This window comes from Carcharodon carcharias, chromosome 5 (assembly GCF_017639515.1).
Source record: "Carcharodon carcharias isolate sCarCar2 chromosome 5, sCarCar2.pri, whole genome shotgun sequence".
In the NCBI taxonomy this organism is placed as follows: domain Eukaryota; kingdom Metazoa; phylum Chordata; class Chondrichthyes; order Lamniformes; family Lamnidae; genus Carcharodon; species Carcharodon carcharias.
The window spans coordinates 29,973,081-30,045,169 of record NC_054471.1 but is presented as its reverse complement, the minus strand read 5'-3'; the positions used below and the strand labels follow the sequence as shown (position 1 = coordinate 30,045,169).

The following is a 72,089-nucleotide window of genomic DNA, read 5'->3' as shown; positions in this document are numbered from 1 at the left end:
GCCCGGACTCCAGTATAATATCCAGGTTGTTATAATCTAGCTTTAAACTGGTTAAAAAGGCTATCTGGAGCACAGTAATAATCTCGGTTAATTCCTTTCCTTTGGCGAGAGATAGATCAGTTCTTCAGGCACAGTTAAATATCTGTGAGGCCTGTTTTTCTCTACCTTAAGTGAGAGTGATCATCCGAGCAATGCATCTGATCCAGAATAGTCCCAAAGAGGGGCTAGGATTATAATTCATTCATCCTGAACCAGTTTTGACCCTGTCGGATGCGACACTATAAACACAATTGTGAACACCCTAGCTGCCAACCTCGGGGATTCATCTTTGAATTCAGTGGTTGCTTTCTGGGAAGGATCATCATGGAGCAGAGTATCCGGCTGCCACATGAATATGCTGCTGCCCCTGCCTGGAATTCCAGGATCAGGACAATTGGAATATATTGGGGCTGTGGCTGTGATTCCCTCACTAACTGCTGTGTCTGTCTGAGTGGGGTTTGGAGGGATATCACTGTGTTATCTTGCTGCTATTTAAGTGGGGCCTCTTCCCTGGAACAAAGACCCTTAAAAAAAACACGCCTGATTTTAAATGTTCTATTTTTACAGCAGGGAAAGTGTCCTTTAGATGGAAAGCAGGTCTCACTCCAGCCAGGATCAGGCCCTGGAATGCTAGTCTCCCAGTTTCCTACAGGGAGAAGCAGCTTTCACACAATGGAGGTGGAACTGACAGAAATCCCAATTGATGAGATTCTCCCGTTCAACATCTGTCTGTCATCCCTGCAATGGAAAGTGTGGAGGGAAAGAGTTCGGGACCCTTCTTGGGTGGAAATTTGAACAAGTGAGGAAAGGGGAATGAGACCTGGATTAACCAGGTCCCTTCCCAGAATCCTCCCTTACCTGCCCAGGTTGCGAGATTTTCCAAGAAAGAAGAATTTCACAACACCCAACCGATGATTGATCCATGAATTGTTGTGTGTAGGACTCTGTGTATCCTGGGAGTTTATCAGTGAAATTGAGAGAGTTTTAAACCCTGTTCAGAGTGGAGTTTGACAGGTTGAAGTGTCAGGCTGCACGGGGTGTGAGCTGTCACCTGGAGAATATGGAGCTCACTCACCAAGTGTCACATCTCTCAAGAAATTACTCTCTGTCTCTTCATTCTTTCCTTTTACACCTCAATATTTTGACAGAATCATTTCACTGAAATGTGGAGAGTTTATCTAATATTTTTTATTTATTCTTTCATGGGATGTGGGTGTTGCTGGCAAGATTCACACAGTGTTGCCCATCTCTAATTGCCCTTGAACTAAGAGTCTTGCTAGGCCATTTCAGAGGGCAGTAAAGAGTCAGCCACATTGCTGTGGACCTGGAGTCAGATGTAGGCCAAACCAGGCAAGGGCACTCGTGAAGCAAATGGATTTTTACAACAATCAATGATTTTTTCAGAGTCACTATTACTGAAACTAGTATTCAATTCCAGATTTCATTAACTGAATTTAATGTTCACCAGCTGCAATGGTGGGATTTGAACACATGCTCCTAGAGCATTAACCTGGGTCTCTGTATTACTAGTTCAGTGATATTATCACGACACTACTATCTCCCCAAAACTAGCCAATGAGTGACCCAGATTTATTTCTGAGTAAGAATCTAACATGAGACCAAATGTTGAAATGCATCACCCTCTTTATTTCACAGTGAGAATACATTCCCAGCAGTTTGAAAAATAAAAGACAAACAAAGGCAAGAAGACAATGGCTAATTTACTCCATGAGAGAAGCCTTTGAATGGGTCACCTGTTAACAGGGGTAATATCTGAATAGATCATGTTCTCAATCACAGGTTCAGTCTGTTGATGTTGCGAATGTGAGCTCCCAGTGTGGGTGTGAGGAGATGGGAATCTGAACTTTATTCCATGTTCAGTCTCTGGATTCTAATTTTAGATTGGGATTCTTTCTCAGTTTTAAGCAGTTAAATTTTCAATTCAGGCTCCTCACAATTCTAATGAAAATTTAAAGTGCTGGAGGTGTGCATGGGAGATGTGTGTGATCATGCTGCGGGGAAGCTTTTCAGTGGTGAATACTGTTGTCAGCTGACAATGCAGCAGGTACAGGTGGGTTATAAAGGAGTCTTCTGGACAAACAGGGAGGATCTTAATCATGACCACAACTTTCCTGCCCAACTCCATTGGTACTAACAGGAGAATTTTTGAGAGCACAAAGGCGGCATGCGTGTTTTTCAAATTTAAACTTCACCTGTAAGTATTTCACATTACATTGGTTTCTCTTTATTCATGTTGGCACCATCGTTATTTGTTGAGACTAATTTAATCAGAAAGCTCAATGTCCTGGCACAGCTCATAGTTGGCAAACATTGAGGTTTACAGAAGAATTAAGGACATACAATATTATCTCTTCCACAATAAAGGTGTTTTTTGGTTCACTCTTTATTGAATGTTCATGTTAGTGTCCAGTGTTGCACTCACTGCTCTGTGGAACATGGCTGAAGTTGCCTGGCTCAGCTGGCTCTCCCTTCTATGCATTGTAAAGGAGATTGTCTGAGATCACTCTCAGCAGGGGTAATTGGAATGTTGTAGGTGAACTCAGGGACCCAGCCAATCAACAATTAGAAATGGACCCACATGTCCTGACATTGTCCTTTAGGTCCCTCATTTTCTGATCAAAAACTCCCTTTCCCCACCACCCCTACCAGATCCAAGATGCCAGGCCCCTCCTATTTCACCCCTCCCTGCCCCCAACACCACCCTCTGCCCTCCTTGGATCTTTCTGTCATTGATCACTGTTTTGAAATTGCAATCTGTACATATTGTTCACTGGAAGCTTCCTTACAGAATTATACCCACAGAGGGAGCCTGCAGGAAGAAGTAAAGAGTCCAAAAAAGATGTTTTAATACAAGCAGCCATGTTGCTCATGCACTTTTAATTCTAGGTGTCTCTGGGTGTTTCTATTACCAAGCACCTCGCACCCTCTTTTACTCCTGCATACCCCTGTTCCCTGACTCAGCTCCACATAGCCCTCCAACACTGAGTCACTCGTGCCAGTCCTGGGCCTCAATGCAAGCTGCCATTCTCATGCTCCCTCCCTGAGCTCAGGTACAATGCCAAATCTGACCACTCCATAATTTCACTTGTAACAACTTCAATTCTCTCTGCTCTGAAACACATCCCATTTTCAATGAGATACTTTCACTTCACCTTTAAACATTTTGATCAATAAGACTATGATAAACATAAATATAATTCATCGCTGTGTCAAGATAGAACATCCTGGAAATATATCAGTCACTAGGACATCTCAAACTCAGACTGTTCATGATTCAATTAAAGCAAGATTATAGAAAAGGCAAATTACTGCAGTGATTAATCCCTGTTCCCCAATGGAGGGCCCACTACCCATGTCCAACTGGGATTAGACCTGTGTATGTGCAGTGTGGTGATGTAAGGCTTATTTTACCTTTGCTGCCCACAGAGGTGGTTGGTCAGAAATGAACCTGAAACATGAGCAAATAACTTGGAATTGAAGGAGGAACCTAATTATAAACAACATGAAAAGCAACAACAGCAGTCAGGGCTCCTCTGTCTGGGACAGTCAGATCTGCCAGGGCTGGATCCTCATGTCTGGTTAACGTGCGGGTAGAAGACCATGTGTTTTCTCCATTTTTGATTGGTTAAGTGAATGGGTAAGAATGTGGCAGACAGAAGATAATTTGGGGACGTGTGAAGTCACTCAAATATAGGAAAAATATAAAAGTGGAATATTTTGCATGGATAAGTGACTGGAAAATGTTAGTAATCAGAAGGGCTCGGGTGTCTTTACACATGAAGCATAGGAAGGTAATATGCAGTTACAACAAGCAATCAGGAAAACAAATGGTATCTTAGCCTTTATTACAAAGGGAGCAAAGAGCAATGAAATCTTACTTCAGTTATTTAGGTGGGTAAAACCGTCGTTTTGCTCTCCTTACCTGAGGGATGAACTTTCCTTAGAGGGACTGCAATGCCTGTTTATTAGACAGATTACACACTCAAGGGATAGTGTGGGAAGGTGGAGTTAAGGTAGACGATCAGCTATGATCTTAATGAATGGTGGAACAGGATAGAAGAGCCCCTGTTTTTAGTCAAATTTGGTGAGAAACAAGATCTGTCTGTCACAGGACAATGTGGAGAGACATTGAACTGGACACCTGGAAAGATCCATTGTTTGTAATGATGGAACTAAACAACTAAAGGAACCAACATATGCAAATGGGGAAGAACTGCTCATTTTGATGCTCATGTGTTGGTATAATTTTGAATAAAGATTAAATGCATCAGTGTGTGTGGGAGTCAGAATTAATTGTCACTAGAGGACAATATTTCAAAAACAGGGTCTCAGTGCTGAATGTGTCATTGGTGGAATTGTTCAAAACCCCAGTACCGGCACATATATGTAATCTGTCTAATGAACAGTCATTGCATTCCCTCTACAGTAAATATATCCTTCCTTAGGAAAGGAGACCAGAACTGTGCACAGTACTCCAGCTGAAACCCAAAGTGTAATTAGTGGAAGATTCAATCAGTTTAAGAATAGAGTTAAGCACATCTCACTGTTGATGTCTACAGAGGTGACAAAACCTATCCAAGAGGATTTTATTTCTTTCTGAAACCTATTTGCATGAGCCCATGTGTGTTATAAAAAGCAATGATAAATCTTGGATCAAACTGTCGATTGTCTTGTTCCAAGTCCTGCTGGAATTTAGTCACGAGTTCTGCATATTGTTGCTCATCAACTTTCCTGTCAAAAGTCCTGCAACAGAATTAAGAATATATAATTTTCATTTTTATTCCTCCGGACAAATCCAGTCTGAATGCCAAGTTGATTGTCAGGACAATAGGAACAGGAGTTGTTCATTGAGCCCACTGAGGTCCCTCCACCATTCAGTTCATCCACAGCTGGAGTAACATAACAGATAAGCTAGCTGAATGGGCAGACAATTGCCAGATTGGATTTAATACAGAGAAATGACATTCAATGGCATTACAATCACTGAATCCCCCACCCTCAGCATGCTGGTGGTTACTATTGACCTGAAACTGAACTGGACTAGCCATATAAATATGGTGGCGACAAGAGCAGTTCTGAGGTTAGAAATCCTGCAATGAGTAACTCACCTCCTGACTCCTCAAAGCCTGTCACCCATCTACAAGGCCCACATCAGGAGTGTTATGGAACACTCTCCACTTGCCTGGATGAGTACAGCTCCAACAACACCCAAGAAGTTTGACATCATCCTGCACAAAGCAGGCCGCTTAATTGACACCACATCCACAAACTTTCACTCCCTCCACCACTGACACAGTGGCAGCAGTATGTATCATCTACAAGATGCACTGCAGGAACTCACCAAGACTCCTTGGACAGCATCTTCCAAACCCACAACCACCACCATCTAGAAGGACAAGGGCAGTAGATTCCTGGGAACACCAACACCTGGAAGTTCCTCTCCAAGCCACTCATCATCCTGACTTGGAAATATATGGCCATTTCTTCACTGTCGCTGTGCAGCGGTTCAAGAAGGCAGCTCACCATCACTTTCTCAAGGGTAATTAGGAATGGCAATAAATGCAGGCCTAGCCAGCAGCACCCACACTCCATGAATGAAACAAAGTGAGCTGATGCATTTTGCACAAACCATAGGGAGAGGCAATAGAGATGGCATGGAACAATTCTAAAGAGTGTGCAGGGACAGAGGGACCTTGGGGTGCATGGAACTTTGAAGGTGAGAGCAGATATTGAGAAAACGTTCAGCAAACTACATAGGAACTTGGGTTTCATGGATAGAGGTGTTGAATACAAAAGCAGGGAAATTATGCTGAACCTGTATTATGCTCTGGAGAGGCCACAAATAGATTATTGCATCCGGTGATGGTCATCACACTTTAGGAGGGATGTAAGGCACCTTGCGGGGGTGCAGAGGAGACTTACTCGAATGGTTACCCGGGTGGGGGATTTTAGTGACAGGGTTTGATTGGAAAAATTGGGGTTGTTCTCCAGGGAGTAAAGCAGGTTGAGGGGTGATTGGATGGAGCTGTACAAGATTCTGACAGGGTTGATAAGGTAGAAAAGGAAAAGCAGCTCTCATTAGCTGATGGTACAAGAACTTGGGGAGACAGATAGAAGACTTTGGGCAAGAGATTCAGGGGGAATCTGAGGAAAAACCTTTTTATGCAGCGAGTGGTAATGATCTGGAACTCACTGTTTATTAGGGCGGAGGAAGCAGAGATGATGAATGATTTCAGAATGGAAATTGGATGGCCATTTGAGGGGAATAAATGTGCAGGGCCACAGGGTTAAAGGGAGGGTATGGCACTGATTGGATTGCTCTATATAGTCAGCATGGTCTCAATGGGCTGAATAGCCTCCTTATGTGCAGTCATGATTCTATAGGCCAAATTAATTATGCTCCCTTCAGGCAAGTTTGGTCATGGACAGGGCATTTAATTGTATGTGAGGGTGGCAGGCGGGCACCCTGCTGCCTTGCTGCATCCACCAAGGTTAAATCCAGTTCGGGGACACTCGTGGGCGGCCATCCCAACCCTTCTCAACCCACCATCAATGGAGGTACTTAAGTGGACAATTCATGTCAACCTAAGAGCCTCTAATCGCAGCCAAAGGCATTAACCCAGAGGCAGGAGGGCCTATCACTACTCGGGTTGCTTTCTGTAGGAGGGAGCACCTTGTTGTCGAGGGACTGGCATCAGGAAGGTGAGCAGAGCTGCAGGAAGCCACCCCTTTGCCCTTTCTTCCTACACACTCACCCCCTCCCCCATGACCCCCTTTGCTGTGATCCTCTTCCTGCCATTGTTCACCTGTTATCCTGGGGCCAGCACTGATCCTAGGCCTCTCAGGAACAGAGCCAACAGCAGCCACTACACCTTCTTGACCCTGACAAGCGCTGAGAGCTGCTGGCCTCTGATTGGCCAGCAGTTTTTGGAGAGTGAAGCCTCTGTTCCCTGGGTTGTTGGTCCCAGCAAAGGCCTGTTATTTGCCACCTGAAAGGCATTTAATGCGGCAGGCCCTCCCTAAAGGCGCTGATGCTGGGCCTTCAACAAATATTTAGTTGAGATCCCCATTGCCTCCATTGAAATAGCGCCTTATAAGTCTATAATCCAAACTTCTACTCTATTTAATTACTTTAGCACCACCTTTAGGAAAAAACCCAGTCACATCTTTTCTTCTACACTGTTTGATTTGCAAACGTGAATCTTGGGACAGCAATTTTTTTTTTAATTTTCTTGAAGGAATCACAAGTTTATTCCCTGTTTATAGAGAGAGCTTTGTACTTTCAAGAAATTGAGAGAATGTCCCTTGTGGGAATTCTCGTGGGATCTATGTGTTGCGCTTGCAGAATGCGGTAGCTCGTGGACACGTGTGTGATCCAGGGCAAACATGTCTGCAGTAAGTGCCAGAGACTCGAGGAGCTTCGGCTCAGAGTCTTTGAGCTGGAGGCCGAGCTGCAGACACTACGAAGCTTCAGGGAGGGGGAAAGTTACTTGGAATCTTCATTCCAGGAGACGATCACACCCCTTAGGATAGGATCAGCTGATTTGGTCAGTGGTTAGGGACAGGAGGGAGTCGCTGTGAGTGAGGCAGATAAGGGATTGAGAAGGTAGAAGTGGAGGAGCCTCAGCCCTTACAATTGTCCAACAGATTTGAGTTCCTGCAGTGTGTAGGGATGAAAGTGGGGACTGCAGCATGGCTGAGCGAACTGACCATGGCACCATCGTAAAGGAAGCCAATCAAATAGGGGGAGTGAATAGGAATGTAGTGGGCGTAGGGGACAGTATAGTCAGGGGGATAGGCACAGTTTCCTGCAGCTGAGAGTGAAAGTACAGAAGGCTGGATTGCTGCCTGGTGCCAGGGTTCGGGACACCTGATCAGGGCTGGAGGGGAACTTGCAGTGGGAGGTGGAGGATCCAGTGGTTCTGGTCCATGTGGGTAACTTCTTCACCCGAGCTTCCACCTCGGGCCGGGTGAGAAATACGCATTGCAGCGAGTTCCCGAGGCCTTCAGTCAAGGGCAGCAGAGTCAGATGAGAGGAGGCCACACCCCTTTTTACAGCACTAGCTGCCATAAAGCAGCTAAATTTAAAATACCCAGCCACTTTGAGAAGCCAGGGTGAAGGTAATTGTTCAATGCAAGTGGGTAGGATAGGGAGCTGTTGAGTGGTCAGTGGGGAGGCATTGTGGTGGGAGAATGGGTCTGGGGTTGGCGGGGGAATGGGAGGAGAGTTTAGGGGGTTGGGGACTGGTCATGTGATGAGGAGGATAGTAGGGGGTGTTGGGTGGGTAGTTGTTGGGGTGGGGGGTATTTGGGAGGTCAGGTGTGTAGTTGTGTGGGTGGTAGGAGGTGGTTGGTGGATCAGAAGGGTAATTGTGGAGGCTAGGGTTTAGTTGGTGGATCGGGATTGTCGCCAGGGTGCTGGGGGGGTGGGGTGTGGGGGGGTCGTTGTCAGGGATTTGGGAGTGGAGTGTGGTCTTAGGGTCAGGAGGGCATTCTGGGGATGGGAAGGTGGTGTGCAGTCGGAGAGAGGAGGAGTAATTTGGGGGTCTGTGAGGTAGTCAGAACTTTGAGGGGCTAGTTGGGGGATGGGTGAGGGTGTGGGAAGAGGCCCCTGGGTGATCAGGCGGAGGTGGACAGTACGATCGTTATCCAGGATTTGATGTAGTTTTAATTCTTCTAATTTTTTCTGGGTAACTATTTTTGAACATTCCGAAGTCTCCGATTTAAAGTGGAGTATGGAACGGTTCCCAGTGCAGGGTAATTGCCAAAGGGAAGTTTGAGCTTCCTGGGGAATTCCCATACAGTCCTTGCATGGGGAGATCCAAGGGCACCTTATGGATATGACGCCCCGGAGATCGGAAGTTATGGGCCAGTGGGTCTAAGACTAATGTTTTAAACTTAAATAAGGGCAAATATGAGGGCATGACGACAGAGCTGGCTAAAGTGAACTGGGGAAATAGGTTTAGAGATAGGTCTGTAGGGATACAGTGGCAGATATTTCAGGAGATATTCCATAACTCTCAGTAATGTTACATTCCAGTGAGAAAGAGAAATTCTCGGGGAGGAACACACCATCCGTGGGTAACTAAGGAAGTTAAATGTTGATCAAATTGAAAGAAAGAACATGGAATTCCATGAAGATCAGATAATTGGACTTTGTATATATAAAAAAACAAAGAATGAGCAAAAGAATAAGGAGGGCAAATTAAAGTATGACTGAAAGTTTGCTAGGAATATAAAAATATACAGTAATGGTGTCGACAAGTATTCAAAAAGTGAGCGTTTGTCCTCTAGAGAGTGAGTCTGGAATTAATAATGGAAAATGAGGACCCGGCAGATGAATTTAACAGATGTTGTTTCACATCTGTCTTCACTACAGAGGAAAAAGTAAAATCCCAGGAATAATTGTGAATTAAGAGGTGAAAGGGAGGGAGCAACTTAAATCAATTACAATCACCATGGAAAGAGTATTCAGAAAATTATTGGAATTAAAGACTGACAAGTCCCCAGGCCCTGATGGACTTCATTCTAGAGTCTTAGAAGAAATGGCTGCTGAGATAGTAGATGCATTGGTTTTGGTTTTCCAAAATTCCCTCGATTTTGGATGGGTTCCTTCGGATTGGAAAATAGTGAACGTAATTCCTCTTGTCCACTTTGTCAGAAGAATAGAAAAGCAGCAGATTGTTTAAATGGAGAGAGATTGTGGAACTCTGAGGTACAGAGGGATCTGGGTGTCCTGGTAGATGAAACACAAGAAGTAAGTATGCAGATACAGCAAGTGATTAGGAAGAGAAATGTTATCATTATTGCAAGGTGACTGGAATATAAAAGTAGGGATCTTTGCTACCATTCTACAGGGCAATGGTGGGACCACATTGAGCGTACTGTGGACTGTTTGGGATTAATACCCTTGTGGGCGTGTTTGCTAGTGCTGTTGGGAGGAGTTTAAACTAATTCAGCAGAGCGAGGGGATACAGAATGTTAGCAAAATAGGGACACACCATAATACAGTAAAATAATCAAGTCAGTGGGAGTGCAGCTGTAATAAGCTTCAAGGGAGCAAGGCAAGGCTGGATGGCCTCTACTTTAATGCCAGGAGTACTTCAGGTAAAACGGGTGAGCTAAGGGTGAGGATTGACATGTGGAATTGTGATATAGTAGCCATCACTGAGATGTGGTTGAGGTAAGGGCAGGATTGGCAGCTCAACATTCCGGGCTATAGAATCTTCAGGCAAGACAGGGGAGGGGGTAAAAGAGGAGGAGGCATTGCATTATTAGTTAAGCAGTCAGTTACTGCAGTAAAAAGAGATGATATCTTGGAGGGGGCATCGAATGAAGCTTTGTGGGTAGAGATTAGAATAAAAAAGGGGCAACCATATTATTAGGTTTTTTTAATAGACCCCCAGATAGTCAGCAGGAAATTGAGGAGTAAATATGCGCACAATTTGTGGAGGTGTGTAAAAACAATAACAATAGGGTAAGTATATTAGATGATTTCAACTTTCCCAACATTAATTGGGATGGACAGAGTGTTAAGTGCTTGGATGGAGTGATTTCTTGAAATGTGTACAGGAGAACTTTTTAGGTCAATATGTAGCGGGTCAAACAAGGGACAGTGCATTGCTGGACCTAATTCTGGGGAATGAAGCTGGACAGGTGGCTGAGGTGGTGGTGGGGAGCATTTTAGTGATAGCGACCACAACATGGTACAGTTTAAGTTTGTTATGGACAAAGAAATAGACAAGTTGCAAAAAAATGTTTTGGAATGGGGGAGAGTGGACTTTAGTAAAATAAGGCAGGATATGGCCAAGGTAGACTGTGAACAATTACTTGTGGGGAAATCTTCAGAGATACAGTGGGGGGTGTTCAAAAAGGAAATGGGGAGGGTACAGGCTATAAATGTTTCCTCTAGGGTGATAGGAAGGAGTAACAAGTCCAGAGAACCATGGTTGACTAGAGATATTTAGGTTATGATGAGAAGAAAAAGAGAGGCTTTTAGCAGGTACAAGGGAAGCAAATCAGCAGAGGCATTAATGGAATACAGACAGTGCAGGGTGGAGCTTAAGAAAGCAATTAGCAGAGCAAAGAGGGGATATGAGAAAGTTCTGGCTGGTAAAAGTAGGGAAAATCCCAAGATATTCTATAAGTATATCAATGGGAAGAAGATAACCAGGGAAAGAGTAGGGCCCATAAAGGACCAATGGGGCAATCTATGGATGGAGCCTGTAAGGGGTGGTGGTGTATGTTAGCTTCACCTCTGATGTCTGAGCAGTCCAAATCGCCCCTTCTCTGGATTGTAGACCTTGGACTTATTTGAGTGTTGTGACAAATTGCAGCAGACAACTGGTTTTGGTGCAAGATAAAAAAAAGCTGATGTTTCATTTTGGCTGAGGCACTGATTAAAAGATGTGAAAGTGGTCTATCAAAAATACACAAGGTGGTGAATGTGAGAATGTCAGAAAAACAGGAGTCAACTCCATATGAATCTGACTAATGTGAACGGGGAGGTCTTGCTGTGTTCTCAGAAGAAGGAACTGCAGATTGTGAGATATGAATCATTCCCTTACACAATTAATATTGACCAATGTTCCCATGTACCCGGATGGGCCCAATAATCACAGCCCGACTCTAGGCTGAGTGATGTTGACACAAGGGCTGACATAAAGAAATGTCAAACACAATATATCAGTAACTAAATTTACCTGAGATAGTACGAACCAGTAGGTACTCTTCCTGTTTTGACCGTTTATCCATTGGCTCCAGTGGACTGATGATTTCAGGAATTATTGTAACATATACCCTGAATGTCTGTTGTACTTTGCCACTTGCCAAGTGTCCAATAACTCCCCAAGGTGCAGAGATGGGAACAATTGTACCTGTAGACAAAGAAACACATTGTTACAGCATTGCCCATGGTGAATCAGAAATTACAGGTGAGGTGACAGGGTGACTTTGCTTTTCTTTTATTTATTCACGAGATGTGGCCTTCGCTGGCTGGGCCAGCATTTACTACCCATCCCTAATTGCCCTTGAGAAGATGGTGGCGAGCTGCCTTCTGGAACCGCTGCAGTCCATGTGGTGTAGGTATATCCACAGTTGTGTGAGGAAGGTAGTTTCAGGATTTTGACGCAGTGACAGTGAAGGAACGGCAATATATTTCCAAGCCAGGATGGTGAGTGACTTGGAGGGGAACTTCCAGTTGGTAGAATTCCCATCAATCAGCTGCTCTTGTCCTTCTAGATGGGAGTGGTCATGGGTTTGGAAGGTGAAAGGTGAGATGAATGAACTGAGATGTTGAAAACACTGATGTGGTTACATTGAATTATAGACACAGAATGATACAGCCTAGAGGAAGGCTACTCCTGTGTTGTTTAGTGGACTTACCACACTAATCACCCTGACCTCCTCTTTTCACACAGACACACAAAGATGTTTCCCATTATCTCAACAATTATCTTTTGAATTTTACTGTTAAATTTGCTTAACCACCAGTTCAGGCAGTGCTCTCCAGATCACAGCGACTCATTGTTTAAATAAATGTTGCATCTGGTCCTGTTGCCAATTATTTTAATTCTATGTCTCCGGGTATTGACTGCTCTGCCAATGGAAACAGTTTCTCCTTATTCACTCAGTCAAATCCATTCCTGGTTCTGCACACCTTGGATCTCTCAAATCTCCTGGCAAATTTCTCTGCTCTGAGGAAATGACCTCCGACCTCTCCAGTCTCTCCATGTAACTGAGACCCATCCACACTCCTATCATTCTAGTAAATCTCTTCTGCACCCTCTCCAAGGCCTTGATCTCCTTCCTATTTTAAAGAAACAAAAATGTTCCTGGAGGAGGTGTGATTGACAGAATCTGAACAACTACCACCTGAAAACAAAAAGAGCAAAACAAGAGAGAGAAAAGGAAACCAGCAAAGAGAAAGGAAAGGAAATGGAGACAGAGGTTCTGATGAGAGTCATTGGAACATGGCAGGAGACTGTGGACAGCAAGATCAGCATGGAAGCAAGGTGGAGAATTAAAATGACAGGTGACCAGAGGCTTGAAGACTGAAGGGATTAGTTTAGCAAAGCAATCGCCTTATCTTACTTACATTCATACATACAAATTAGGAGCAGGAGTAAATCATTTGGCTGCTCGAGCCTGCTCCGCCATTCAGTAAGATCATGGCTGACCTGATTTTGGCCTCAACTCCACATTCCTTCCTACTCCCTGCACACTTTGACTCCCTTGTTAGTCAAGAATTTATCTATTTCTGCCTTAGAAATATTTAATCACCTGCATCTACTGGTCTCAGGTGAAGAGGGTTCCATAGACTCACAGCCCCACGGAGAGAAAAAATCTCTCCTCATCTCTCTCTTAAATGGGAGACCCATTAATTTTAAACAGTGTCCCCTAGTCCTGGTCTCTCCAACAAGGGGAAATATCCTCTCAATATCCACCCTGTCAAGCTTCCTCAGGGTCTGATATGTTTCAATAAAATCACCTCAGTCTAAACGTCAATGGACACAGTCCCAACCTGCCCAACCTTTCCTCATAAGATAACCCCTCATCCCAGGAATCAGTCGTCTGAACCTTCTCTGAACTTCTTCTAATGCAATGATATCATTTCTTAAATAAGTAGACCAAAGCTGTACTCTGTATCCGAAATGTGATCTCACTAATGATCTGTAAAATTATATGGACAGGATTGTACATGTCAGCAAGCGGGGGCGGGTCCCACTCACCCAATTGAGGCCATTGACAGAGGCTATTAAGTAATTACAGATCCTGCCCGTCCAACCTTCATGTTGGCCGGCAGACCAGGAGCCCTGGCGCGAATTGGAAAAAGCATGAAACCTCATCCAGGGTGGGATGAGGTTTCATGTAGCTTTTAAAATATTTTAATAAAGTTTTTCTGAAAATTATGGACACATCCCATTACATATGACATTATCACATGAGGGGACATGTTATGGAAATATTATTTTTCTATTCTTATCTCTTTGACATTTACAGTTGATCTCCCTGAGGCCGCACTTAGCCTCAGGGAGATGAGGGTGCTCTTTTGTGAGGATGTCACACTCCGGGTTTCAGAACTTATGCATCAGCTGTTATCACTATGGCACACCTGTAAGTTAGAGAGCTTTGCGATAGCATACTTATAGATGTGCACACCCACAGCCTAAGAGTATGCAGGGAAAGAGGGGGGTGGGTAACCACCAGGCAGTCAAGAATAAACAGGAAGGAGTCCCCTGATTGCACCCCACTATCCAACTAGTATTCAGTTCTGAATATTGATGAAAGTGATGGTTTAACTGGGGAGTACAGTCAAGTTCATAGCACCACCAGCAGTTCAGCTGTTCAGGGGCACATGAAGAAGACTTGTAAATTCAATAGTTAGGGGACAGATAAGTGTTTCTGTGACTGTAGATGTGAATTTGGAAGTTATTTTGCCTCTTTGGTGCCAGGGTCAATGATGTCACTGGCGAACTGCCCAGCACCCTGATGGGCAAGAGTGAACAGCCAGCAGTCTGGCCCATAGCAGTGGGTTAATGCAAGCTGGGTTAATGAAGGAAAGTTGCACAGATTTGTTAAGCACTAATTGTCTTTAACCAACTTACTTGAGTTTTTCGATGAATAACAGAAAGTGTTTCTAACTGTATCTTTTATCTTGTGTTTAAGTTTCATGTTTGCTTTTAATAAAGATATTAATTCTGTCAATTATTAAAAGTAATAACTGGAGTCCTGTACTTTTGTGTTCTGTAGCTTTCCCTCCTCGTTTCTACAATACGGAAAAATGAATTCTAATCAGCTGAGGGGGGTTTCAATCTGAGATCTGGTTTGCTGAGCATCAACATCAGCTGCAGCTGAAACAAGACCTAAAGGTTGAGGAGCCCCCAGGACCGGATGGCCTACATCCAGAGGTCTGAAAAGAAGTGTTGGCGCAGATAACAGATGCATTGGTTATAATCTTGTAAAATTCCTCAGGACAGAATTTTCCTCCTGTCGGGTGTCCGCACACCCAACATGAACCAGGGTAAAATGACGCGTGATGATTTTGGGCGATCGTCCTCACTATTTCGGTTGCAGGGCGGGTGTGGGAGTCGGAAGCATGTCCGTCAACATTTAACAGGCTTATTACTCCTCCTCCCATCTATGGGGACAAGGGTGTCCCTCCTAGGAGTCAGCCCCTCCAGCAGGACGGTGAGACACTCATCGGAAAAGCTGCCGGCCGAGTTTCCACCCGACCTGCCCTCCTGCCTGCCGTGTCTAGCCGCACTCAACTTCATAACTTCGATACTGACACCACAGAACAGATGTACTTCCATAGCCAGCCTTCCAGGGGCTGCCTGTGCTGATTTTAAACAGGTTTCCGGGTCACCATTGGAGCCAGCAGCCGACAGGACCCCACCCCCCGCTCGGCCCTTCCTGACCAGTGCGGAGCCTTAATTGGGCCACCAGAGTCGGGACCTGATCGCAGGTAGTGGTCAGTTTCATGGACACTCCCGGGACTGCCCGCTGTGCCCGCCCAAACAGGGCAAAATTGAGCCCCAAGTCTTCACTCAGTTAGTCGATTGCACCTGTTTGTCCAGCAGCTCAGAAAGAATGTAGAGAGAATCCTTGTTCTGAATTTTTCAGAGTAGAATGATACATGGTATAAACATTCAGTACGGCCATCACTCAAGAACTGGATTGATTCCCCTGCCCCCAGAAGCTGTCGTACAAGTTGTGTTGAGCACTGAATTTACAGCCTATCCACAGGTTCAATGTGATGTTGGATTTTATTTCTACTAAATAAATGTGTAAATAGTACTTTTTAACCTGCTTTTGAGCTGTGACAGAACCAGGCATATTAAGTGAAAAAATGCAATTAATAAATAAGAAACTCCAAAAGCAAAAAAAAACTGAGACCATTTATAAGTGTAACCTTGCAATGGAGTGTGACTTCAACAGAGCGCTGAGAGTTTTGTGAGTTGAGGGAACATGAAATCTCTTTCTAAATGTCTAATATTGTTTGTATTTAACATTTAACATTCTGAATCTCATCCAGGGACCTGAACAGTGAGAGAGCAGCTATCCACTGGTGTGCAGCTGTAGATAGGTAATTAAGGAAACTAGCTTGAAATTGTTTTTCAGTTCCTGGGCTCAGCTAGTACCTTTCTTTTCAGAGCACAAGGATTCAAACATTTCAGCGTGAGCTAGCACTGGAGTGTGACCTCAATGGAGTGCTGGGAGTTTGGTGAGGAGGTGTGGGAGGTGCTCCTCTGCTTTTTCTAACATTTTCAGCTGTAGGAACTGGTTCTGGCTCTACTGCAGTTGAATGAGCTAACTGTTTGGTGAGGATCTGGTCAGTGGTTCAGGTCTTTTCTATTCCTAAGTTGTCAACTAGTATAGGAATGTGGTAAGATTAATAGAATACATAAAATAAAATACATCATTGAATAAAATAATTAAGCAGTTAATTAAAACATATGATGAAGGCAGGATAGGTGATGTGTCATGGGTGCAACATGTGGGATCTCCTGGATACCAGTGTGATCTGGGTAAACACATCGGCAATAAATGTCTGCGGCTCGAGGTGCTTCAGTTGGGGAAGCTATTCAAGTGGGGGGAGCAAAAATGAATGTAGTGCTAGCAGGGGACAGTATAGTGGGGGTGATTGACACTGTTCTCTGCAGCAAAGAGTGAGAGTGCAGACAGCTGTGTTACCTGCCCGGAGTCAGGGATTGGGCTATTTGCTCAGGGCTGAAGAGGAACTATTCAGTGGGAGGGTGGGGATCCAGTTATCATGGTCTATGTAGGAACCAACAACATAATCAGGACACGGAAGGAGTTTCTGCATAGTCAGTATGAGGAGCTAAGCGCTAAATTAAGAAGCAGAACCTCAAAAGAAATTACCCCTGGTTTACTACCTGAGCTACGTGCAAATTGACATGGGGCAAATAAGATTGGAGTAATGAATGTGTAACTGAAAGGCTGGTATGGGAGAAATGGGTTCCAGTTTGTGGGCCACTGATGTCAGTACTGGGAAAAGGGGGGCTTCACTACTGGGACGGCCTATACCTGAACCGTGCTGGGACCAGTTTCCTCGTGAGCCACATAATTAGGTAAGTAGAGATTGTTTTAAACTAAACAAGGTGGGGGATGGGTGTGCGGGGTGAGGGACCAAGCTTGGGTAGTGTCAAAGCTGACGAGTAAATTAGTAATATGGGAAATAAGGACCAGAGAATGGCAGGGATAGAGAGAAAAAAGCCTAAGTTCAACAACAATCAAGACTAAATGTTACAAAGATAACAAAAAGGCAAAGCTAAAGGCTCTGCATCTGAATGCACGTAGCCTTCAGAACATATTAACTCAATTTATAGTGCACATGGAAGTAAATAAGTACAATCTGATAGTCATTACAGAGAAGCGGATGCTTGGATGACAAGGATTGGGTTCTGAATATTGAAGGGCATAGGGCACTCAAGAAGAATAGGAAGCTCGGTAAAGGTGGAGGGGTAGCACTGTTCATCAAGAATGGCATTGGTGCAATAGTTAGAGATTTCCTGGTTCAGGAGATCAGGGTGTCGAATCGGTTTGGGTGGAGATGAGGGCAAAGAAGTCACTCGTGGGAGTGGTCTACAGGACCCCTAAAAGTAACCACAATATAGGGCAAATGATACAAGATGAAATATTGGGTTGTTATAAAGGGACGGCAATAATCGTGGTTAATTATAATTCAAATATAAACTGGAAAAATCAGACTGGCATTAGTCACCTGGATAAGGAGTTCATAGAATGCTTCCAAGATAGTTTTTTAGAGCAACACATTCTGGAACCAACCAGAGAGCAGGTTATATTAGACTTGCTATTGTGTAATGTGTCAGGATTAATTAATGACCTCAGGGTGAAGGTACCCCTAGGTAACAGCGACCACAATCTGAATGAATTTTACATCCACTTTGACAGGGAGAAGAATGGGTCTAAGACTCATATTTTAACTTAAGTAAGGCTAACTACATGGGCATGAAAGCTGAGCTAGCCAATGCGAACTGGGGTAATCGTCTGTGGGCTAGATCAATAGAGAAGAGTGGCTGACATTTGAAGGGGTATTTCAGAATACTCAGAACAAGTATATTCCTCCTGTAAAGAAAATATCTAAAGGGAGGACCCACTATCCGTGGTTAACTGAAGAAGTTATGGAAAATATCAAACTTAAGGAAAAAGCATATAACTGTGCAAAGATGAATGGCAGGTCCGATGATTGGTCAGAATATAAAGAACGGCAGAGAATGACTAAAAGGTTAATCAGGAGAAAGAAATTAGATTATGGGAAGAAGCTGGCTAGAATTGTTAAAATGGACAGCAAGAGCTTCTACAGGCATTTAGAAAGGAAAAGAGTAGGTAAAGTGAGTGTGGGTCCTCCAGAGAGTGAGAATGTGAGTTAATAGTAAATAATAAGGAAATGGTAAAGTGAGTGTGGGTCCTCCAGAGAGTGAGAATGCAAGTTAATAGTAAATAATAGGGAAATGGTGGATGAAATGAAGGAATATTTTGCTCTGTTTTCACTACAGAAGATACAAACAAACATTCCAGTAATAGTGGTAAATCAGAATGCGGAAGGGAGAGGAGAAGTTGGTGAAATTGCAATCATTAGGGAGGCGGTGCTGAGAAAGCTGATGAAGCTGCGGGCTGACAAGTCTCCGGGTCCTGATGGACTTTACTGTTGGGCCGTAAAAGTGGTAGCTAATGAGCTAATAGGTGTGTTGGTGCTAATTTTGCACAATTTGCTAGATTCTGGAAAGGTTCCATCAGACTGGAAAGTAGCAAATTTAACCCTTCTATTCCAGTCGGGAGGGAGGCAGAAGATAGGAAACTATAAGCCAGTTAGCTTGACACCTGTCATGGAGCTCTTTGAAGGAGTAACATGCACTGTGGGTAAAGGCCTTCAAATGCCCCTTTCAAATACCCCTTCAAATGTCAGCCACTCTTCTCTATTGATCTCACCCATAGCTGAGAATCCCAATTCACTTCAGCTAGCTCAGCTTTCATGCCCATGTAGTTACCCTTATTTAAGTTAAAATATTGGTCTTAGACTCTTTTGTTTTGTGTGTTAATTTCTATTTTGATCCCTTCGCTTCACCCCACCCCACCCCCACTAGGGCTATCTGTACCTTGCTTGTCCTGCTTTCTACCCTTAATTAGCACATTCTTTAGATAATATTCCTTCAACACCTCTTTGTACTTTTGTCTATGACATCTTTTGGCTATCTCCACCTATCACTGGCCCTCTATCTAGCTCTACCTGTCCCACCCACCCTCCTCCCCCGCTAAATCCAGCTTATATTTCACCTCTATTCCATTTTTGCTTAGTTCTGTTGAAGAGTCATACAGACTCAAAACTTTAACTGTGTTTCTCTCCACAGATGCTGCCAGACCTGCTGAGTTTCTCCAGGTATTTTTATTTTTGTTGTAGATACATTCTTGTTAGGCAAGGGAAACAAAGGTTTTTGGGGATAGATAGGAATGTGGAATTCAAAACACAAGAAAATCAGCCATGACCTTATTGAATGGCGGAGCAGGCTAGAGGGGCCGAATGGTCTATTCCTGTCCCTATTTCTTTTGTTCTTATGTTCTTCTGTTACATTGGCAACAATTGAAGTTATCAACCATCTTAAGTAGTTAAAGTCAGTTCTGCTTTTTTATGTTGCTAACCTGATGCTGCTAATCTGGTGTTGCTAATCCTGGGATTAACAGTTTAAAATTTTAGATTTGTCACCTGATCTGTAACTTAATTTACAGCCTCATGCCGTGTGCAATCGCACTGCTACCCACCGCCCACCTCCTCATGTCTGCTAGATTCGGGTTTGACTACAAGCTTTGTAACTAATCCAGGGAATAAAGAGTCAGAGAGAATCACAGGTACATTTTGTGTCTCAGGTTGGAAAATCTCCAGTTATTAAAATTCAGTTATTTGGTTTGTCCAGGTGCAGATGAAGTCACTTTATCTCTTGTGATGATGTTTTTCTACATCTCTCATTAGTTCTACATAATAAGATGCAAAGCACGTTGTAAATGTTACTGAGAAGAGAGGCCAAGAAATGACTTGTTGCTCTCTCAATGCAAAGTAATAAAATCAGCTGAGTACCTCACTCAAAAACAGGGTCATTGTAAATGTGGGTAAGATCTGGACCACCCAATGATCACTGAAGTAAAGCTGCCTCCAAAGACAGATCTGAAAACACATCCCAATTGTCCTTCCGGCCATTTACAGGGCCTACAGTTCAGAGCAATAACTGGAGCTGATTTTTATATTTGAAATTGTTCAAGTGCTCTTCAATCACAAAGGCCTGAAATTTCTGGTCAGCGTGTGGGGGTGGGGCCCCGCTCACCCACGGGTAAAATGACCCGCGGTGATGTCGGGCGTGTGTCCTGATGTCACCGTGCATCATTCTGATCCTGAGTTTGGCAGGTGCACAGCGGAATCGGCTGCGCGCCCGTCGAGCTGTCAAAGACCTCAGGTGTGTGTTAGCTAATGTGGTCAGGGAGGGTTTAAACTAGAATGGCAGGGGGATGGGAACCTGAGCAGGGAGACAGAGGAGGGGGAAACAAGGAGAGAAACCAAAGACAGAAAAGTAAGAAACAAAAGTGGAAGGCAGAAAAAACAAGGGTGTAAAACAAATGGTGCAAAATAAAGCTAAGATGACTAACAAGGTTAGAAAGACATGTCTAAAGGCATTGTCTCTTAATGCACGGAGCACTCACAATAAGGTAGATGAATTAACAACGCAAATAGATATAAACAGATCTTAAATAGCTGCAATTACCGAGACATGGCTGCAGGGTGACCAAGGATGGGAACTGACCATCCAGGACTAATCAATATTTAGGAAGGACAGACAAATAGGGAAAGGAGCTGGGGGAGCATTGTTAGTAAAGGATGAAATCAATGCAATAGTGAGGAAGGATATTGGCTCGGAAAATCATGATGTGGAATCTGTTTGGGTGGAGATAAGAAACACCAAGGGCAGAAAACATTGGTGGGTGTTGTCTATAGGCCCCCAAACAGTAACGCAGATGTAAGGAAAGGCATTAAACAGGAAATTAGAGATGCATGATATAAGGGTGCAACTGTAATCATAGGCGACTTTAATTTACATGTAGATTGGTCTAACCAAACTAGCAATAAGGTTGTGAGGGAGGATTTCCTGTATTGTATACATGATGGTTTCTTAGATCAAACATTGAGGAACCATCTAGACAGCAGGCTACTTTAGAGTGGCAGTAGTTTAGAATACAGCAAAAGTGGACAATTATATTGATCAAGAAGGGAAAAATGGAGTTTGAGAGTAGACTTGTCGGGCTCATAAAAACTGACTGTAAAAGCTTCTATAACATGTGAAGATAAAAAGTTTAGCAAAGACAAATGTAGGTCCCTTACAGTCAGAAATGGGGGAAATTCTTATGGGGAACAAAGAAATGGCAGAAGAATTAGACACACATTTTGGTTCTGTCTTCACTAAAGAGGACACAAATAATTTCCCAGAAATGTAAGGGAACCAAAGGTCTAGTGAGGAATTGAAGAAAATCAGTATTAGTAAAAAAAAATGGTGCTTGAGAAATTAATAGGGTTAAAGGCTGAAATATATCCAGGGCCTGATAATTTACACCCCAGAGTACTAAAGGAAATGACCCTGGAAATATTGGATGCATTGGAGGTGACCTTCCAAAATTCTATTGACTCTGGAGCAGTTCCTACAGATTGGAGGTTGGCAAATGTAACCCCACTATTTAAAAAAGGAGGGAGAGTAAAAACAGAGAATTACAGACCAGTTAGCACAACATCAGTGGTGGGGAAATTGCTAGCGCCTATTATAAAAGACATGGGGCTGTATTTTGCAGCAGATAAATGTGACGTTATACAGTTCAGTGTGAAAAAGAGAAAGGCAGGGTATGATTTAAATGGTGATATATTGGGAAATGTAGATGTACAAAGGGATCTGGGTGTCTTTGTACACCAGTCAATGAAAGTAAACAGGCAGGTGCAACAAGCAATTAGAAAGGCAAATGGTATGTTGGCCTTCATTGCAAGAGGATTTGAGTTCAGAAATAGGGATGTCTTACTGCAGTTATACAAGGCCTTGGTGAGACCACACCTGGGGTGTTGGGTGTAATTTTGGTCTCCCTACCTAAGAAAGGATATGCTTGCCATAGAGGGAGTGCAGTGAAGGCTCACTAGACTGATACTGGGAATGGCAGGACTGTCGTATGACGAGAGATTGATTCAACTGGACCTGTATTCGCTAGAATTTAGTAGAATGAGAGGGGAAATGATTGAAATGTAAAAATTCTAACGGGCTAGACAGACTGGATGCAGGGAGGATGTTCTTCCGTGGTTTGGGAGTCCATGGACCACACTCTCGGGATACGGGGCAGGCCATTTAGGGCTGAAATAAGGAAACGTGCCTTCCCTCAGAGGATGCTCAACCTGTGGAATTCTCTACCACAGAAGGCTGTGGAGGCCGGGTCACTGAGTATATTCAAGAAAGACATTGATAATTTTTTGGAGATTAGGGGCATCACCGGGTATGGAGAGAGAGTGGGGATATGGTGTTGAGATAGAGGATCGGCAATGATTATATTGAATGGTGGAGCAGGCTCGAAGGGCCAAATGATCTACTCCTCCCCGTTTCTATGTTTCTATGTGCCACAGACATCAGCTGGAGCCTCAACTTTTCACAGTTGAGGTAAATGACTTTGATGAAGGGACCTAAGGAATAGTTGCTAAATGTGCTGACAACACAAAGATAGATCGGAAAGTAAATTGTGAAGAGAATTTAAGGACGCTACAAAGGGACATAGGTAGGTTAAGTGAGTGGGCAACTGTGAACTGGTTCATTTTGTCAGGGAGAATAAGAAAGAAGCTTATTATCTAAATGGTGAGAGATTGCATATCTCTGAGATTCAGAGGGATCTGGGGATGCTAGTGCATGAATCATCTGGAGTATTGTGTACAGCAACACTCTCTATATTTAAAGAAAGATGTAAAAGCGTTAGAAGCAGTTCAGAGAAGGTTAACTAGATTGATGCCAGGAATGGGCAGGTTGTCTTATGAGGACAGGCTGGACAGGTTAGGCTTGTATCCAATGGGATTTAAAAGATTAAGAATAAACTTTATTGAAACCTTTAAGATCCTGAGGAGTCTTGACAGGGTGGATCTGGAGAGGATGTTCCCCTTGTGGGAGAATTGAGAACGAGAGGTCACTGTTTAAAAATAAGGACAGCTCATTTCATACAGAGAGGAGGAGAGATTTTTTTCTCACAGAGAGTTGTGAGTCTTTGGATCTCTCTTCCTCAAAAGGCGGTGGAAGCAGAATCTTTGAATGTTTTTAAGATAGAGCTCGCTAGATCCTTGATTAACAAAATGGTGAAAGGTTATCAGGGGTAGACTGGAATGTGGGGTTCATTCATATCAGCCATGATCTTATTGATTGGCAGAGCAGGCTCGAGGAGCTGAGTGACCTACTCCTACTCCTAATTCGTATGTTTATTTGTATAAGTCAAAATTGAAAGAAACACAGAGTACAGCTAAACCCTGAAGCTAAATTACTTTTGGAAGGGAGCCAATCAGCCAGTCACTTCAAAATACCCTATTACACAGGTTGGAAAGAAAACAAAAACAAAAACAGAATTACCTGGAAAATTACCTGATATTATCACCAACCTTAACTTTAACACCATGTGTTCTTTTGTTCTGTTGTTTGTGACATCATTGGATGATCTGCTTCTATCACTGCTTGTTTGTCCCTACAACCACACCAACCCCCTTCACTTCTCTCTCTCTCTCTCTCTCTCCCCCCCACACACACCTTAAACCAGCTTATATTTCAACTCTTTCTTGGACTCGAACTCAAGTTCTGTCGAAGGGTCATGAGGACTCGAAACGTCAACCCTTTTCTTCTCCGCTGATGCTGCCAGACCTGCTGAGTTTTTCCAGGTAATTCTGTTTTTGTTTTTGTTTTGGATTTCCAGCATTTGCAGTTTTTTTGTTTTTATTGGAAAGAAAACATTTAGCCTTCACTAATTCTTCAATGATAAGATTTATTTATAAAATAGACAATAGGAGCTTGTTTTGTCTCTGCAGGCACCAGGCGGAATCATCCCAGATTTGCTTTAAGTGCGGTAGCGGGTGGGTAAAATGACATTTTACCCATCGGCCGGAAAACAGCTTATTGTCCCAAACCCACCGTGTTAGTTATGCATTCCCAGGAAACACACCGTTTCCATGCCAGGCGGCCTCTCATTTACCCTCCACACCATCATCTCACTGCTTCATCACACCCGGCACCATATTTAAAGTGTAGCTGCAGCAAAACCTCTCAGTGCTTCCAGCCCACGGCTGCTGCACAGAAGACATAGTCCTGAATGGAAAAAAGACTGCAGCCCTCCCAGTTCAATGACATGTCTCTCCAGCACCGTATGGACACACTGGACAGTCGCCGTGATGTCCTCTAACCCCCACTCTGGCCGCAGGATGGGCAGCAACATCATCACTCCAGCTTGGCAGGCTGTGGCAGTGTGGTCAGTTCCAGTGCCCTGCACAAGAGGACTGCCATCCTGTGCCACAAGAGGATGAATGACCTCCCCCATTCCACCAGGGTAAGTCTACGTTTTCTTCTCACGGGGTCAACCAGGGGCCCTTGGACACCCATAGTGGGGAGGATCAGCAGGTGGACACCCTGCGGCCGTCCATCCAGATGATGCCGGGAGTGTCCAGCATGTCTCAATCCCCTCTTCCTGTGGCCTCAGCAGCTCCAGCTGCACACGCCAATGGGGTTGCCAACACCACACAGCAGGACCCCGAAAGCAGGCCAGGACCCTCAAGGTCTCATCCTCCAGTGGATACCCATCCTCTATCTCCTTGTTCTGACGAGCAGTGTTTGTGTCAGTCAGATGTGAAACCTTTCTGCATAAGATAAAGGCAGGAGTTGCAATCCATGGCCTCTCCCCTGCACTCTGTGCAGCCTTCAGACCAAAGTAATGCTGTGTCCTCACACTCTCTGGACACATTCCTGATGCCTGCACCTCGGCTGTGCTTGTTAGTGCTGCTGGAATGTTGTGGGCAGGCATCCCAGAGATCCGTCATTCTCTCTGTGTGTTCTCAGCACCTTTAAGGTGGGGCTGGCCCCCATCTCCCCAGCATCTGTGACCAGTGACGCTGTGCTCCTGAAGGGCTCAGGTGCTGAAGGCAGACAAAGGATCAGATGCTCCTTAAGTTTCAGGGCTGTGTCTCTTTGATATGACCCTGATCGCAGAGCGGAAGTGAGCTGCCCTTAGCCAGACAGGAGTCAGACATTCTCAGAGGCTATGTAAAGATATTAGGTGAGTCCTCACTGCATGTTGTCATCATCCTCCTGCAGCCAAGTGGCTATTAGGGCCTCCACTGCATCTCCATGACAGGAGCATTATCACAGAGGGTATGTGTCCTGCCATAAGCCAGACTGGATTCAAATATTCATAGATGTAATGTGAGGATCTTATGGTGTCTCTCCACTGCACGTTGTCATCATCCTCCACAAGTCTAGAGGCTGTGAGGGCCTCCCGAGCACATCTGCCTCGTCTGGCCAGTGCAAGGGCCTCATCCTAGTCATGGTTGCCTTCAAGGCCCTCCTCACCCTCATCACAGTCGATGTCCTCGGAGGTGGTGGAGGAGGAGGAGACCTCCAGCTCCTCCATCTCCTCCTCAGCCAGCTCCTCTCCTTTTTGCAGCACCAGGTTGTAAAGGGTGCAGCAGGCGACGATGATGGGAGACACCCTCTGGGGACTGGATTGCAGGGCTCCTCCAGACTGGTCCAGGCACTGGAACCTCCTTTTCAGCATCCCAATGGTTTGCTGCACCAGGTTACAGCATGAGCCTCACTATAGCATTGCTCTGCTACAGTCTGAGGCCACCACACGGGTGTCATCAGCCACGTCCTCTGTGGGTAGCCCTAGTCCCTGAGGAGCCATCCCTGCAGCCTCTGTGGACCCTGGAAGATATCATGGATCTGTGACTGATTGAGAATCTAGGAGTTGTGAACACTCCCTGGAAATGGTGCACGGACCTGCAGGATGTGTTTGTGGTGGTTGCACATCAGCTGCACATTCAGCGAATGGAATCCCTTATGGTTCACATAGTGGACCGTGTGTAGCGACGGAGATCTCAGTGCCACATGAGTGCAGTCGATGGCACCCTGCACCTGTGGGAAACCTGAGACCTGGACAAATCCAATCACTCTTGTATCCTGACTCTCGTATAGTCCCTAGGTCTAGCTCGGTGCTGACCAGCGATGGCTCACTGTGGCCCTTCAGTGGAGTGAGCGGGAGTCCCAGTCACCCCTTCTTCCTGAGGGTGCTACTCCTCCCTCTGCACAGCCAGTGCCTCAGTCACTCTCTTCTCCATTGTCTTTGCTCTCTGTAAGCCATGAGACATACAGCTAGTTCACCAGGCTCCATGATCCTGATGTACTTCTCCTTCAAGATGAAAGGGAGAGAGGTTTGGGTCAGCATGGGTGTACTAAGAATCTTTCTTGGTTAAGTTTGATTTCCCCTTCACACATCCCGGAGGGAGCTGGCCACCACTTGGATGGCCAGAGATTATTGCGCTGCATGGCTGCCCGAAACCCCACCTTCCACTGCCCCACTCCACCCGGCCGATTGGCAGCAGCTTTGCCCATTGGACTGCATGCTGTGCTCTCAGCTCAGGCGCAGGCATTCTCCTAACCTGTGCTGCAAGGCTTCACTGTTAGCTTGAACCATGGGGGAGACTGGTCCAAACCGGGATGATGACAATGCAAAGGGCTGTGAGCGCCTCCACCAGTGACTGCTCCATGGCCAGCTTTAGCAAGGAGATTGTACAATGTGCCCATTCATCCAACAGTTCTGCAATCCACTAAAGCGCTCATTAGTTTACAGTCTGTGCCCGAGTGGTAATAAACTCTGGATCACTTGGTATCACTTTAATGTTGCTTGAGTGGGCAGATAAGCTCGAGGCCCAACTCCAATCATATCAATGTGGCTGCTCCTGAACTGTCTCAGCTGCAGATTAAGGGTCACTTTATACAAGGTGTCCCTAATGTGTGACGGCTTCCCTCACCCACTCCCCCACCCATCACCCCACATGGGCTTGTGCGCTACCTTCAACTGCAGGGCAGCCATTGACCCAAGTCCCCTGAAAAACACATCTGGACCTTGAAGTCAAACGGGCATCCTTGGTGAGTGTTACTGTGCACTCGCCTCCAAGTTTGCCTCAAAGTGCAGCCTGTCAAGTGCACACCTTTTATATGTTGTTGTGAAACACATCAGTGTGGGTAGACGATCCGGCCATTGGAGGAATGATCTGACAGGTGAACCTTACAATGATATGTAGGTGTAGGACATTGAGGTTCCCCATGTCCAATGGATGGAAATGCAGCCCACCATCGATGGACTGAGAGGACAATCACAAACTGGTTTCACAACTCCCTGGAACCAATTTTTGGTCTTCTTGCCATATTGTCCGCTCACAGCACCGAAAACGCCCGACGCCAGCAGGCACAGACGATTCCACCCACTGTATTTAAAAGTTCACACCATGAGGATTAGGTCAGTCAGTCACCTTTGGAACATAAAGGGTCAGTGTTCCCTTTTGAGAATTACCCTGGGTTGAGACAGAGATTTATCAAAATTCAATATCGCCAAATTGAATTCATGAGTAAATATCTTTCTTAATTGTTACTGTTTGTTTGAGTTATCCAACAATATTTGCAGGCAAGTTGGATTCATAAATTTCATGTATTTTCGACTATTATTGGCATGTTATGTTGAGCTTTAATTATCATTTATAACTTCATGTATAAGCTATAAAGCATAATGGGCTTCAATAAACCGTGTATTTTTTTGAAGCATGTGCAACGTGTAATCTAAAATATTTATTATCTTGGCAATCCACATAAATACACTACTCCAGGAGTCTTACTTAAGATTTCTAAGAGCTGATATTGGTTGTCTTTCAAGGGACTTGGTCTACTAAGAAATGCCTCAATTTATGCCCCATCCTAAGATAATTTTGTGGGCTTTGATACTCCTGGGGGACAGGGCTTGTATTTGAGGACACAGTCTAAGATTATGTTCCTTTAATGCTTAGAATCTCCTTTACTTGGGACTTTAAGCGAGCAATAAGTTGAAGGGAATTGGCTTATCTTGCCAGCAGCTAAAACTAGTAGAACCATTAAAAAGGCCACCATTTGAGGCTGGAGAGAATGATCCCTGGCATTGGGATAATGGTCAGGGAAAATATCTAGAAATGATTGGAATTGGGGAAGGTGAAGGGATGCCTAAACCGGAGGTGGAAAAGAGTTTTGAGTGGATCCTGGAGTGACACTCAGATAGACTTTTGGCCTGAATGGATGGTCAGTCTTGAGGGGTTGTACTGTCTATCCCTGTCCTCTTTCCCCAGCCTTCAAAACATTAAAAAGATGCACATGCCTAGGATTCTCCTTATTTTTACACTGTGCCCCCCATTGCAGGTTCCCTTTTACCCCAGTCAGTCGGAGCCAGGGGGATTGCACCCCAGTGAGAGGCAGTGCACAGCAAACAGAAACCCAGTGAGAGGCTGTGCCAGTGATAAAGTAACACTGTGAGAGGCAGTGCCCAGCAAACAGAAACCCAGTGAGAGGCAGTGCCCAGCAAACAGAAACCGAGTGAGAGGCAGTGCCCAGGAAACAGAACCCAGTGAGAGGCAGTGCCCAGCAAACAGAAACCCAGTGAGAGGCTGTGCCAGTGATAAAGTAACACTGTGAGAGACAGTGCAAGGGAAAGAGAAACCGAGTGAGAGGCAGTGCCCAGGAAAAAGAACACAGTGAGAGGCAGTGCCAGGGATAAAGTATCCCAGTGAGAGGCTGTGCCAAGAAAGCTTTATTTAATTATTCATTAAGGGAATTGGGCTTCGCTGGCTGTGCCAGCATTTATTGCCGATGCCTAGTTGCGATTGAGAAGGTGGCAGTGAGCTTCCTACCTGAACCAATGCAGTCTGTGTGGTGCAGGAACACCTGCAGTGCTATTAGGAAGGGTGTTCCAGGATTTTGACCTGGCAACTGTGAAGGAACGACAATATATTTCCAAGTCAGGATGGTGAAGGACTTGGAGGGGAACTTCCAGGTGGTGCTATTCCCATCTATCTGCTGCCCTTGTCCATTTATATAGTAGTGGTCATGGGTTTGGAAGGTGCTGTCTTAAGAGCCTTGGTGAATTCCTGCACTGCATCTTGTAGATGATACACACTGCTGCTAATGTGCGTCGGTGTTGGAGGGAGTGAATGTTTGTGGATGTGGTGCCAGTTAAGCGGGCTGCTTTATCCTGGACAATGTCAAGCTTCTTGAATGTTGTGGGATCTGCACTCATCCAGGCAAGTGGGGAGTATTCCATCCCACTCCTGTCTTTTGCCATGAAGATGGTGCACAGGCTTCGGGGAATCAGGAGGTGAGTAACATGTGGCAGGATTCCACGACTCTGACCTGCTCTTGCAGCCATAGTATTTATATGGCTGGTCCAGTTTATTTTCTGGTCAGGATGTTGATAGTGGGGGATTCAGTGATGATAATGCCATTAAATGTCTAGGGGTGATGGTTAGATTCTCTCTTGTTGGAGATGGTCATTGCCTGGCACTTGTGTGGCGCAAATATTACTTGCCACTTGTCAGCTCAAGCCTGGACATTAGCCAGGGCTGGCTGCATTTGGACATGGACAGCTTCAGTATCTGAGGAGCAGCGAATGTTGCTGAACATCGTGCAATCATCAGCGAACCCAAGGCAGTGTCAGGAACTGGACTTCAGTGGGAGTTGTTACCAAGGGTTATGAACCTCAGCCAGTCTCAGTTACCTCAAGAGAGGAGGGGAAGAAACAAACAGGAACAGTGTGAAATGCTCAAGTCATTGGGCTGTGAGACCAACACCAGCTTCACCTACTCAGTGAGGAAATGGTGGTCTGTCCCACGGTTGGAGTGCAGCATGGCCAATGGGTTCCCACTTTCAGCTGGTGCAGGAAACCCAAGAAATGAAACTGTGCAGACATGAAACCCGAATGTGAAATTGTTTTCTCCTGGGTCACTAACACCAGCGACCGGCAGAACAATTTTCCATTCCAGGCGACAACCAAACAGGGAGGGTTGACAATCCTGAGTGTATGAATGGGAATCAATTGTAAAATAGCTTCCTGAGTGTTCAGACTTCCCAGGAACCGGCACTCAGAGAGTTAATGGTTTCGAACTTCAAGTAACATTTCCATAATGAATCAGCTAGTGTGTTTCTTCATCACATGATGTTGCTACCTGCAGCTTAACTTTATTCAAAATCATCTTCATAAAACAGTATAAAAAGACCTGAGCTCTCTGCTCAATCTGCAGATCCACCTGAAGGTGCTGAGAGTCATTCAGTGCGTTCACCAGTGATCTGAGCAGACACCAGGATGCTGAGACTCTTCCTAACTGTGTCTGTCCTCTTCTGGCAGCAACTTGCTGCACAGGACGAGGTGGACAACTTCTGTTATGAAAATGACTGCATTGAGCCTGTAGAAGTCATTGTGGCCAAGGTAAGTATCTTTCAGAGTTTACTGTGTTCTGTCATGTTTGTACTAGGGGAAATTATACAATGTCCATTTTTGGGGTAAATAACCTGCAGTGAATCGACAGCGCATCCCCCAACCCTGAAACATGAGACTGGACTGAAATTGGTCCATGGGTCTCAGTAACATTTTATACATGAGCTGCTGTCGGCTGATTGGTCTCCACTGCCAGCTTGTGTAGTGAGAATATCAGGGTTTCTGTCTCCAGCAGAGGGTCAAGAGAGGGGTTTGCGTGGTGGTAGAGAGGTTAGAGGGACAATGCGAAGGACTGTAGAGTCGGGACACATTCCTGTTACTCCTGTATTCACTGAATCTAATCCAATTTCGGAAATTTATAACAGACTGAAGTTCACTATGTTCCATCTGTAAGAAGCCAAGTCTTGCTTTCGGCGATATGCCCACACCACAGATACCTGGAAAGTCACATCAATACAGCAGTGCCCTTAAAGCAGGTTTGGCTGTGAGAATTACACTCCATCCTTGCTAGGGTAATATAAATTGGCCCAGAACTTCTGATCTCTGGGGAGTTTTACCCAGTAGGTTCCCCTGAAGATGAGCTGGGGACATCCCGGAAGTCCCCACGCAAGGACTGCATGGGATATGTCCGGGAATATTTCAGCTCGTGATGGGCAATTATGCTGCACTGGGAACTATCCGATACTCCGACTTTAGTCAGTGAATTTAGATGGTTCTGACTCTCTTAGCAAAATAGTTACCTGGGAAAAGTTAGACAGATTAAACCCACTTCAACCTGCTGTGGTACTGACCCTCCAACTCCCCACTGAAACACATCCCCCCTAAAACCAACCACCCCCCCACTGCCCAACTACCCCTATCACCAACCCCAAACTACCCACCAACCACAACTAACACCCCACCCACTGACTAAACCTCCCAACGCTGACTAACTCACCCCTCCAACTGTCACCCCTGGTCTAACCACCCCACCCACAAACATTTCCTGACTACTCCACCCCTCAAATTACCACCCCCAGATTAACCATCCCACCCCCAACTATTTCCCGACTACCCCCACCTCTCCAATTACCATTCCCCCACTTCCGATTACCCCCACACCTGTTTATACCCCAATTACCATCCAAGCCGCTCACCTCCAACTATCCCATACCCCAAACTAGCCCACCATCCTGACTACTCCCATGCCCTGACTGTACCCCAACTCTTCCACCCAATCCCCAGATCCTCCCTCATACCATGACCACCGACAACCACCCCCTGTCCCATCACCTCCCCACTACCCCCCAACAACCCCCTGGTCCTCCCACCCCATGGTTTGCCCATGACGCACTGACTTATACCCCCGCCCCACTACTCTAGCTCCCCCCTGATTCCCCCACCACTCAAACCCCAGACCCTCCTCCCACATCACAAATACCTCCCTCCACCTCGACTGATCCCCATCCCCTCCAACTACCCCCTGGCCCTCACACCCCCTGATTACCCCACAAATCCACAAACTAACCCCCACACCCTGACTACCCCCACCGCCCCAATGACAGGACCCACCCCCGCCCCAGCCCCCCTCCAGCCTAAGGAAGTTGTGAGCCACTAGCACAAATGGAGGATTGGATAATAGACAGAAAGAGGACAGAAAGACCTTCCAGCACTCTGAACACTCACCACCACCCCCCCTCCATTAACCTCTCACCCTCCCACTCGCTGATTACGCCACAAATCCCTGACTAACCCCCACATCCCCCCCTCCTTTGAACACTGGACTCCCCTCCCCTCCTTCAATCCATGACTATCACAAAACACTCTGAATACATCCCACCCCTGACTATCCCCCAACCACCACACCCCTTTCCTACCTTGATGACCCTACAACTAACCCACACTGACCCAACTCTCCTACCAGTCCTGTTAATTATCACCTGAACTCCCATCCCCCCATGAATACCGTCCACCTCCTCTCACTGCTTCCTACCCTTCCCGACATCCTGACCCTCCGCTACACCTGGGTGAGTGAAAAGGAGCGGAGTGGCATCCGAAGGTGATTATCTCTCCCCGGATGTTGTGAGCCATTAACATGAATAGGGGATTGGATAATGGACAGACAGAACTATGGGGTTTTGATAAACCGTGGTAAACATTTAAAGAAATAACTCCAAATTCTCAGCGAAAACACATTCCATTGAGAAACAATAAATTCTCCAGGAATACTGGTCAACCCATGGCTTACCACATAAAATAATGGGGAACCAAAGGGTGAAAGAGAGTGTGGAATTTAAAGTAATTGTTACAGAAGAAAATAAGCTCTAGAGAAACTAATGGGACTAAAGGCTGACCAATTCACTGTACTTGATGGTTTACATCCTAGGATTCAGTTCAGTGGATCAATACGATTCTCTGCAGCTATGACTGGGTGTTCTGAAGGTTGTGCTGTCTGTTCTGCTGCCAAGAGATATATACCGGTTAGGTGACTGGGCAACAAGTTGGCAAATGGAATATTTTGTGAGCAAGTGTGAGGCTATTCACTTTGATTAGAAGAAAATCAGAGGGTCATCAGAATGGTGGGGTGGTAAATAGTGAGGAGGATTGCCTTAGAATACAGGACGATATAGGCGGGAGTGTCAGATGGGCTGATCAGTGGCAAATGGATTTTATTCAGGTAAGTGTGAGGTGATGCACTTGGACAGGACAAACAAGGCACGGAAATAAACAGTGAATGGTAGGGCCCTGCGAAGTACAAAGGATCAGAGGGACCTTGCTGTGCATGTCCACCAGTCCCTAAAGGTAGCGCAGCAGGTGGATAAGTTGGTTAAGAAGGCATATGGGATACTTGCCATTATGAGCCGTGGTATAGAATAAAAGAGCAGGGAGATTATGCTGGAACTGTATAAAACGCTAGTTAGACCATAGCTAGAGTATTGCATGCAGTTCTGGTATCCACATTATAGGAAGGATCTGATTGCACTAGAGAGAGTGCAGAAGAGATTTACCAAGATGTTACCTGGGCTGGATAGTTTTACTTATGAGGAGAGATTGGATAGGCAGGGGTTATTTTCCTTGGAGCAGAGGAGATTGAGGGGGGACAAGATTAAGTTGCATAACATTTTGAGGAGCATAGAATAGGGTAGACAGAAAGGAACTTGTCCCCTTGGTAGAGGGTTCAATAAATAGGGGGCATAGATTTAAGGTAAGGGGCAGGATGTTTAGGGAGGATGTGAGGAAGAATACTTTTGTCCAGAGGGTGGTCTGAATCTGCAAACTCAACGTCTGAAAGGTTGGGAGAGGCAGAAACCCTCATAACATTTAAGAAGTATTTGGGTGTGCACTTGAAATGCCATGACATACACGGCTATGGGCCTGGTGCTGGAAAATGGGATTCGAATTGTTAGGTAACTGTTTGACTGGTGCAGACTCGATGGGCCTCGATGACTCTTTAACTCTAATTTTTTAATTGGTATAAAGAACATTTCCATTTTGGTATTTAGAAGCATTTGGTGTCTTAATCCAAGAAACTCAGGAAGTTTGTATTTGGGTATAACAAGTGATTAGAAAGGCAAATAGTAAGTTGCCCCTTACTGAAAGGGTTTGAAGTTCGAGAATAATTAAGTCTTGCTCCATTTGTACAAGGTTTTATGAAGACCACACCTGGAGTACTGGGTACAGTTTTGATCTCCTTATCTAAAGAAGGAAGTACACACTTTAAAGATGATGTATGAAGATTCACGGGGGTGATTTCTGAGATGAGGAGGGCTGTCCTGTGATGAGAGGAATTATAAATTGGGGCATGCTTTCTGGAGTTTAGAAGAGTGAGAGGTGATTTCATTGAGACATACAAGATTGTGAAGGGGCTTGGCAGGGCAAACACAGGGAGGTTGTTTCCCCTGATTGGGAACCTAGAACACGGGGAACAGACTCTGGATAAGGGGCTAATCATTTAGGACTGAGAGGAGGTGAAATTTCCTCACTCAAAGGCTTGTGAATCTTTGGAATTCTCTACCCCAGAGGGTTATTGATTCTCAGTCATTGAGAGAGATTTCTGGATTCTAGGAACATCACAGATGGGGGCTGGGTGGGAAAGTGAAGTTGAGGTTGGGGTGAGGGAGGGTGGTGTGGGTTGAGAGGTCACTTTTAAGGTTTAGTACTAAAAATTAATACTGTACATTTCTAAAAATTCCCTTTTCAATTGAAACCAGCATTTCAATAGCGTTCTAACTTTTCATGATGTCCTAAAGTAGAAACAATTCGAATGACACGCTGTGTTGGTGTACCAGAGGCTTGAGAGTCTTGGACCTCATTGAAATGAGTGGTATAAAAAAGGACATTGACTCACCTGTTGCTCTTGCAAAGTCTGGGAATTCAATCCTTATTTGGCATCGACCTAGGCACTACAAACGAAAACGGGAATCGCAGCCCTGTCGACTCTGCAAAGTCCTCCTAACTAACATCTGGGGGCTCGTGCCAAAATTGAGAGAGCTGTCTTACAGACCGGTCAAGCAACAGCCTGACAAAGTCATCCTCACAGAAGCATACCAGAGAGGTAACGTTCTAGACACCACTGGACGTTTCCCTACCACTGACTCACTGATCTGTAGGTCCCTGGCTTATCTCTACAACAATTCTTAAATAGTGGAACCACATTAGCTGTTCTCCAGTCCTCTGGCACCTCCCCCGAGGCCAGAGAGGAATTAAAAATTTGGGTCAGAGCCCCTGCGATCTCCTCCCTTGCCTCCCTCAGCCGTCTGGGACACAAATCATCTGGACCTGGAGCTTTGTCCACTTTTAAGCCTGCCAACACCTCCAATACCTTGTCACTCCCTATATCAATTTCCTCAAGAACCTTGCAGTCTCTCTCCCCGAATTCCATACTTTCATCCTCATTCTCTTGGGTGATGATGGGTGTGAAGTATTTGTTCAACACTCTAGCTATATCCTCTGGCTCCACCCATAGATTACCACATTCACCCCTTATGGGCCCTACTCTTTCTCTGGTTATCCTTTTCCCTTTGATATACTTGTAGAATATCTTGAGATTTTCCCTAATTTTACCAGCCAGAGCTTTCTCATACCCCCTCTTTGCTCTCCTAATTGCTTTCTTAAGCTCCACCCTTCACTTTCTGTACTCCACTAATGACTCCGCTCTTTTACTCCCCTTGTCCCTGCTAAAAGCCTCTCTTTTCCTTCTCATCATATCCTGAATATCTCTGGTCATCCATGGTTCTCTGGGCTTGTTACTCATTCCGATCACCCTAAAGGGAACATGTTGAGCCTGTAACCTCCCCATTTCCTTTCTTTACGCTCCCCACTGCTCTTCTGTAGATTTCCCCACAAGTAGCTGTTCCCAGCCCACCTTGGCCAGATCCTGCCTTATTTTACTAAAATCCGCTCTCCCCCAATCCAAAACATTTTTTTGCAACTTGTCTATTTCTTTGTCCATAACGAGTTTAAATTGTACCATGTTGTGGTCGCTATCACTAATCCGCTCAGCAAATGTTTCTTTTCTGAAAATTTTCAATGAAATTCAGTTTATTGTTATGCCAAACCTTATCTTTCTGAAATTTGCTCGTGGGCCTCTTGAGTGTGAAAAATATGCAATTGTGGCCCCCGGAGTGAAAAGGTTGGACAAGCTTGGGTTAAAGGAAGGTTTTACAAATCCCTGCTCCATCCTAGATTCATACCACCCTGCACCATTGTGTTTAAAATCCAGCAGAATGTGGACACACTGTGGGACTAACATGTCCCTGGGGAGGACTGTTCCTGATCATTCGTTGTAGCTTTGGCAAAAAAAAATAATTGAAATCCCAGAGAAAGAGCATAAAGTGATTTTATAAAAAGGATCTTTACAGAAAACAACCCTATGACTGGAGTGCTTCTAGAAATGAATTCTCTCAGGATATGAAGATGCAATGATACAAAGTAGGAGCAGAAGTAGTCCATTCGGCCCCTCAAACCTGCTCCATCTTTCAGTAAGACCATGGCTGATCTGCTTGTGTTTTGATTTCCACATTCCCATCTACCACTGATAACTTTGATTCCCTTGCCTAACAGCAATCTATCTACCTCTGCCTTAAAAATATTCAATGACCCCTCCTCCACCATCTTCTGAAGCAGAGAGTTCCAAAGTCGCACAACCCTCTGAGAGAAACACAATCTCTTCATCTCTGTCCTAAAAGGGTGACCCTTCATTTTAAAACAGTGCCCCCTAGCTCTGCTCTCATCCACAAGAGGAAACATCCTTTCCATGTCCACCTTGTCAAGTCTGTTCAGGATCTTATATACTTCAATCAAATCACCCCTCACTCTTCTAAAGTCCATTGGAAACAAGCACAGTCTGTCCAACCTTTCCTCGTAATACAATTTGCTCATTCCAGGCATTAATCTAGTAAATCTCCTCTGAACCGCCTCCAATGCATTTACATCCTTCCTTAAATAAGGAGACCAAATCACAGAATCATAGAATCACAGTGCAGAACAGGCCCTTTGGCCCATCGAGTCTGCACCAACATGTGACAAACACCTGACCTACCTACCTAATCCCATTTACCAGCACTTGGCCCATAGCCTTGAATGTTATGACACACCAAGTGTTCATCCAGGTACTTTTTAAACGATGTGAGGTAACCTGCCTCCACCACCCTCCCAGGCAGCGCATTCCAGACCGTCACCACCTCCTGGGTAAAAAAGTTTTTACACACATCCCCCCTAAACCTCCTGCCCCACACCTTGAACTTTTACCCACTTGTGACTGACCCTTCAATGAAGGAGAACAGCTGCTCCCTATCCACCCTGTCCATGCCCCTCATAATCTTGTACATCTTGATCATGTCGCCCCTCAGTCTTCTCTGCTCCAATGAAAACAACCCAAACTGCAGCAGTATTCAAGATGTGGTCTCACCAATGCCCTGTATAGCTGAAGCAAAACATCATTACTTTTATGTTTAAACTCTCTCGGATTAGAGGATAACATTCCATTAGCCTTCTTAATTACTTGCTTTATTAGCGCACTGTTTGTGACTCCTGCACTCGAACAGCTCGATCTCTTGGCACCTCGGAATTCTGCAGCTATCTTCCAGTTAAGTAACACTGCTTTTTTATTCTTCCTGCCAAAATGTAAACAATTTCATATTTTCCTACATTACATTCCATCTGCCAGATTTTTGTCCAATCTCTCAATCTATATATATCTCTGCAAACTCCTTGTGCCCTCTTTACAACATACTTTCCTACCTATCACCTGTAAATTTAACTACCGTGCCTTCACTCCCCTCATTGAGGCCATTGATAAATTATAAAAAGCTGAAGCCCCAGCACAGAGATTTTCAGAAGCCCACTCCTCACATCCTGCCATCAGAAACAGACCCATTTATGCATACTCTCTGTTTTCTGTCAGCCAGCCAATCCTCTTTCAATCCTAATATTTTACCACCTACACTTCGCGTTTTTATTTTCTGCAAAAGCTTTTGGGTGGCAGTTTATTTTTTGTTCATTCATGGGATATGGGTTTCACTGGCTGGGCCATAATTTTTTGCCTATCCCTAATTGCCCTTGAGAAGGTGATGAACTACTGTAGTCCATGTGGTGTAGATACACCCACAGTGCTGTTAGGAAGGGAGATCCAGGATTTTGACCCAGCGACAGTGAAGAAACAGTGATATATTTCCAAGTCAGGATGGTGAGTGACTTGGAGGGGAACTTCCAGGTGGGGGTATTCCCATCTATCAGTTTCCCTTGTCCTTCCAGATTGTAGTGGTCATGGGCTTGGAAGGTGCTGTCGAAGGAGCCTTGGTGAATTAATGCAATGCATCTTATAGGTGGTACACACTGCTGCTATTATGCGTCAGTGTTTCAGGGAGTGAATGTTTGTGGATGTGGTCCCAATCAACCAAGCTGAAAGGTGTCAGGCTTCTTGAGTGTTGTGGCGCTGCACTCATCCAGGCAAGTGGGGAGTATTCAATCAGACTCCTCTCTTATGCCTTGCAGGTAGTGGACAGGCTTTGGAGAATCAGGAGGTGAGCTACTCATCGCAGGATTCCTTGTCTCTGACCTGCTCTTGTAGCCACAGTATTTATATGGCTCACCCAGATCAATTTCTGGCCATTGGTAACCCCCAGGGTGTTGATAGTCGTGGGGGATTCAGTGATGGTAATGCCATTGAACAGCAGCGGCAATGGTTGGATTCTCTCTTGTTGGAGATTGTCATTGCCTGACACTTGTGTAGCGCAAATGTTACTTGCCACTTGTCAGCCCAAGCTTGGATATTTTCCAGGTCTTGCTGCTTTTGGACATGGACGGCTTCAGTATCTGGGGATTTGCCACTGGTGCTGAACATTGTGCAATCAGCAGCAACATCCCCACTTCTGACCTTATGCTGGAAGGAAGGTCATTGATGAAGTAGCTAAAGATCGTTGGGCTGAGGACACTTCCCTGAGGAACTCCTGCACTGATGCCCTGGAGCTGAGATGACTGACCTCCAACAACCACAATCATCTTCCTTTGTGCCAGGTATGACTCCAACCAGTGGAGAGTTTTCTCCTGAATCCCATTGACTCAAGTTTTGCTGGAGCCACACCCAGTCAATGCTGCATTGGTGTCAAGGGCAGTCACTCTCACCTCACCTCGGGAGTTCAGCTCGTTTGTCCATGTTTGAACCAAGGCTGTAATGAGGTCAGGAGCTGAGTGCCCCTGGTGGAACACAAACTGGGCATCAGTGAGCAGATGATTGCTAAGCAAGTGCCTCTTGATAGCACTGTTGATAACCCCTTCCTTTGCTTTACTCTTGAAACTCTTGCTATCCATTTTTACATTTCTTGCTCGCTTTCTCTCATACTTTAATTTCTTTCCCCTGATTAGCCTTTTAGTCATTCGCTGACATTCTTTGTATTCTGACCAATCACCTGACTGCCACTCAAATTTGTACCGTTATAGGATTTTTTCTTCAGTTTTATGCTTTCCTTAACTTCTTTAGTTAACCACGGACAATTGGTCCTCCCTTGAGAATTTTTCTTGATGGTAGGAATATACTTATTCTGAGTATTCTAAAATATCCCCTTAAATGTCTGCTGCAGCTTTTCTATCGATCCTTCCCTTGTTGTAGAGCATGAACCAGTTCCTACAGATGAAAAAGTGAGAAAAAGCAGAATAGCACCTTCCTCCCTTTCTCACTGAACTCCCAGCAGTGTGTTGAGATCATAGTCCAGTGTTAAATTGCACTGAAATGTTTGAATTCATGTGCTCTGAAAATATCAGCACTAGCTGCGCCCAGGTACAGAAAAAACATATCAAGCTATCTCCAGCTGTGCCCCAGTGGTTAGCTACTCTGTCCCTGCTTGGGCCCCTGGATGAGATTTAGAATTTAAACAGTATTGGCAGTTAAATGTTAAATGCTAAATATAAACATCATTAGACATTTAGAAAGAGATGTAATTTTCTCTCACCTCACCAAACTCTCGGGACTCTGTTGAGGTCACACTCCAGTGCTCGGTCACACTGAAAATTGCTGTCACTTTTTTTTCCTTTTGGAGATTCTTCTTTATTAATTACACTTTTCCACTTAATTTCCCTGTTTTTCACACATCTCAAAAGCAATTAGAATTTAAAAAAATACTATTTGCACATTTATTTAGTGCAAATAAAATGCAACATCACATTGAACCTGTGGATAGGCTATAAATTCAGTGCTCAACACAACTTGTACAACAGCTTCTGGGGGCAGGGGAATCAATCCAGTTCTTGAGTGATGGCTGTACTGAATGTTTGTACCATGTATCATTCTACTCTGAAAAATTCAGAGCAACAATTCAATCTACATTTTTTCTGAGCTGCGGGTAGATGACTGATTGACAAACCCTAGGATAGAGGCATTAGTATACAAGGGACCAATGCCATTTAAAGTAAACCATGAGTTGGTGCCAGTGAAGTCAGATGGAAAGGTTATATTGTTACAGAGTTAAGTTGTTTTGTAAATGTAGTGTTTTCTTTGTAGCAACTTTGCTAACACTAGTTGATTGCCCTGTGATTAATTATCCTAAGAGAATCAGCATTGGTCCTGCAATATCACCATTGCTGCAGTCACTCTGTCTACTGAATGCAGGTGTAATAAAAGAATGTTAAACATGTATTTATACAGCACCTTTCACAATGTCTCAAATCACCTTCTAGCCAATTAAGTGCTTTTGTGTTGTAATCATTGTTATAATTTAGGGAATGTTATTAAAAGGCAGAGCAAGCTCAATGGGCCAAATGGCTCACTCCTGCTCCTACTAGTATGTTTGTGTGTCATTCTGAAAGGATCCAAAAAGCTGGTCTAGATGGCTTTTATCATCCATAATTATCTTGCCATCAGGGAGTTGAATCATTGCTGGACTTCTGTTTATTTGTTTGCCAATTGAATTTTAATGTGAGCAGGCTTTGTGGGGTGAAATTACAAGGACACAAGAGCATAATGGGCTCATAGTGAATCTGTAACCTGTTTTACACCCTACATGATTCTCAAAAGTCCTTTCCATTGACTTCATTCTTGTCTTTTTATCTACTTACCTTTTACCTCACTCTGTCTTGGTGCTTTCATGAGTTTCTTGAGACATTGTAATATCATGATTAAGTTGTATTGCATACTAGATATCAAACATATATCATAGTAAGAAGCAGCAATCAGAAGAGTGTTCAGACTTGCTGAACAAGAAAATACAAATACAAATGTGAACCATTCAGACTTTGTCCTTTGGCCTTTTAAATGTTGCATTGCACAGAGACACATTAGGGCTCCAATGCTTCTCACTAACAGTGAAGACCATGTTGTTCAATCATTCCACTTTGTTGATCAGGAGGTATTTGATATTTCCAGCCTGTGAGTTTACTGGTAAAGTAGGATCTATTAAGGTAAGGGGCAGGATGTTTAGAGAGAATGTGAGGAAGAATTCTTTCACCCATAGGGTGGTGGGAATCTGTAATTTACTGCCTGAAAAGGTGGTCGAGGCAGAAACCATCATAATATTTAAGAGGTATTTGGGTGTGCACCTGCGATGCCGTGGCATACAAGGCTATGGGCCTAGTGCTGGAAAATGAGATTAGAATACTTATGTACTTGTTTGACCAGCACAGACAAGATGGGCTGAAGGGCCTTTTTCTGTGCTGTAGGCCTCTTTGATTCTATGACCGTATGACCCCTTGTGTAAAATAATTATATTGAATGATGTCATGCACCTAAGGCAGAATAAAGTCTTCTACAGCTTCCATAGAATGAAAAAGATCTTGTGCAGTTAATCTGAGTTGCAACTTTAGAATCTTTCCACAAATATTAATTTACTGTCACCACTTCCAAAAGTTAGAACATGCAGAATGTTATAATGAGGGCCAAGGCAGTGAACAAAATCAGTGTTATCGTTTGCAGTGTTTTAAATAACTAATGGGATATATTGCACGATGCTGTTACAGTAAAATTTGTAAACTCTGGTCTGTTTAATGGTCATGGCGGGATCACCTTTCGGGTACACACAAATTAACACTGCATTGTATCATTGTAGCTCTTAATATTAATGACCCATGCTGCATAAATATCAGAAGATATTTGCAACCAGATGCCAACAATGTGAGTTACCATTTTACTGGGACCTTTCTGTGATTATTTGGTGAATTAATTGGTGAATGTTGAATGGGGATAAATGATCATGCATCATTGAGGGGGGAATGGTGTGGTGGGGGGGAAGTGTATGGGGTGTAGGTGGTGTTGGGATTAAGGGGAACGGAGACAGGTGGAGCATTAGGGCTCATGACGTCTCTCCCTGGCCTTGAGAACACTCAGAGGGACATGACTCAGTGTAAAAGGCTTCCAATAACACTCCCTATTTTTTTAATTAAAAACCCAAGAGGAGGAGCAAGGCCAATTGTGCAGGACAACACTAAAGTTGAAAGAGTGAACAAGAAAGGAAAATGAACCAGGAAGTGTGAATGCCAAGAATTCCATCAAACCTCCTAACTCTCTTAAAATCCCAGTCCATCCAGGACATGAATGCTGCCACTGCACCTGAGAAATTAGCATGTCCTCTCAACACTGAAGCTTTACAGAGGGAGTTCAGTTGTGTCATATGGTAATACATTCACCTCTTTTTGTCTTAGAATTATGAAGAGAAAAAATTCCTACATCCCCAAGGTGTTGAAACAGTGGTTCGTGGAATGCATATGAATCGTGCAATAGAGACCGGCCTGGAGAGACTTTTCAATTATTCACATTTCTCTAATGCTGCAGGTACGTCCAATGTTCCCTCAAAATAACAAAAGAATAGAAAACAACCTTTTGATCTTTGATCTGTTTTGTTTCACACTTAGTGCGTAGACTGAGACACTGACTGAAAAATCCCACCATTGTCAATCCCAGAGGCTTCCTTGTTCAGTTGTTCCCAGTGGGTAGAAGTGCCACTTGGGCTAGTCCTTTGATATTTGCAGATTTTCTGCTCCCAGAATCGGAAGGTTTCCCACATTTGGGGCGGAATCATCCCAGATTCACACTCAGTGCGGAAGCAGGCAGGTAAAACGATGATGGGTTTTCACTCCGTATCATTCCAAGCCCACCACCTTATTTATGTACTCCCGGGAAACGCGCTATTTCCATAGCGGGTGGGCTGTCATTCGCCCTCCCACCATTACCCCCCCCGCTGCATCACGCCGGGCACCACATTTAAAGTCCAGCTGCAGGCACACATCTCAGTGCTTCCAGACCACGACTGCTGCACCTAAGACATGGCTCTGAAACGGAAAAGACTGCAGCCCACAGGTTCAGTGACGCGCCCCTCGGGAACCATTTGGATGCTGCGGGGGCTCCCGGGATGTCCTCTCCCCCACTCTGGCCACAGGAAGGGCATCAACAGCACTAACCCGGCTTGGGAGGAGGTGGCAGCAGTTGGCAGTGCCAACGCCCTTCAATAGAGGACAGCCACCCAGTGCTGCAAGAGGATGAAATACCTCCTCCTTTCTACCAGGGTAATTAGGGGATGGGGTGGTGTAGTGGTATTGTCACTGGGCTGGTAATCCAGAGGGTAACGCTCTGGGGACCCGGTTCAAATCCTACTGCAGCAGATGGTGGAATTTCAAATTTGAATTTAATTAATATCTGGAATTGTAAGTCTGGTGATGGCCATGAAACCATTGTCGATTGTCATAAGATCCCATCTGGTTCAGTAATGCCCGTTAGGGAAGGAAATCTGCTGTCTTCAGCTGGTCTGGCCTACATGTGACTCCACCCCCAGAGAAATGTGGTTGAATCTTAAAAATGCCCTCTGAATAAGGGCAATTAGGGATGGGCAATAAATGCCGGCCTAGCCAGGAACACCTACATCCCAATGAACGAATAAAAATAGAAAGGTCACTCAACATTTTCAACTCAGGCACTCACAAACCCATTGCACATCCACGGGTTTCTGAAACTCGGAGGACTGCTGGAGGCCAGAACATTGCTGAGTCTGAGTCAGATGACGAGCCTCTGGACTCGGTCATGTCACACTTGCTGGAGCTGCAAAGGCAGGCTCGGGAACATCAGGAAGGGATGTCCACTGCACTCCTCAGTTTGTAAGGCATGATGGAGGAGTCCGTCCGCCTTCAGCCTGAGCTGATAGTGCCGACATGCCAATGCACTGAGCTTAACACTGGTAGGATGGCAGCTGCCATGGAGACCTTGGTCCAGGATATTGCTCCTGCACTGCTATGTGGGCGCAACTCCATCGCTGATGCCACAGTGAACCTCCAACAATGTGCACCCAAGATGGGTACCAGGTAGCTCGATCTCAGCCTGGCTACCGCTGCTCCTCAAGGGGTCAGCCTGGGACCTCTAGGCACTGACAGGGAGGAGGACCAGCAGGTGCAGTTTCCAGGCCCATCCATCCAAGTGGCCCATGGATCATCCAGCCCACCTGATTCCCAAGAATATTTCCCTGCCTATGGTCCCTTGTCCTGATGAGCAGTGTTTTTGTCACTCAGATATGAAACCTTTCTGTACAAGATAAAGCCAGGTGTTTCAGTCCAGAGCCTCTTCCCTCTGCTCTGTGCAGCCCTCAGACCAAAGTGATGGTCCGGCCTCACACTCCCTGGGGCAGAAATTTGCCCTCATTGGGCGGGTTCGCTGGGGGCAACTGGAAGTGGTCGGAAAGCCAACAGCTGCCCGTGAATGGGCCACAACCGTGATTTCACGCTGGCGGACCAACTAAGGCCTGCCCAGTGTGAAAGGTGCACGACAGCGCTCAGCACTGCCTGTGTGGGGGGAGGGGTAGAGGAGGGCGAGCGCAGAAGTTCACACATGCGCGGTTGAGCAAAGGAAAAGCTCCCTGAGGCTCAGAGCTGCCTCAGGGAGATGAAGATTCTTGAAATAAAAAGAAAGATTGTAAAAATTTTAATAACATGTCCCTATTCATGTGACTCTGTGAGATGAGCAGGGATGTATTAGAAATTAGTTGAAACATTTAAATTCTTTTTTGATGACTGATCGAAACCTAATTCTGCCCGTGGATGAGGTTTCACAAAAAATCCAAAGGCTGCTTGGCCTTTTCACCCACTCACCAACCGTAAGGTCGGACGGGCAGTGAAACATTTCATTCAATTAGACCTTTAGTGTCCTTAATGGGCCTGTTAATTGTCGGCGGGTGAGCTGCCGACTGAAATATCGCATGAGTGAGCGGTGACGTCGGAATGCTCGCCTGATGTCATCCTGCGTCATTTTACACACTTTCAGATCGGGCGCGCACCTGCACGATGAGCGGAAAATTCTACCCTGGGAAATATTACTGATGTCTGCACCTCGACAGTGCCTGTCATTGCTGCCAGAATGTTGTGGGCAGGTGCCACAGAGCTCGCTCATTCTCTCGGTGTGCTCTCAGCACCTTTAAGGAGGGGCTGACCCACGTCTCTTCAGCACCTGTGACCAGTGACGCAGTGCTCCTGAAGGGCTCAGGTGCTGAAGGTGGACATAGGATCAGATGCTTCTAAAGTTTCATGGCTGCGTCTCTATGATATGTCCCTGATCACAGAGCACAGACGACCTGCCTCTCAGCTAGACAGGAGACAGACGTTGTCAGAGGCTATGTGAAGATCTATGGAGTGTCCTCGCTGCATGTCATCATCATCCTCCTGCAATCAAGCAACTATTAGGGCCTCCACTGCGTCTTCATGACAGCATTATCACAGAGGGTATTTGCACTGCCATAAGCCAGACAGGAGTCAAACGTTAACAGATGTGATGTGAGGATCTATGGTGTCTCCTCACTGTATGTCGTCATCATCCACATATCTAGCAGCTATGAGGACCTCCTGACCATGCCTGCCTCATCTAGTCAGTGCGAGGGCTTCAAGCCCATCATTGTCGCCTCCGAGGACCCCCTCACCCTCATCCCCATTGGCGTCCTCCTCATCAGAGGAGACGTGCAGCTCCTCCATTTCCTCCTCAGCCAGCTCCTCTCCATGTTGCAGGATCAGGTTGTAAAGGGCGCAGCAGATGACAACAATGTGTGTTACCCTCTGCGGGCTGTATTGCAGGGCTCCACCAGACAGGTCCAGTCAGCGGAACCTCATCTTCAGCATCCCGGTGGTCTGCTCCAGCAAGTTACGAGTTGCAGCATGAGCCTCATTATACCGTTGCTCTGCTGCAGTCTGAGGCAGCCACACGGGTGTCATCAGCCCCGGCCTCTGTGGGTAGCCCTTGTCCCCGAGGAGCCAATCCTGCAGCCTCTGGGGACCCTGGAAGACTCCAGGGATCTGTGACCGACTGAGAATGTAGGCGTTATGCACACTCCCTGGAAACCATGTCTGATAGTGGGCTGAGCGGGCCATCATGAACTGGTTTACCACTGTCATGAAACCAATTGCCTGCTCACGCCACTGATCAATCTGACTCCAGCGGGCACAGAAAATTCTGCCCATGGTGGGACGGGATTCCAAACTCACGTTCCTACTCCATCAGTGGCTGCTGAATTTTCTAGTATAATAAAGGCACAGCAACTTTACTGCATTAAGTTTTAGTTTCCAAGTTCAACTCTGCCTTTACACTCACCTTTATTTGGGTGTAAAACACTAGGCCTGGACCAACACTTCTCCATTTTAAACTGAACATGAAATTCTATCAAATGATCGCTGTCCCTAGAGGCTTCTTTACCATGAGGTAAATCCTGTGTCACTGCACATGAGCAGATTTTACCTGTGCCCTGGTTGCCTCTAGAATGTACTGCTCATAGTAATTGTCCCGAAAACTCTTGGTTCCAGGCTACATTTGCCAACCTGATGTTCCCAATATAAGTGTAGATTAAAGTCATCCATGGTTATTGCAGTATATTTCTTACACACCCCATTTATTTCTTCCTGTATGCTTTGTCCTACAGTATCATTACTGTGAGGAGGCCTATAAACTCCTCCCGCAAGTGACCTCTTGCCTTTACTATTTTTTACCTCTCCCCAAACTGATTCTACATCTTGCCTTTTCAAGCTAAGCTCTTCTCTCAGTATTGAACTATTGCCCTATTTAATTAACAGGGATACACCACCACCTTTTCTTAGCTTCCTCTCATTCCGATTTATAAAATGTGCTTAACCATTCAGGCCCCAGCCTTGGTCCTGTTTCAACCATGTTTCTGTAATGCCTATCAGGTCATATATATTTATCTCTAGTTGTGCGAACAATTCATCTCTTTTGATACAAATGCTGCATACATTCAGATGCAAGGCCTAAAACTCTGCTTTCCTTCCCATTTTCTGTTTCATCTGCTGGTGCACTCTTATGATTGTATTTTCTGTCCCTTCCTGCCACACTCTGGAACTCATTCCCCAAATTTCTGCCCTGCTCCATTGCATTGTTGTTTCCATTTACTTTACTGTATATCCTTACATATGATCCCTTCCCCTCACTATTCAGTTTAAAGCTCTCTCTCTACCACCTTAGTTATATGATTCACTAGGACACTGGCCCCAGCACGGTTCAAGTGTAGACCATCACAATGGTATGGCTCCTGCTGCCTGCATCCCATGAATTGAAACCCATTTGTCACACACCAATCTTTGAGCCATGTATTCATATCTCTAATTGCAATTACCCTACACCAATTTGCTTCTGGCTCAGGTAATAATCCAGAGATTGTTATCTTGATGTTCTGCCTTTTAATTTAGCCCCCAGCAGCTCATAATCCATGAGGAGGGAGGAGAGGGTGGCATAATGTTATTTTCTGGAATTACAGAGTCTCAGGGTAATGCTCTGGGGACTAGGATTCAAACCCCACCACAGCAGATGGTGAAATTTGAATTCAGAATGAATCTGGAATTTAAATTCTGACCATGACCAAGAAATCATTGTCGATTGTTGTAAAAACCCATCCAGTTCACTAATGTCCTTTAGGGAAGGAAATCTGCCATCTTTACCTGGTCTGGCCTACATGTGACTCCAGGCCCACAGCAATGTGGTTGACTCTTAAATGCCCTCAGAATAAGGACAATTAGGGATGGGCAATAAATGCTGGATTAGCCAGCGATGCCCTCATCCCACGAATGAGTATGAACAAAAATATAGAACCTCTTATCTATGTCATTGGATCACAACCACTGGATTCTCTCCCTCCCAGTGCAATTTCCTCTCCAGCCCAGAGCAGATAGCCTGAACCCTGGCACCAGACAGGCAACACAGCCGCCTGGATTCATGTTCTCAACTGCAGAGAACTGTATCTATCCCCCTGACGATACTGTCTCCTATCACTACCACATTCCTCTCTGCTCACCCACTTGAATGACATCCCTCACCATGGTGCCATGGTCAATCTGCTCATCCAACTTGCAGCTCTTCACCTCATCCACACAGGTAGCAAACACCTCCGCTGGGGAACTCCACTATGCACCTTCCTCCAGTCCGAAGAACAGGCTGTTTCTGTTTCCTGTCACTCAGCCAATTTTGTATCCATGTTGCTACTGCCCCTTAAATTCCATGAAGTAAATCTTTGCTCACAAGTCTGTTGGAAGTCCATGTACACCCACTTCAAAAGCATTAACCTCATCAACACTTTCTGTTACTTCATCAGTTAACTCAAGCAAGTTAGTTAAACACGTTTAGTGCTTAAGAGGTCTGGGCTGGTTTTCCTTCATTAACCCACGTTTGGCGAATTGGCCATTCATTTTGTCTCAAATTATTGTTTCTGGAAGTTTCCTCACCTCCGAGTTTAGCCTGTAGTTGTGCTCACCTTGATATTCTTTTTTGAATGATGGTATAACATTTGCAATTCTCCAGTCATCTGGCACCATCCCTGAGTCTAAGGTAGGCTGGATAATTATGGCCATTATGTCTGCAATTTCCTCCCTAACTCCCCTCTGTATCCTTGGGTGCATCTCATCTAGTCCTGTTGCCTGATCAACTTTAAATACAGACAATCAATTCAACACCTCCTCATTATCAATTTTAAAGCTTCCAAATGTCTGAATTACCTCCTCTTTCACCATGACCTGGTCAGAAACTTCTTCTTTGTTAAAGACAGATACAAACTATTCATATAGTATCTCAACCCTGCCCTCTACCTCCACGCATTCATTCTCTTTTTTGTCCCTAAATGGCTCCAATCCTCCTCTTACCGCTCTTTTACTATTTATATGCCTACAGAAGGCTTTTGGATTCACTTTTATGTTAGCTGCCAGCCTCATACTCTCCCTTTGCTTATTTCATTTGCTTTTTCAATTCCCCTCTGAACATTCTATATTCAGCCTGGTTCACAGCTGCATTACCAACCTGACATCTGTCATGTGCACACTTATTCTTTTTCAGCTTAATCTCTATCCATTTTATCATCCAAGGAGCTCGGGATTTGTTTGCTCTAACTTTCCCTTCTCTGGGAATATACCTTGATGGTGAGTGAATACTCTCTCCTTTAAAGGCAGCCTGTTGATCAATCGCCTGCTAACTTGTGACTCCAGTTTATCTGGGCCAGATCCATTTTTACCCCACCGAAGTTGGGCTTCCCCCTGTAAATATTCTGACTATGGATTGTTCTCTGTCCTTTTACATAATCAACCTAAACCCAATGATTACTATCCCATAAATGTTCCCCTTCTGATCCACTGGCCCCACCGCATTCCAAAGAACCAGATCTAGCATTTCCTCCTTTCTCTTTAGACTAGAAACTTACCACTGACAAAAATTCTCCTGAACACATTCTAGGAATTCTTGCCCCTCACTGTCCTTTCAACTCCTACTATCCCAGTCTATGTTCAGATAAAGATCCCTATTATAAATACTCTGTAATTCTGACATCTCTCTATAATCTCCTTGCAAAATCTACATCTTCCCCACTAGTTGGCAGTCTTAAGACTACATCAGACAATGTAATCACAAGACTTTTTCTTCCTTAGCTTTCGCCAGATAGATTCTGTCCTTGATCTGTCTGTGACACACTCCTATCCAGCTTTGCAATGTTCTGCTTAATCAATGCTGCCACCCCTCCCCCTTTCCCATCTTTCCCGAATACCTTGTATCCAGGAATATTTAATCCCCACTTCTGCCCTCCTTTGAGCCAGGTCTCCGTTATAGCCACAATGTCACGTTACCATGAGGCTATCTCTGGCTGCAACTCACCAATCTTATTAAGCACACTCCATAGGCTGAATTTTCTCCCCTTTTAGCGGGGGTGAAGTTGAAGGGCAGGTGTGTAGAGCTGAGCTTCCGATCAGTGTCCCTGTGTGTGTGTGGGGGGGGGGGAGGAGGTGGGGGGTGGGGGGGGTGAGGGGGGGTGAATCCCAAATTTGAGATTAAGCGCTTTGGCGCACGTGCATGAAAGAGCGCACTCATCTCCCTGAGGCTATGTGCAGCCTCAGGGAGATCAGTTGTAAATGGAAAAAAGATAAAAATAGAAAAATAAAATTTCCCTAACATGTCCCCTCATGTGATAATGTTACATGAGTTGGAACATGTCCATAATTTTTACAATTACTTTATTAATTTTTTTTAAAAAACCACCCATGGTTGAGGTTTCATATAATTTCTAGTTCCAGCTGGGGCTCCTGGCCTGCTCGCCAACCTTAAGGCTGGACGGGCAGGTCCATTTATTACTTAATTGACCCTGTCAATGGCCTCAGTTGGCCATTGACAGGTCAGCAGGTGCATAGCTGATTTTACAGTGTCCCCACCTTCCTGAAAATTTAAATGGAGAGCAATGTCATTGAGAGTTCTCCCCGACTTCACCACACGTCATTTTACACGTCAGTGAGCAGGCCCCGCCCCCACTTGCCGATGTGTAAAATCCTGCCCTATGTGTTCACATACATGCACAGTAACATTAATTTAGGGTGGTGCTGTTGTTGTCTGGCGCACTGACCTCTACCTCGCGGAGGCTGAGCGTCAACTCGCAGACACTTCCTCCTACCTCTCCCTGGACCATGACCCCACCACTGAACATCAAGCCATTGTTTCCAGGACTGTCACTGACCTCATCTCCTCTGGGGATCTCCCTCCCACAGCTTCCAACATGATAGTCGCCCCAACTCAGACGGCCCGCTTCTATCTCCTACCCAAAATCCACAAACAGAACTGCCCCGGTAGACCGATCGTCTCAGCTTGCTCCTGCCCCACAGAACTCATTTCTCATTATCTTGACTCCCTTCTCTCTCCCCTTGTCCAGTCCCTTCCCACCTACATCCGTGATTCCTCTGACACCTTACGTCACATCAACAATTTCCAGTTCCCTGGCCCCAACCGCTTCCTCTTCACCATGGACATCCAATCCCTCTACACCTCCATCCCCCACCAGGATGGTCTGAGGGCCCTTAGCTTCTTCCTCGAACAGAGGCCCGAATAATCCCCATCCACCACTACTCTCCTCCGTCTGGCTGAACTTGTTCTCACGCTGAACAATTTTTCCTTCAACTCCTCTCACTTCCTCCAAATAAAAGGTGTGGCTATGGGTACCCGCATGGGCCCCAGCTATGCCTGTCTCTTTATGGGGTATGTGGAACATTCCTTGTTGCAGTCCTACTCCGGCCCCCTTCCACAACTCTTTCTCCGGTACATCGATGATAACTTCGGTGCCGCTTCATGCTCTCGTCGGGACTTGGAAAAATTTATTAATTTTGCTTCCGATCTTCACCCCTCCATCATTTTCACGTGGTCCATCTCTGACACTTCCCTTCCCTTCCTTGACCTCTCTGTCTCAATCTCTGCTGATAGACTGTCCACCAATATCCATTACAAACCCACCAACTCCCACAGCTATCTCGACTACAGCTCCTCACACCCCACTTCCTGTAAGGACTCCATCCCATTCTCTCAGTTCCTTCGCCTCCGTCGCATCTGTTCCGTTGATGCTACCTTCAAAAACAGTTCTTCTGAAATGTCCTCCTTCTTCCTTAACCGAGGTTTTCCACCCACGGTCGTTGACAGGGCCCTCAACCGTGTCCGGCCCATCTCCCGCGCATCCGCCCTCATGCCTTCTCCTCCCTCCCAGAAACATGATAGGGTCCCCCTTGTCCTCACTTATCACCCCACCAGCCTCTGCGTTCAAAGGATCATCCTCCGCCATTTCCGCCAACTCCAGCGTGATGCCACCACCAAACACATCTTCCCTTGACCCCCGCTATCGGCATTCCGTAGGGATCGCTCCCTCCGGGACACCCTGGTCCACTCCTCCATCACCCCCTACTCCTCAACCCCCTCCTATGGCACCACCCCATGCCCACACAAAAGATGCAACACTTGCCCCTTCACTTCCTCCCTCCTCACCGTCCAAGGACGCAAACACTCCTTTCAAGTGAAAGAGCATTTCACTTGCATTTCCCCCAACTTAGTCTACTGCATTCGTTGCTCCCAATGTGGTCTCCTCTACATTGGAGAGACCAAACGTAAACTGGGCGACCGCTTTGCAGAACACCTGCGGTCTGTCTGCAAGAATGACCCAAACCTCCCTGTCGCTTGCCATTTTAACACTCCACCCTGCTCTCTTGCCCACATGTCTGTCCTTGGCTTGCTGCATTGTTCCAGTGAAGCCCAACGCAAACTGGAGGAACAACACCTCATCTTCCGACTAGGCACTTTACAGCCTTCCGGACTGAATATTGAATTCAACAACTTTAGGTCGTGAGCTCCCTCCCCCATCCCCACCCCCTTTCTGTTCCCCCCTTCCTTTTTTTTCCAATAAATTATAAAGATTTTCCTTTTCCCACCTATTTCCATTATTTAAAAAAAAAAACACCCCCACTAGAGCTATACCTTGAGTGCCCTACCATCCATTCTTAATTAGCACATTCGTTTAGATAATATCACCAACTTTAACTTTAACACCTATGTGTTCTTCTGTACCATTGTTGTTGACATCTTTTGATGATCTGCTTCTATCACTGCTTGTTTGTCCCTACAACCACACCCCCCCTCCACCTCTCTCTCTCTCTCTCTGTCTCTGCCCCCGACACACAGACCTTAAACCAGCTTATATTTCAACTCTTTCTTGGACTCGAACTCAAGTTCTGTCGAAGGGTCATGAGGACTCGAAACGTCAACTCTTTTCTTCTCCGTCGATGCTACCAGACCTGCTGAGTTTTTCCAGGTAATTCTGTTTTTGTTTTTGTTTTGGATTTCCAGCATCCGCAGTTTTTTTGTTTTTATAACATTAATTTAGACATTGTTACTCTCCCACTTACCCTGAACCCACCTTGTATATCTTAAAATGGAACACCAGTAAAACAAGGAAATAAGAATACTGGTCAAAACTGTTTTTATCTTCTGGGAAGTCATTAGCACCACCATTGGCTCAGCTGTAGAGGGACACATGAAGAAGACTGGATGAGCAATAGTAATAGAAAATTCAATAGTTAGGCGACAGATTGTTTTTTTCTGTGACTGCAGAGGTGAATTTGGATGGTATATTACCTCCATGGTGCCCAGGGTCAAAGATGTCATGGACCAGCTGCTGAGTACACTGCTGGGGAAGAGTGAAGAGCCAGCAGTCTGGCCCATAGCAGTACCAACGGCACAGGCAGAATGAGGAATGTGATCCTGCAGTCAGGATTTAGGGAGCCAGGTAGGAAGATAGCATCCTGGAGTTCCTACGTAGCACAGAATGTGCATTTAAGATGTCTGAGCTGCTCTGCCATTCCTCAATCTATTGGGTAAGAAAACTTACTACCACTAATGCAGCTTATACTTAAAAAAATAAAGACTCAGCAGCTTCTCACTTCCTTTCTACTGATGCCATTGAAACACAGGGAAGGTGAACAAATGTTTTATTTAAACCTCGTTGCCTTTGTTATTTTTTTTTCAGTTTTTAATTTCCCAGCTGCTTAAACTATCTCCTTAACTTTGGAGATAGGGAAACAAGCTACAGCACTCACAAGCCAATCAATTCATAATTTCTAGTGGTGTGACATTTTGATTTATTTATTCTTTCGTATTTTATTTCAAACTCCAGCATGCCCAGGCCCACTCCTCCTGCCCAGACTCTCCTCGAGTAATGGAATGGAATATAAAAGTGGTGATGTTTCTCATGTAGCTTTACAGGGCATTGGTGAGACCACATCGAGGATACTGTGTACAGTTTTGGTCTCCTTTTTTAAGAAAGGACATATTTGCGTGAGAAGCAGTTCAGAGAAGGTTCACACGACTGATTCCTGGGCTGAGCAGATTACCTTATGAGGAAAGGATGGGCAGGTTGGGCCTGTATCCATTGAAGTTTAGAAGATGGAGGTGATTATATTGAAACATATAAGACCCAGAGGAGGCTGGACAGGGTGGATGTTGAGAGGATATTTCCCCTTGTTGGAGAGACCAGAACTGGGGGACACAGTTTAAAATTAATGGGTTTCCCATTTAAGAGAGAGATGAGAAGAATTTTGTTTTTTCTCAGAAGGTTGTGCGTCTGTCTAACCCACTTGCCCTGAGATGGGCAGAGGCAGGTCATTGAATATTTTTAAGGCAGAAATAGGTAAATTTGAGACCAACAAGGGAGTCAAAGGGTACAGGGGTAGGCAAGAATGTCAAGTTGAGACCACAATCAGATCAGCCATGATCTTACTGAATGGCAGAGCAGGCTCAAGGAACCAAATGACTTACTCCTGCTCCTAATTTGTATGTTTGCATGAAAGTGAGATCAGGCGATTGCTTTGCTAAACACGTCCCTTCAGTCTTCAAGCCTCTGGTCACCTGTCATTTTAATTCTCCACCTTGCTTCCATGTTGATCTTGTTGTCCACAGTCTCCTGCCATGTTCCAATGACTCTCATCAGAACCTCCGTCTCCATTTCCTTTCCTTTCTCTTTGCTGGTTTCCTTTTTTCTCTCTTGTTTTGCTCTTTTTGTTTTCAGGCGTTATCTGTTCAGATTCTGTCAATCACACCCCCTCCAGGCACATCTTTGTTCCTTTACAATAGGAAGGAGATCAAGGCCTTGGAGAGGGTGCAGAAGAGATTTACTAAAATGATAGGAGTGTGGATGGGCCTTAGTTACATGGAGAGACTGGAGAGGTCGGAGGTCATTTCATTAGAGCAGAGAAAGTTGCCAGGAGATTTGAGAGAGGTTTACAGAACCAAGATTGGATTTGACAGAGTAAATAAGGAGAAACTGTTTCCAGTGGCAGAGCAGTCGATAACTGGAGTGCATAAAATTAAGATGATTGGCAAAAGGATCAGGTGCAACATTTACTTAAACAATGAGTCACTGTGATATGGAGAGCACTGCTTGAATGCTGGCGAAGCAATTTCATTAGTAAAGTTCAAAAGACAATTCTTGAGATAATGGGAAACATTTTTGTGTGTCTATGGGAAAAGAGGAGGTCAGGGTGATTAGTGGGATATGTCCACCAAACAACACAGGAGCAGCCTGCCTGGAGGCTGTCTCATTCTGTGTGTCTATGATTCAATGTAACCACATCAGTGTTTTCCACATCTCAGCAAAGTCTCCCTGACTCACCAGTAGCAATATTTTGCCTCAGTTTTCGCAGTGGAGGACACTAGTACGACCCCATTAGGAACAGGTGGTGCAGAGAATATAGAGAAGGAGGAACTTAGAATAATCAACGTCACTAGGGAAAAAGTACTGAGCAAACTATTGGACTTAAAGGGTGACAAGTCCCCAGGACCTGATGGCCTACATCCTAGGGTCTTAAAGGAAGTGGCAGCAGAGATAGTATATTCATTGGCTATAACATTCCTAAATTCCCTGGATTCTGGAAAGGTTCCAGTGGATTGGAAAAATGCTAATATAACGCCCTTATTCAAAAAGGGCAGGAAGCAGAAAGTAGGATACTATAGATTACTATAGATTAGTTCGTTTAATGTCTGTCATTGGGAAATTGTTGGAATCTATTATTAAGGAAGTAGCAATGGGGTATTTGGAAAACCAAAATGCAATCCATCAGAGTCAGCGTGGTTTTATGAAGAATAAATCATGTTTGACTAATTTGCTAGATTTCTCTGACGATGTGACAGGCAAAGTGGATCATGGGGATCCTGTAGATGTAGGATATCGGGACTTCCAGAAGGCCTTTGATAAGGTGCCGCACAAAAGATTAATACACAAGATAAGATCACAATGAGATAGTGATAATATATTATCTTGGATTGGCTAACCAACAGAAAGCAGAGAGTCGGGATAAATGGGTCTTTTTCTGGATGGCAAGCTGTAACTAGTGGGGTGCCACAGGGTTCAGTCCTTGGGACCCAACTATTTACAACCTCTATTAATGACTTGGATTCAGGAATAGAAGATACTATAGCTAAATTTGCAGATGACACCAAAATAAGTGGGAAAGTAAGTTGCAATGAAGAAATAAGAAATTTACAAATGGAAATGGACAGGTTCAGTGAATGGGCCAAAATTTGGCAGATGGAGTTTCACGTGGATAAGTGTGAGATTATGAGGTTATCCATTTTGGTCAGGATAATAAAAAGGCAACTTATTATTTAAATGGGGAGAAACTTCAGAATGCTTCAGTGCAGAGGGATCTGGGTGTCCTCCTGCATGAATCACTGAAAGCTAGTTTGCAGGTACAGCAGGTAATAAGGAGGCAAATGGAATTTTGGCATTTATTGCTGAAGGAATAGCATATAAAAATAGGGAAGTGTTGTTACAACTGTACAAAGCATTGGTGAGACTGCACCTGAAGTACTGTGCACAGTTTTGGCCCCCTTACTTGAGGAAGGAAGTTGTTGTACTAGAGGCGGTTCAGAGGAGGTTCACTAGATTGATTCCAGAGATGCAGGCCTTGTCTTATGAGGAGAGATTGAGAAGTTTAGGCCGACACTTGCTAGAGTTTAGAAGGATGAGAGGAGATCTAATTGAGGTATATAAGATGCTAAAGGGGACAAACAAAGTAGACATACAGCAGATGTTTCCCCTTCTGGGGCATTCTAGAATGAAAGGCCATAGTTTTAGGCTAAGGGGTGGTAGATTTAAATCAGAGGTGAGGAAGAATTACTTTTCTCAAAGGGTCGTGAATCTATGGAATTCACTACCTCAGAGTGCAGTGGATGCCGGGGTGCTGAATAAATTTAAGGAGGAGATAGAAAGATTTTTAATTAGTAATGGGCTATGGGGAGATGTTGGGAAATTGGAGTTGAGGCCAAAATCAGATCAGCCATGATTGTAATGCATGGCAGGGCAGGCTCGAGGGGCTGAATTGCCTACTCCTGCTCCTGGTTCTTATTAGCAATGATGTAACATTGTGTTTCTTTGTCTACAGGTACAATTGTTCCCATCTCTGCACCTTGGGTAGTCTCTGGATCCATGGAAAATGGCACAATGGAACAGACATTCATTATATCTGTTTTGATAGTTGCTGAAGTCATCACTCCACCAGAACCAACAGATCAAACAGTTCAACTAGGGAGTCGACCTTCTGAATGGTACTATGTCAGGTGAATTTAGTTACTGATTTGTATTATGTTTGGTATTGCTTTAACTCAGCTCTTCTGTCAACATCACTCAACCTAGAATTGGACTGTGATAAATGGACTTATCAGGGTACATGGGAACATTGGTCAATATTAATTGTATAATGGAGTGATTCATATCTCACAATCTGCAGTTCCTGCTTCTGAGACACAGCGAGACCTCCCCATTCACATTAGTCAGGTTCATATGGATTTGGCTCCTGTTTTTCCGACATTCTCACATCCACCACATTGTTTATATTTGGAAGAACAAATTCACATCCTTGTTATATATAGATACAATAAGCATGGTGGGAGAGGAAGTACTGGAGGGACTGGCATTCTTGAAGGTAGATAAATCACCAGGGCTGGATGGATTGTATCCAGGCTGTTGAACGAAGACAGGGAAAAAATCACAGATGCTCTGAGGATCACTTTCCAATCCTCACTAGACACAGGCGAGCTCACAGAAGATTGTTGGCTTACGAATGTCGTATCATTTTTTAAAAAGGGTGTGAAGGATATGCCAGAAAATTATAGGCCAGTCAGTCTGACTTTGATGGTGGGCAAATTATTGGAGGCAACTCTGAGAGACAGGATAAACTGTCACTTAGAAAGGGGCAGATCGATCATGGATAGTCAGCATGGTTTTGTTAGGGAATATTGTGTCTTGCGAGCTTAATTGAATTTTTGAGGAAGCAACGAGGATTGATGAAAGTAGTGCAGTGGATATTGTCTGCATGGATTTTAGTGAGGCATTTGACAAGATCCCGCATGGCAGACTGTTCAGAAAAGTGAGATCCCATTGGATACAGGGGAAGGTGGCTGGTTGGATACTAAATTGGCTCAGTGACAGGAAACAAAGTGGTTTTCCACAGGACTCAGTGTTGGGACCTTGCTGTTTGTTGTATTTATTAATGATTTAGATGTAAATGCGGGAGGTATCATTGGGAAATTTGTAAATTACACAAAAATTGGCTGTGCATATGATAATGAAATGGACAGCTGTTGACTCCAAAACTATATCAATGGTTTCGTTGAGTGAGCGGAGAAATGGCAAATGGAATTCAATCCGGAAAAGTGTGAGGAAATGCATTTGGGGAGGGCAAAAGAAGCAAGGGAATATTCAATAAACGGGAAGTTATTGAGAGGGGTTGAGGAAGTGAGAGACTTTGGAGCGCATGTCCACAGGTCCTTGAAAGTGGTAGGACAGATAGACAAGGTGGTTAACTTTATCAGGCGAGCTATTTAATATAAAAGCAGGAATGCAATGATGTAACTTTATAAACTGCTGATGAGGCCACAGCTGGAATTCTGTGCACAGTTCTGGTCACCACATTACAGGAAGGACATAATTGCTCAGGAGAGAGTGCAGAGGGGATTTACAAGAATGTTGCCAGGGCTTCAAAATTGCAGCTAAGAGGAGAGATTGGATAGGCTCAGGTAGTTTTCCTCAGAACAGAGGAGGCTAATTGAGGTGTACAAAGTTATGTGGGGCCTAGAATGGGGAAACAGGAAAGACTTGATTCCCCTGGCTGAGGGGTCAATTAGCAGAGGACATAGATTTAAGGTGATTGGTAGGAGTATTAGAGGGGACATGTGGAAAAACTTTGGAATTCACTGCTTAAGTTGGTGGTTGAGGCTGAAAAGCTCAACTCTTTTAAATGATTCCTGGACCTGCATCTGAAGCACTGTAACCTGCAAGGCTACGGACTTATTGCTGGAAAGTGGGATTAAAATGAGCGGGTGGTTTTGTTTTCCTCTTTTTTGGCTGGCACACACATGATGGGCTGAATGGCCTGTTTCTTCACCATAACTTTTCTATGGGTCTATGGTTAATCAGTGCCTCAGCCAAAACCATTTCATTTCATCATTTCATTGAGATGTCTGATGTTCTATTCTAATTAGTTTAAATGTCTCTTTATCTGCTCTTTCTGTGCTTAGTCATAAATGGCACAGTTGCAATGCTACTGGCTTCCCTCCCATATACCCTGTGGAGGGGGCATTTTCCTCATATGTGTCTGGATGTTGAATGTCAGTGTGATTTGCTGATCTCAGAGAGGATCAAGCTGGGCCCAGTCCTTTCCTCACTCAACATTCACCAACTCACACTATCAGTGAGGGTCACTACACAGGACGATCTCCGATGTGGATATTGTCCTCCTGCTGCAATGAACGGTGATGCTATTTTGTCATCTGTAGAATTTGCACATTGCGCTTTCACAGTGAGCAGTTGTGATTGCAGAGATTGCTGTCTAGGAAAATTACGGCCTAGTTTTCACTCTGTTTAAATTATTGATAGAAAGTCAGACTTGGGGCCTGTGAATTCCCAACCAGTGACCCCTGTGAACAACAATTCACTCCAGGAATTCCCGATCACAGATTCTGTCCTCATAATTTAAACAATCAAAAAAAGTGGAAGTGTTCCCTTCAAAGAGCAGAAGCTGGGGTGGGAGGAATTTCTGAGATATCAGCTGGGTGTGGGTCATCCTTTACATGGGTTGGCAGTCTGTGGTAGAGTTGTAGGGAGAAGGAAATTCTGCAGGCAATTTGTGCACAGCAAGATCATACAAACATACAACTTAGGAGCAGGAGTAGGCCATCAGCCCCTGGAGCCTTCTCTGCCATTCACTAAGATCATGTCTGACCTGACTGCAGCCTCAATGTCACTTTCCTGCCTGCCCCTATACCTTTCACTCCCTTAATAGTCAAGAATCTATCTCCCTCCACCTTAAAACTATTGAATGACCCTCTTCTGCTCTCTGGGGAAGAGATTTCCACTGACTCAAGACCCTCTGAGAGAAAAAAGTTCACTTCATCTCCATTTTCAGTAGGCAAGATCTTATTTTTAAACTTAGCTCTCAGGTTCAGGTCTCTCCAACAAGGGGAAACATCCTCTCAGCATCCACTCTGTCAAGCCCCCTCAACATCTTTTATGTTTCAATAAGATCACCTCATTCTTCGAAACTCCAATTGGACCAACATGCCCTTCCTTTCCTCATAAGATAACTCATCCCAGGAATCATTAGAGTGAATCTTCTCTGAACTGCTTCTGAGTCAATTATGTCCTTTCCTAATTTAAGAGACCACAACTGTCCACACTACTCAAGATGTGGTCTCGCCAATGCACTGTAGAAATGTAGCAAAGGATCCCTCCTTCTATATTCCAATAACAATACCATTTCCCTTTCTAATCACTTGCTGTATCTGTATACTAGCTTCTTGTGATTCATCTACCAGGACACCCAGATCCCTCTGCACCTCAGAGTCCACAATCTCTCTCCATTTAAACAATCTGCTGCTTTCCCATTCTTCCTGCCAAAGTGGACAAGTACCAAAATGGGCAAAAGGAATTACATTCACTACTTTCCAATCTGATGGGACCCTTCCAGAATCCAGGGAATTTTGGAAAGTCAATACTAATGCATCTACTATCTCAGCAGTCGCTACTTCTAAGACTGTAGGATGAAGTCCATCAGGGCCTGGGGGCTGCCAGCCTTTACTCATAATAATTTTCTCAGTACTCTTTCTCTGGTGATTGTAATTGTTTTAAGTTGCTCCTCCCCGTTCATGTCTTGGTTCACAATTATCCCTGGAATATTATTATTTCCTCTCCAATGAAGTTGGATGCAAAATATCTGTTAAATTCACCTGCCATGTCCTTAATTTCCATTATTAATTCCACATTCACTCTATAGAGGACAAACATTCAGCTCAGTTATTCTAATACTTTAAAATAATTGTGAAAATGGTTATTATTCATTTTTATGCTACCAGCAAATTTTCTCTCATAATCTAATTTCTCTTTATTATTATTTTTATTATTATTCTCATTGTTCTTTTAGTCGTCCTTTGTTGTTTTTATACTCAGTCCAATTTTCTGATCTTCGTGGAATTCTATGCTCTTGCTTTCAATTTCATCCTACGTTAAACTTCTTTAGATAGCCATGAATTGTGTGTTCCTCCCCAAGAATCTTTCTTTCTCAATGGAATGTATCTTTGCTGAGTGTTATAAACTATCTGCCACTGCATCTCCACTGACCTATCCCTAAACCTATTTCCCTAGTTCACCTTAACCAGCTCTGCCATCATACCCTCATAATTGCCCTTATTTAAGTTTAAAGCATCAGACTTAGAGACGCTGGACCATAACTTCTGCTCTCCGAACCGTCAAACCCAGGAGATAGCCCAAAAGATGCACTGGGGCATCCCTCAGAAGTCCCCATGCAAGGATTGTATTCAAGTTCAAACTTCCCATTGGCAATTACCCTGCACTGGGAACCATCCGAAACTCCAATTTAATTCAGAGACTTTGGATGGTTCGAACTCTCTGAGCAGGATAGTAACTCAGGAAAAGTTAAAATAATTAAAAGCAAATCTAAATTCTGGCTAACTATCATACTAACAATCCCCTCCCCACGCAGAAACACCGAGGATCTGCCCTTCACACCCCACATACCTCAACTAGCCTGTGAATCACCTGATTGTCTCAAGCCTCTCGACTACTCCCTGACCACTTACCGTGGTCCCACCCATTGCCCTGACTGCACTCCAGACCCGCTGACCACACATCACTTCCCTGACTACACTCACTAACCCCCGAAAAAACTACAGCACACTGACTACACACTCTAAACCCCGACAAAACGGCAGCACACTGACTACACACTCTAAACCCCGACAAAACGGCAGCACACTGACTACACTCACTAACCCCCGACAAAACGGCAGCACACTGACTACACTCACTAACCCCGACAAAACGGCAGCACACTGACTACACTCTCTAACCCCCGACAAAACGGCAGCACACTGACTACACTCACTAACCCCCGACAAAACGGCAGCACACTGACTACACTCACTAACCCCGACAAAACGGCAGCACACTGACTACACTCTCTATCCCCGACAAAACGGCAGCACACTGACTACACTCACTAACCCCCGACAAAACGGCAGCACACTGACTACACACTCTATCCCGCGACAAAACGACAGCACACTGACTACACTCTCTAACCCCGACAAAACGGCAGCACACTGACAACACTCACTAACCCCCGACAAAACGGCAGCACAGTGACTACCCTCTCTAACCCCCGACAAAACGGCAGCACACTGACTACACTCTCTAACCCCGACAAAACGGCAGCACACTGACTACACTCACTAACCCCCGACAAAACGGCAGCACACTGACTAAACTCTCTAACCCCCGACAAAACGGCAGCACACTGACTACACTCACTAACCCCCGACAAAACGGCAGCACACTGAATACACTCACTAACCCCCGACAAAACGGCAGCACACTGACTACACTCTCTAATCCTGAAAAACGGCAGCACACTGACTACACTCACTAACCCCCGACAAAACGGCAGCACACTGAATACACTCACTAACCCCGACAAAACGGCAGCACACTGACTACACTCTCTAACCCTGAAAAACGGCAGCACACTGACTACACTCAATAACCCCCGACAAAACGGCAGCACACTGACTACACTCACTAACCCCCGACAAAACGGCAGCACACTGACTACACTCTCTAACATTGACAAAACAGCAGCACGCTGACTACAATCCCAACCCACCAACTGCCCCTCTAACAACCCACACCCAACCACCCTTCTGACCCCCCGACAACCCCCTACCATCCGCCTACTACTCTCCTAATCTCTCAACTGCTCTCTATCAATCCTTGATTAATCACCCAGCAACTGGTAGAACCCTCCCGATCCGATGACCAACCCCCACCCTCTGCAGATACCCTCCCATTCCTGTGCCAGCCCCCAGCTCACCATACAATCCCACCACCCCCACTGACCATCATGCCTCCTCCGATCCTACCCACTTACCTTGCACACTTACCTTCCCTCTGTCTTCTCAAAATGGCTGGGTCCAAAAGATCATAAGGTGTAGGAGCAGAAGGCCATTTGCCCCATCAAGCAGCCCTGCTATTCAATGAGATCATGGCTGATCTGATAATCCTCAACTCCACTTTGTGCTTTTTCCCCATAATCCTTGATTCCCTTACTGAATAAAAATCTGTCTATCTCAGCCTTGAATGTACTTTGCAGCCCAGCCTCTTCAGCTCATTAAACTTTAAACTTACCTGCTTTATAGCAGCTGGTGCCATAAAAAGGGGTCTGGCCTCCTCTCGAATGATTCTGCTGCCCTCGACTGAAGGCCTCGGCAACAGGCTGCACTGCACATTTCTCACCTGGCCCGAGGTGAAAGGTCGGGAGAGGAAGGTGCAGCTCCTGAGTAAGGTCGGTAAAAAGGAGCAGAGTGGCAATCCAATAGTCGTTGTCAATTCTCGGAAGCTCTGGCCCAAGTTCTCTGCCTCAAACTGAAAGCAAAATTCAATCATATTATGGTCACTGCTGCCTAGATGTGCCTTCACTGTTACGTTTCATTAAATAATTCTGTCTTCTGCCCATGACCAGATGTAGCATCATCTGCTCTCTGGTCGGCTGCGGAATGTGCTACTCGAAGATACTGTCCCAAAAACACTCTGAGCACATCTTGCCAACCTGATTCATCCAATTTATATGTAGATTAAAATTACCCATGGTTATCACTGTACCTTTGTCACAAGCCCCCATTATTCCTTTCTGATACCCGCTCCTGCTGTGTGGTTACTGTTATGGGGCCTATAAACCACTCCCATAAGTGACTTCCATCTGTGCCCAAATTGATTCTACATCTTGATCTTTAGAACTAAAGCCATCTCTCTCTAAAGTACTCATGCCAAACTCAATTAACAGAGCTACCTTTCCACGTTTTCCGAGCTCCTGTCCTCCTGAAATGTCACATCCCCTCAAATATTCACATCCCAGCCATTGTCATGGTGCAGCCATGTCTTTGCAATGGCTATCAGATCATACACATTTATTTATGTTTGGACTCTCAATCCATTCATTCTTTTGATTGTGAATGCTCCATGCAATTAAATACAGAGCCTTTAGTTCTATCCTTTTACTATTTCCACAACCTCCAATCTTACCTGCTGGCACACTTATAAGTTTATACCCTCTGTCCTTCCTGCCACACTCCGACTATCATTTCCCCTATTGCTTCCTTGCTCCCCTGGCTTGTCTTCTCTCATCACATCCTGTAATACTTGATTCCTTGCCCCCACTAATTATTTTAAGCTCCTAGCTGCCAACCTCGTTACTTGACTCACCAGAACACTGGTCGCAGCACAGTTCAGATTAAGACTGTCCCAGCAGTATAGCTCCCAATTTCCCTAATACTGGTTCCAGTGGCCATGAATCAAAATTTCTCCCACACCGCACTTTGATCCACCCATTTAAATCCCTAATCTGATTTGTCCTATGCAAATTTGCTCGTGGTTCAGGTAATAATCCAGGGAATATGACCTTAGACGTTCTGTTTTTTAATTTAACCCACAACTGCTCATACTCCCTAAGCAGAACCTCTTTCCTCATCCTACATATTTCATTGGTCCCCACATGGACCATGACAACTGGATTCTCCACCTCCCACTGCAAGTTCCTCTCCAGCCCTGATCAGATGTCACTAATCCTGGCACCAGGCAGGCAACCCAGCCTTCTGCACTCCTGCCCTCAGCTGCAGAAAACTGTGCCTATCTGCCTGACTATACTGTCCCCTACAAGTTATTCACCACAGGATTTCCAACCTCTGCCCTTCTCTTGTAGACACAGTATTCAGATGGCAAGTCCAGTTCTGTTTCTTGTCAACGGTAACCCACAGGAAGTTGATAGTAGGGGATTCAGTGATGGTAATGCCATTGAATGTCATTTCCCTGTATTAAATCCAATCTGCCACTTGTCTGTCCATTCGGCTATCTTACCTATTATGTTACTACAGCTGTGGATGAACTGAATGGTGGAGGGTCCTCAGTGGGCTGATTGTCCTGACAATGCATTTGGCTTCCATACGGGCTGTGTCAGGAGGAACAAAAATGAAAATTATATATTCTTAATTCTGTTGCAGGGCTTTTGACCAGAAAATTGATGGGCAACAATATGAAAAAGCTGTGACTGAATTCCGGCAGGACTTGGAACAAGACAATCAACACTTTGATCCGAGATTTATCATTTCTTTTTATAGCACACATGGGCTCATCCATATGGGTTTTAGAAAGATAGTAAATCCTCACGGGTAGGTTTTATTACCTCTATAGACATCAAACAGTGAGATGTGCTGAACTCTATTCTTAAACTGATTGAACCTTCCACTAATTACACATTGGGTTTATTCTGCAATACTGTGCAAAGTTCTGGTCTCCTTTCCTAAGGAAGGATATATTCACCTTAGAGGGAACACAATGACTGTTCATTGGACAGATTACATATTTGTGCTGGTATTGGGGTTTTGAACAATTCCACCAATGACACATTCAGCACTGAGACCCTGCTTAGAATATTGCCCTCTACTGACAGATAACTCTGAATCCCACACACACTGCTGCATTTACTCTTCATTCAAAATTATACATACACATTAGCATCAACAGTGAGCCTTTCTTTCCCATTTACATAAACTGGTCCCTTTAGTTGGTTTGTTCAGTGATTCCAAACAACGGCTCTTTCCAAGTGTCCAGCTCAATGTCTCCCCACACTATCCTGTGACAGACAGATTATGGTTCTCACCAGGGGCTGTACCTCCTTGTCTTTCCCAAAGTCAAATAAAACAGAGGCTCTTCAATCCTGCTCCACCATTCAGTAAGATCATGGCTGATCTTCTACCTCAATTCCACCTTCCCACACTATCCCTCGAGTGTGCAACCTGTCTAATAAACAGGCATTGCAGTCCCTTTAAGGAAAGTTCATCCAACCTTAGGTAAGGAGGCCAAAACTACAGGTGTGATGTCACCTATATAATTGAAGTAAAATTTATTTTCTCTTTACTCTCTTTGTAATAAAGGCTAAGATACCATTTGCTTTCCTAATTGCTTGTTGGAACTGCATATTACTTTCCTAGACTTCATGTGTAAAGACACCCAAGCCCCTCTGAATAACAACATTTTTCAGTCACTCACCCATGCAAAATATTCCACTTTTATTTCTTTCCTATATTTGGCTGTCTTCACACGTCCCAAAAATGAGATTCCATCTGCCACGTTCTTACCCATTCACTTAACCAACCAAATATGGAGAAACCACATGGTCTTCTACCCACACGTTAACCAGACATGAGGATCCAGCCCTGGCAGATCTGACTGTCCCTATCAGACGAGTCCTGACTGCTGTTGTTGCTTTTCTTATTGTTTATAATTAGGTTCCTCCTTCAATTCCAAATTAATTGGGACCCACTTCTCCAATGGGGGTTGGCTCCCTGCCTGCTGGAGATTGGGTCAGACCCGCCCGCATGACAGGCAAAATATTCAGCCCCTTGAGTTCATTTACAACATTCCAATTACCCCTGCTGAGAGTGATCTCCAACAATCTCCTTTACAATGCATAGAAGGGAGAGCCAGCAGAGCCGGCAACTTCAACCATGTTCCACAGATCAGTGAGTGCAACACTGGACACTAACATGAACATTCAATAAAGAGTGGACCAAAAAACACAATATTAGCTCTTCCACAATAAAGATATGTCCCAAACTCTTCTGTAACCATCAGTGTTTGCCCACTGTGAGCTATGCCAGGACATTGAGTTTTCTGATTAAATTAGCCTCAACAAATAACAATGATGGCGACATCAATTAAGAGAAACCAATGTAATGTGAAATACTTACAAGTGAAGTTTAAATTTGAAAAACACGTAGTCCATCTTTCTGCTCTCAATAAGTCTCCTGTTAGCAGCAATAGAGTTGGGCAGGAAAGTTGTGGTCATGATGAAGATCCTCCCTGTTTGTCCAGGAGACTCTTTTATAACCTGCCTGTACCTGCTGCATTGTCAGCTGACAACAGTATTCACCGCTGAAAAGCTTCCCCGCAGCATGATCACACACATCTCCCATGCACAACATTTTCATTAGAATCATGAGGAAATTGAAGTGGAAGATTTGACGACTCTGGTTTGAAGCAGCTTAAAACTGAGAAAGAATCCCAATCTAAAATTAGAATCCAGAGACTGAACATGGAATAAAGTTCAGATTCCCATCTCCCCACACCCACACTGGGAGCTCACATTCGGAACATTGACAGACTGAACCTGTGACAGAGAACATGATCTATTCAGATATTACCCCTGTTAACAGGTGACCCATTCACAGGCTTCTCACATGGAGTAAATTAGCCATTGTCTTCTTGCCTTTGTTTGTCTTTTATTTTTCAAACTGCTGGGAATGTATTCTCACTGTGAAATAAAGAGGGTGATGCATTTCAACTTTTGGTGTCACGTTAGATTCTTACTCAGAAATACGTCTGGGTTATTCATTTACTATTTTTGGGGAGATAGTGGGGTCGTGGTAATATCACTGAACTAGTAATAGAGAGACCCAGGTTAATGCTATGGGAGCACATGTTTAAATCTCACCATAACAGCTTCTGAACTTTAAATTCAGTTAATAAAATCTGGAATTGAAAGCTTTTAATAGTGACAAAAGCAAAATTCTGCAGATGCTTGTAATATAAACAGAAAATGCTGGAAAAAATCTGCAGGTCTGACAGCACCTGTTACCCCTTCTTTAAAGATCATATGGACTGGAAGCATTAACTCTGTTTCTCTCTCTGGTAGACCTGGTGAATTTTCCAGCGTTTTCTGTTTTTATTTCAGATTTCTAACATCCACAGTGTTTTGCTTTTATCTTAATGTTTAATTCAGTGCCACTTCTCTTCCAGGAATTCCTGCGTTGAAGAAGTCCTGCTCTCCTCTCAGTAATCGTGACTCTGAAACAAACATTGATTGTTGCGAAAACCCATCTGCTTCACTAATGCCATTACCTTGTTTGGTCTACATCTACAGCAATGTGATTGGCTCTTTACTGCCCTTTCAAATGGCTGAGCAAGCCTCTTAGATCAAGGGCAATTAGCGATGGGCAACAATATGTGAGCTGTGCCAGCAACTGTAGAGATAAGCCAGGGAACTACAGGCCAGTGAGTCTCATGTCAGTAGTACAGAAACTATTGGAGAAAATTCTGAAGGAGATAATCTATCTCCACTTGGAGAGGCAAGGTTTGATCAGGGATAGTCAGCATGGCTTTATCAGAGGGAGGTCATGCCTAATAAATTTGGTTGCATTTTTTGAGGAGGTGACCAGGTGTGTAGATGAGGGTAGTGTAGTTGATGTAGTTTATATGGATTTCAGCAAAGCCTTTGACAGGTCCCACATGGGAGATTTAGAATGCACATGGGATACAGGGTAATTTGATAAGGTGGATTCAAAATTGGCTTAGCTGTAGGAGACAGAGGGTGATGACATAAAGAAGCTTTTGTGACTGGAAGCCAGTGTCCAGTGGCGTACCACAGGGATCTGTGCTAGGTCCCCTGTTATTTGCCATTTATATAAACAACATAGATGACAATGTGGGGGGTATGATAAGTAAGCTTGCAGATGACACAATGATTGGCCTTGTGGTTAATAGTGAGATTGAGTGTCTTGGGCTGCAGGATGATATAGACGCGATGGTCAAATGGAAAGATAAGCGGCAGATGGAATTTAACCAGAAAAATGTGAGGTAATACACTTTGGAAGGAGTAACTTGACAAGGAAGTATTCAATGAATGGCATGACACTAGGAAGTTCTGAGGAACAAAGGGACACTGGCGTGTGTGTCCATAGATCTCTTAAGGTGGAGGGGCATGCTAGTGGGGTGGTGAAAAAGGCATATGGGACACTTTTATCAATTGAGGCATAGATTACAAAAGTAGGGAGGTCACGTTGGAGTTGTATAGAACCTTGGTGAGGCCACAGCTGGAGCACTGTGTGCAGTTCTGGTCGCCACATTATAGGAAGGATGGGATTGCACTGGAGGGGGTGCAGAGGAGATTCACCAGGATGTTGCCTGGGATGAAACATTTAAGTTATGTTTTTGTTGGAGCAGAGAAAACTGTGGGGGGACCTGATCGAGGTGGACAAGATTATGAGAAGATGGAGATGGTGGATATGGAGCAGCTGTTCCCTTTAGATGAAGGGCCACTCACAAGGGGTCATAAGTTAAAGGTGAGGACAGGATGTTTAGGGGGGATGTGAGGAGAAACTTCTTTACCCAGAGGGTGGTGACGGTTTGGAATGCGCTGCCTGGGAGGGTGGTGGAGGCGTGTTGCCTCACATCATTTAAAAAGTACCTGGATGAGCAACTGGCATGACATGACATTGAAAGCTATGGGCCAAATGCTGGTAAATGGGATTGGGTAGCTATGTGAGGTGTTTCTCACTTGTCGGTGCAGACTTGATGGGCCGAAGGGCCTCTTCTGCACGTTGAGCTTCAGTGACTCTGTGATTCTGTGAACACCCAAATCCCAAAAATGATTAAATAAAAATCTGAGATAAACTCTCCACACTTCAGTGAAATGATTCTGTCAAACTATTAAGGTGTAAGAGGAAAGAATGAGAAGGGATGAAGAGACAGGGACTAATTTCTTGAGAGATGTGACACTTGGTGAGTGAGCTCCATATTCTCCAGGTGACAGCTCACACCCCGTGCAGCCTGACACTTCAACCTGTCAAACTCCACTCTGAACAGGGTTTAAAACTCTCTCAATGGGATTTCACTGATATACTCCCAGGATAGACAGAGTCCAACACACAACAATTCATGGATCAATCATCGGCCGGGTGTTGTGAAATTCATCTCGCTTGGAAAATCTCGCAATCTGGACAGGTAAGGGAGGATTCTGGGGAGGGACCTGGTTAATCCAGGTCTCATTCCCCTTTCCTCACTTGTTCAAATTTCCACCCAAGTTTCCAGAATTCCTTCCCTCCACAATTTCCATTGCAGGGGTGACAGGAAGAGGTTGAACTGACGGGAGAATCTCATCAATTAGGATTTCTGTCAGTTCCACCTCCATTGTGTGAAAGCTGCTTCCACCTGTAGGAAACTGGGAGACTAGCATTCCAGTGCCTGATCCTGGCTGGAGTGAGACCTGCTTTCCATCTAAAGGACTCTTTCCCTGTTGCAAAAACAAAACATTTAAAATTAAGTGTTCTTATTTTTTTAAGGATCTTTGCTCCAGGGAAGAGGCCCCACTTACATAGCAGCAAGATAACACAGTGTTATCCCTCTAAACCCCACTCAGACAGACACACCAGTTAGTGAGGAAATCACAGCCACAGCCCCAATATATTCCAATCGTCCTGATCCTGGAATTCCAGGCAGGGGCAGCAGCATATCCATGGGGCAGCCGGATATCCTGCTCCATGATGATCCTTCCCAGGAAACAACCATTCAATTCAAGGATGACTCCCAAAGATTGGGAGCTGGGATTCTGACAATTGAGTCAGAAACAGGGTCAAAACTGGGTCAGGATGAATTGGATTATAATCCTAGCCCCTCTTTGGGCTGTTCCAGATCAGACACACTCCTCGGATGATCACTCTGACATCAGGTTAAGAGAATGAGGCCTCACAGATATTTAGAGCTGATCTAACTCTCCCTGAATGAAAGGAACCAGCAGCGAATATTGCTCTCCTCCAGATAGCCTTTTTAACAAGCTTAAACTCGATTATAACAGCCCAGATATTATTGAGGTTCAGACATCTCTCCTCAACAATATAACTCTCCAGTGAAGGCTGTACAGAGATGTGTTTCCAGGTTTGGATATAGAAGGTGATATGAGACAATATACTTTCTAAATTATATAAATGTTTATTCAGGAACCGAGCATGCAATTCATTTTTATGGTAAATCAATCATAACATTGACAGTTCGAGGAAAACTTAATATAATCTTGTCTCTAATAGAGAATGCAGTCTTATTAATATTACAATGTTGGTAGTAAGGAACATGATTATTGCTGAAAACAGAGACATGTCAAAGCTTTTCATTTTATACTCATCAGGACACTTCTCAAGAATAGCAATATAAGGGGAAAACAATAAGTTATACTGTATGAGAAGAGAGTGCTGATTGATTGGCAAGTGGACTCTGTCTGGTAGAGGTGTTGCCATGACATGAATCAGTATTCATTGAACTTATGATCGTGACAACTCGCGCAGTTGAGTTCAGCTTTAATGACATCATGTAAGCCAGATAGATGGTGTTGCCATGGGGTCAACTCGAGGCCCAGCTCTCTCAAACATCTTTTCTGGTTTCCATGAGAAACGTGTCTTTGATGGAGTGACACTGAACCTCCTACCCCTTGTTAGGAAAATATAATAATTTTTATCTGATGAAGAGTCATACGGACTCGAAACATTAACTGTATTCCTCTCCACAGATACTGTCAGACCTGCTGAGTTTTTCCAGCTATTTTTGTTTTTGTTTCAGATTTTCAGCATTCACGGTATTTTGTTTTTGTTATAATAATTTTTCCTAACAAGGGGTAGGAGGTTCGGTGTCACTCCATCAAAGACATGTTTCTCATGGAAACCAAAAAAGATGTTTGAGAGAGCTGGGCCTCGAGTTGACGTTTCGAGTCCTCTTGACCCTTCAGCAGAACGGAAGTTTTTGTTTTGGATTTCCAGCATCCGCAGTTTTTTGTTTTTATCTTAT

At 44.7% G+C, this 72,089-nt stretch overlaps 1 protein-coding gene across 2 annotated transcripts; it reads left to right on the top strand.

Moving 5' to 3' along the window:
- The first annotated feature begins 30,449 nt into the window (after positions 1-30,449).
- Positions 30,450-67,821, top strand: LOC121278171 (heme-binding protein 2-like). 2 transcript variants are annotated; one of them, XM_041188321.1, is made up of 4 exons: positions 30,450-30,633; positions 42,751-42,880; positions 57,298-57,460; positions 65,480-67,821. In XM_041188321.1, exons 1-4 carry the CDS (start codon positions 30,511-30,513, stop codon positions 65,649-65,651), a joined length of 588 nt encoding a protein of 195 aa, XP_041044255.1. In that variant the 5' UTR covers positions 30,450-30,510; the 3' UTR covers positions 65,652-67,821. The 2 variants fall into 2 exon arrangements, with proteins under 2 accessions (XP_041044255.1, XP_041044254.1); XM_041188320.1 differs by having other exon boundaries at positions 57,298-57,472.
- Positions 67,822-72,089: the final 4,268 nt, after the last annotated feature.

What these genes read in the sequence shown, in the direction of transcription:
- LOC121278171 (XM_041188320.1), top strand. Translation starts at nt 30,511, where the DNA reads ATGCTGAGACTCTTCCTAACTGTGTCTGTCCTCTTCTGGCAGCAACTT. An exon ending in TAGAAGTCATTGTGGCCAAG is followed by an intron (nt 30,634 to 42,750) that starts GTAAGTATCTTT and finishes TTTTTGTCTTAG; the next exon opens with AATTATGAAGAGAAAAAATT. An exon ending in ACATTTCTCTAATGCTGCAG is followed by an intron (nt 42,881 to 57,297) that starts GTACGTCCAATG and finishes CTTTGTCTACAG; the next exon opens with GTACAATTGTTCCCATCTCT.